Source organism: Oncorhynchus clarkii, unplaced genomic scaffold (genome assembly GCF_045791955.1).
Source record: "Oncorhynchus clarkii lewisi isolate Uvic-CL-2024 unplaced genomic scaffold, UVic_Ocla_1.0 unplaced_contig_9008_pilon_pilon, whole genome shotgun sequence".
Taxonomy (NCBI): domain Eukaryota; kingdom Metazoa; phylum Chordata; class Actinopteri; order Salmoniformes; family Salmonidae; genus Oncorhynchus; species Oncorhynchus clarkii.
In genome coordinates, this window is record NW_027261077.1 from 81,578 (window position 1) to 153,666 (window position 72,089).

The 72,089-nt window shown below is 46.3% G+C and overlaps 4 protein-coding genes across 4 annotated transcripts in view; 2 read left to right on the plus strand and 2 right to left on the minus strand.

Annotated features, from left to right (window-relative positions):
• The window catches only part of LOC139404673 (neuronal cell adhesion molecule-like), a gene marked incomplete at its 3' end in the record, with an annotated part of 84,010 nt that extends 78,859 nt beyond the window's left edge, over window positions 1–5,151 (minus strand). Inside the window, exon 1 of the mRNA XM_071147279.1 lies at window positions 5,064–5,151. The remainder of the gene's footprint in view (window positions 1–5,063) is intronic.
• Window positions 5,152–32,852: 27,701 nt separating this feature from the next.
• On the minus strand, window positions 32,853–53,973 carry LOC139404674 (calcium-independent phospholipase A2-gamma-like). The gene is made up of 8 exons (XM_071147280.1): window positions 52,915–53,973; window positions 51,692–51,841; window positions 51,258–51,504; window positions 50,417–50,588; window positions 48,720–48,777; window positions 47,993–48,187; window positions 35,951–36,146; window positions 32,853–33,658 (listed from the first exon to the last, which is right to left on the minus strand). Exons 1-8 carry the CDS (start codon window positions 53,956–53,958, stop codon window positions 33,384–33,386), a joined length of 2,337 nt encoding a protein of 778 aa, XP_071003381.1. The 5' UTR covers window positions 53,959–53,973; the 3' UTR covers window positions 32,853–33,383.
• An 824-nt stretch (window positions 53,974–54,797) lies between these two features.
• Window positions 54,798–55,561, plus strand: LOC139404670 (A-kinase anchor protein 14-like). The gene has a single exon (XM_071147274.1). It carries the CDS (start codon window positions 54,798–54,800, stop codon window positions 55,314–55,316), a length of 519 nt encoding a protein of 172 aa, XP_071003375.1. The 3' UTR covers window positions 55,317–55,561.
• Window positions 55,562–61,928: 6,367 nt separating this feature from the next.
• Window positions 61,929–63,460, plus strand: LOC139404671 (arg8-vasotocin receptor-like). The gene is made up of 2 exons (XM_071147275.1): window positions 61,929–62,784; window positions 63,381–63,460. The coding sequence occupies exons 1-2, from the start codon at window positions 61,929–61,931 to the stop codon at window positions 63,458–63,460; spliced, it is 936 nt and encodes a 311-aa protein (XP_071003376.1).
• The last annotated feature ends 8,629 nt before the right edge of the window (window positions 63,461–72,089 follow it).

Below are 72,089 nucleotides of genomic sequence, written 5' to 3' on the forward strand. Positions count from 1 at the left end.
AGTGATTCTGAGAGTGACAGAGAGAGCTGTAAATCTAATCTAATCAGGCCGGGCCTTCCAGGGCCAGCCCACTAAAACACACAGCTAGCAGGCAGCATATAGCCAACACAGCACGCACACACACAGCAAACACAGTACATACTGTACACAGCTAAACACAAGTCACAGTGGAGATGACAACAGGCCAGCCTGACAGTAACAACACCTACCAACCTCACAGAGGGGTGTGGCATAACCACTGCAGTGACAAGTAATTGACCTCTACAGTAACACAAACATTGTCTCTACTGTAATAAATAGACCTAAAGATCCTATATGTATTGTAAGGGACCATCACTGCTGTAGAGTAACTGGTCTCATGTCTCATCTACTACAGTTTAGGTGACATAACCTCATTATCTATAGGACACATTACTACAGTTCAGGTGACATAACCTCATTATCTATAGGACACATTACTACAGTTCAGGTGGCATAACCTCATTATCAATAGGACACATTACTACAGTTCAGGTGACATAACCTCATTATCTATAGGACACATTACTACAGTTCAGGTGACATAACCTCATTATCTATAGGACACATCTACTACAGTTCAGGTGGCATAACCTCATTATCTATAGGACACATCTACTACAGTTCAGGTGACATAACCTCATTATCTATAGGACACATTACTACAGGTCAGGTGACATAACCTCATTATCTATAGGACACATTACTACAGGTCAGGTGACATAACCTCATTATCTATAGGACACATCTACTACTGTTCAGGTGACATAACCTCATTATCTATAGGACACATCTACTACAGTTCAGGTGACATAACCTCATTATCTATAGGACACATTACTACAGTTCAGGTGACATAACCTCATTATATAAAGGATACAAATATTGCAATACAAAGGATTTAGGATCTTGTGTTTATCTGTGGCCCACTGGCCGATCTGGTAATTGAAGGACATAAAACATACTGCTACCCTTAGGACCAGAGTCATGGGAGGGAGGGAGGGAGGGAGGGAGGGAGGGAGTTTAATGCTCTATTGGGGATGGTTAGACTTCCATACTTTATGATGCAGTAACATCCATAATAAAAGCAGAAGTTAAATATAATCACCCCAGGACCAAATGGTTCCTTGTGAACAGAGATGAGAGGGGAATGTGAAAGATGGGGAGTGTGTGCCACTAGCAGAGATTACAGCCAGCATCACAGGACCAGCTTCCTCCCACCACCACTTCCTCTTCCTCTCTGAGGAGGAAGGCAGACAAACCATAGACCATAGACATACCATAGACATAGACAAACCATAGACATAAAGACCTCTCTCTCCTCTAATTGGTTTATCAGTGGGCCGCCACATCCTCCATCCACAACCACAAACCCCGTGCGCTCATAAATTACATCCCCAAATTGAGCCTGTACGCTTGTTCAGTGTTCAGCCTCTTCATTTGTGAACAGGCCAGCTGCTGAACAGTTTATCTTCACCACAAAGACATTCTGTATTAGTTTCAGCCCCCGAAAGCCTCCACTGAAGCCACAGAATGGGCTTCTCTGTCGGCCCAGACGGGTAGGAGAGGTTAGTGATAGGATACAGACTCCATTGAACTGGACTTCATTTTCCCACACCACTCAGATAGTGATGCTACTTCTCCAGTCAGTACAAAGCACTGACCACCCTTCTGACAGCTTGGCGATAGGACAGATCTATGGGAGAAACCTTGAGGAGGATGCTGATTAAAAAAACAAACATAAAAGTTGTATTTGTCTATAGATAGATCATATGGGAGAACCTTGTGAAAATCGAGGGAATGTATACGCTGATATAAAAGGATTATGATGTAATGTTCTATAGATTGTTCTAGAAACCGTATACTGTATATATACACACGCCTGAAAGAATACACGCTGACAGAAAGGCTTATGATGTAATGTTCTATAGATTGTTCTAGAAACCGTATCCTGTATATATACACACGCCTGAGAGAATACACGCTGACAGAAAGGCTTATGATGTAATGTTCTATAGATTGTTCTAGAAACCGTATACTGTATATATACACACGCCTGAGAGAATACACGCTGACAGAAAGGCTTATAATGTAGTGTTCTATAGATTATTCTATCAGCCATATACATATACAGTACACGCTCACGAAGGGCCCTAAATTAGATTTCCCTGTCAAATGAATCACTTCATGAAATTAAATATGGGTTGTGAATGTGATTGAAAACAAACAAAGCTGCCAGGCATGGAAGGAATATTTCAGTTTCCCTCCCACATAATGCTGAGTATAGATCTTTGATGCACACACACACACCCCCCCACACACACACACACACACACACACACACGTGGCAGAGGGAAGAATCCGTCACAGACTGACAGAATCTATTATGCTCTCAGAAAACGTGTTTACTAATCATTGTTATGAGCTTACGTCTGGTTGGTTTATTTAAACGACTCTCAACATGTGACCATAGAAGTCTTAAAGCCATTGGTTGTTTGGGTGAGGAGAGAATGTGGCCTAGTTGAATGGTTACTTTGACCTAAATCTCAGAGCTGAGATAAAGATTTCACTGTTTGGGATAATATTTTGAACCTTCTGTAGGCCTCCTGTACAAGGAATTAACATCACCATACTATGTACAAGGCATTAAGAGCACCATACTATGTACAAGGCATTAAACTCACCATACTATGTACAAGGCATTAAGATCACCATACTATGTACAAGGCATTAAACTCACTATACTATGTACAAGGCATTAAGAACACCATACTATGTACAAGGCATTAAACTCACCATACTATGTACAAGGCATTAAACTCACCATACTATGTACAAGGCATTAAACTCACCATACTATGTACAAGGCATTAAACTCACCATACTATGTACAAGGCATTAAACTCACCATACTATGTACAAGGCATTAAACTCACTATACTATGTACAAGGCATTAAACTCACCATACTATGTACAAGGCATTAAACTCACCATACTATGTACAAGGCATTAAGATCACCATACTATGTACAAGGCATTAAACTCACTATACTATGTACAAGGCATTAAGAACACCATACTATGTACAAGGCATTAAACTCACCATACTATGTACAAGGCATTAAACTCACCATACTATGTACAAGGCATTAAACTCACCATACTATGTACAAGGCATTAAACTCACCATACTATGTACAAGGCATTAAACTCACCATACTATGTACAAGGCATTAAACTCACCATACTATGTACAAGGCATTAAGATCACCATACTATGTACAAGGCATTAAACTCACTATACTATGTACAAGGCATTAAGAACACCATACTATGTACAAGGCATTAAACTCACCATACTATGTACAAGGCATTAAACTCACCATACTATGTACAAGGCATTAAACTCACCATACTATGTACAAGGCATTAAACTCACCATACTATGTACAAGGCATTAAACTCACCATACTATGTACAAGGCATTAAACTCACCATACTATGTACAAGGCATTAAACTCACCATACTATGTACAAGGCATTAAACTCACCATACTATGTACAAGGCATTAAACTCACTATACTATGTACAAGGCATTAAACTCACCATACTATGTACAAGGCATTAAACTCACCACACTATGTACAAGGCATTAAGATCACCATACTATGTACAAGGCATTAAACTCACCATACTATGTACAAGGCATTAAGATCACCATACTATGTACAAGGCATTAAACTCACCATACTATGTACAAGGCATTAAGATCGCCATACTATGTACAAGGCATTAAACTCACCATACTATGTACAAGGCATTAAACTCACCATACTATGTACAAGGCATTAAACTCACCATACTATGTACAAGGCATTAAACTCACCATACTATGTACAAGGCATTAAACTCACCATACTATGTACAAGGCATTAAGATCACCATACTATGTACAAGGCATTAAACTCACCATACTATGTACAAGGCATTAAACTCACCATACTATGTACAAGGCATTAAGATCGCCATACTATGTACAAGGCATTAAACTCATCATACTATGTACAAGGTATCAAACTCACCATACTATGTACAAGGCATTAATCTCACTATACTATGTACAAGGCATTAAGATCACCATACTATGTACAAGGCATTAAACTCACCATACTATGTACAAGGCATTAAACTCACCATACTATGTACAAGGCATTAAGATCACCATACTATGTACAAGGCATTAATCTCACTATACTATGTACAAGGAATTAAACTCACTATACTATGTACAAGGCATTAAGATCGCCATACTATGTACAAGGCATTAAGATCGCCATACTATGTACAAGGCATTAAACTCACCATACTATGTACAAGGCATTAAACTCACCATACTATGTACAAGGCATTAAACTCACCATACTATGTACAAGGCATTAAACTCACTATACTATGTACAAGGCATTAAACTCACCATACTATGTACAAGGCATTAAACTCACCATACTATGTACAAGGCATTAAGATCACCATACTATGTACAAGGCATTAAACTCACCATACTATGTACAAGGCATTAAACTCACCATACTATGTACAAGGCATTAAATCAAATCAAATCAAATTTATATAGCCCTTCGTACATCAGCTGATATCTCAAAGTGCTGTACAGAAACCCAGCCTAAAACCCCAAACAGCAAGCAATGCAGGTGTAGAAGCAAGCATTAGCATATTATTTGTTCATAGTGAAAAGAACACCTGCCACAAAGTCAAAAATAACGTTTTTTTCCCACCTAATTAAAGCCAAAGATCAACTTTAAATTAATCAAATCCTCTGATTATTAATTATTATATTTCATAAACCATCTATAAACCATGTCTGCACTTAGCTAATGACAGATGGAAAGAGATTGCAGATTTGCCTCCAAAAACCAACTTTGTCAGTCAATGTCAATTTAAATACTACCAAATATTTTTTAAACAGTAACCTGTAAACCTCTCCCTTTACAAACTCAAATTGGATAAAAAGTTGCAACACCTTACTGTGTGAAGTCCTGATGATCAATTCTTGTCTTCCATAAACCTTCATTGTACTATAAAGGAAAGGGGAAGGGGGAGACCTAGTCAGTTGTACAACTGACTGCCTTCAACTGAAATGTGTCTTCTGCATTTCACCCAACCCCTCTGAATCAGAGAGGTGGGGGGGGCTGCCTTAATCCACATCCACGTCTTAGGTGCCTGGGGCTTGTGGCAGTTGGAGAGAGAGTTTGGAACGATTTTCCTCCTAAAAAAAACTGCCACATTTCACTCAATGAGAAAGATCTCCCCAAATCTTTATTAAACAGCGACCTTTGAACTCTCCAATCACAGACCCCATTGAATGTGGTGATTTCCCAACAAGAGCTTTGGCTTTAATTCGCTCTCTCTGGACATAAGCAGGTCTTACATCTTAAATCAGGAAACAGGCCACCAGTGGCATTTACTGAGCAATTAAAAATGGCACAAACGTCTGAACTGCCAAGACAACAAAGGGTGTGTGTGTGTGTGTGTGTGTGTGTGTGTGTGTGTGTGTGTGTGTGTGTGTGTGTGTGTGTGTGTGTGTGTGTGTGTGTGTGTGTGTGTATTTCTGCTGAAATACAGCTACTGAAAACTACTGTACTACCAGTCCAGTATAACTCTGGGTCCGTTTCCTCCTTGACCTCCCCACTCACCCATCTGTTGCCCATGGCAATGGGGTGGATCTGAGAGGCTGCTCTGGGGGTTTTATCCATCTCTCACTGAGCCACTATTTAAATAACCTGCCCAAGTTGATATTTCAGCACCTCATCTTCAAACACAATCAAAATGGATGAATGATGATGAGAGCAGATATCTATTCAGCATGCATCTACAGAAGCCTCACAGCAGGGGTCTTTATCATTAAGTCATCATAGAGGGCAGAGAGTGGAGGGGGAGGGAGAGTAGGGGAGAGGTGGAGAGACGTAGAAAGGGGAGAGAGGTGGAGAGATGGGAGAGGGGAGAGGAATGAGAGCTGGCGAGGGATAGAGCTGGAGAGGAAGAGAGGGGAGAGAGTAGAAGAGAGATGGAGAGGGGAGAGAGGTGGAGTTAGAGGAAGGAGAGAGGGGGGAAGTGGAGATGGCAGGGAGAGGTGGAGAGAGGGGAGGGAGAGGGGAAAGGTGGAGAGGGGAGAGAGGGGAGGTGAGAGGTAGAGAGAGAGATAGAGAGATGAGAGAGGAGAGGTAGAGAGAGAGATGGAGAGAGGAGAGAGTAGGAGAGAGATGGAGAAGGGGAGAGAGGTGGAGTTAGAGGAAGGAGAGAGGGGGGAAGTGGAGATGGCAGGGAGAGGGGAGAGGTGGAGAGAGGGGAGGGAGAGAGGGGAGAGGTGGAGAGAGGGGAGGGAGAGGGGAGAGGTGGAGAGAGGGGAGGGAGAGGAGGGGGAGGGAGAGGTGGGGAGAGTGGGGAGAGGGGAGAGGTGGGGAGAGGTGGGGAGAGGGGAGAGGTGGGGAGAGGGGGAGAGGTAGGGAGAAGGGAGAGGTGGGGAGAAGGGGGAGAAGGGAGAGGTGGAACATGCCATGTCGTCTTTCATTATCCTCATGGTTCACGGCGTTACGCTTCAGAAGAGCTCTGGCACAGCTGGTGCTGTCAACATGTCTCTCCTCTCCTCTCCTCTCTTCTCTTCTCTTCTCCTCTCCTCCTGCCAGAGGTGTACCAGGCCAACTCTCTTTGTTCTGTATATGGAGTGTGTGGTAGTTAGACTAACCCTCACTGGGTCATCAAAACCATAACTTTCTCCACAAGACCATGGGACCTGGGCAGTGCGTGGGTGACTAGAGATGACCACTGCTGTTAGTCCATCTGGCCTGGCAGTGTCATTGGGCTCTACATGGTTTTAACCATTAATAACTGACTGAATGACTGACTGACTTATTAATGCATTGATGAAAAAGCCAAAAACACAGCAAGCTGGATTTCACCAGCAGGAAAACAACAACAGCTGTTCGAGGTAGTCACTATGGCAACCTCAAGTACTTACCAGAACCATTAGATATCTCCTGTATGAAATTTCCCCCATTTTCCAATCCATCAATCTCTAACCAGTCATGTTAATTTAATGTGGTTCCTGATCTGATAAAACAACAAGCACAACCATTGCAGCTCTATGCTGAGAGCTGAGGGCTGGGTTCCCCCTAGACAGTGGCTGTATACTGAGAGCTGAGGGCTGGGTTCACCCCAGACAGTGGCTGTATTCTGAGAGCTGAGGGCTGGGTGCACCCCAGACAGTGGCTGTATTCTGAGAGCTGAGGGCTGGGTGCCCCCTAGACAGTGGCTGTATTCTGAGAGCTGAGGGCTGGGTGCACCCTAGACAGTGGCTGTATACTGAGAGCTGAGGGCTGGGTGCCCCCTAGACAGTGGCTGTATTCTGAGAGCTGAGGGCTGGGTGCACCCCAGACAGTGGCTGTATACTGAGAGCTGAGGGCTGGGTGCCCCCTAGACAGTGGCTGTATTCTGAGAGCTGAGGGCTGGGTGCACCCCAGACAGTGGCTGTATACTGAGAGCTGAGGGCTGGGTGCACCCTAGACAGTGGCTGTATACTGAGAGCTGAGGGCTGGGTGCACCCCAGACAGTGGCTGTATACTGAGAGCTGAGGGCTGGGTGCCCCCTAGACAGTGGCTGTATACTGAGAGCTGAGGGCTGGGTGCCCCCTAGACAGTGGCTGTATACTGAGAGCTGAGGGCTGGGTGCACCCCAGACAGTGGCTGTATACTGAGAGCTGAGGGCTGGGTGCACCCTAGACAGTGGCTGTATACTGAGAGCTGAGGGCTGGGTGCCCCCCAGACAGTGGCTGTATACTGAGAGCTGAGGGCTGGGTGCACCCCAGACAGTGGCTGTATACTGAGAGCTGAGGGCTGGGTGCACCCTAGACAGTGGCTGTATACTGAGAGCTGAGGGCTGGGTGCCCCCTAGACAGTGGCTGTATACTGAGAGCTGAGGGCTGGGTGCCCCCTAGACAGTGGCTGTATACTGAGAGCTGAGGGCTGGGTGCCCCCTAGACAGTGGCTGTATACTGAGAGCTGAGGGCTGGGTGCCCCCTAGACAGTGGCTGTATACTGAGAGCTGAGGGCTGGGTGCCCCCTAGACAGTGGCTGTATACTGAGAGCTGAGGGCTGGGTGCACCCCAGACAGTGGCTGTATACTGAGAGCTGAGGGCTGGGTGCCCCCTAGACAGTGGCTGTATACTGAGAGCTGAGGGCTGGGTGCCCCCTAGACAGTGGCTGTATACTGAGAGCTGAGGGCTGGGTGCACCCTAGACAGTGGCTGTATACTGAGAGCTGAGGGCTGGGTGCCCCCCAGACAGTGGCTGTATACTGAGAGCTGAGGGCTGGGTGCACCCCAGACAGTGGCTGTATACTGAGAGCTGAGGGCTGGGTGCCCCCTAGACAGTGGCTGTATACTGAGAGCTGAGGGCTGGGTGCCCCCTAGACAGTGGCTGTATACTGAGAGCTGAGGGCTGGGTTCCCCCTAGACAGTGGCTGTATACTGAGAGCTGAGGGCTGGGTGCACCCCAGACAGTGGCTGTATACTGAGAGCTGAGGGCTGGGTGCACCCTAGACAGTGGCTGTATACTGAGAGCTGAGGGCTGGGTGCACCCTAGACAGTGGCTGTATACTGAGAGCTGAGGGCTGGGTGCACCCCAGACAGTGGCTGTATACTGAGAGCTGAGGGCTGGGTGCACCCCAGACAGTGGCTGTATACTGAGAGCTGAGGGCTGGGTGCACCCTAGACAGTGGCTGTATGCTGAGAGCTGAGGGCTGGGTGCACCCTAGACAGTGGCTGTATACTGAGAGCTGAGGGCTGGGTGCACCCTAGACAGTGGCTGTATACTGAGAGCTGAGGGCTGGGGGCTGGGTTCCCCCTAGACAGTGGCTGTATTCTGAGAGCTGAGGGCTGGGTGCACCCCAGACAGTGGCTGTATACTGAGAGCTGAGGGCTGGGTGCACCCTAGACAGTGGCTGTATACTGAGAGCTGAGGGCTGGGTGCACCCCAGACAGTGGCTGTATACTGAGAGCTGAGGGCTGGGTGCACCCCAGACAGTGGCTGTATACTGAGAGCTGAGGGCTGGGTGCACCCTAGACAGTGGCTGTATACTGAGAGCTGAGGGCTGGGTGCACCCTAGACAGTGGCTGTATACTGAGAGCTGAGGGCTGGGTGCACCCCAGACAGTGGCTGTATACTGAGAGCTGAGGGCTGGGTGCACCCTAGACAGTGGCTGTATACTGAGAGCTGAGGGCTGGGTGCACCCTAGACAGTGGCTGTATACTGAGAGCTGAGGGCTGGGTGCACCCCAGACAGTGGCTGTATACTGAGAGCTGAGGGCTGGGTGCACCCCAGACAGTGGCTGTATACTGAGAGCTGAGGGCTGGGTGCACCCTAGACAGTGGCTGTATGCTGAGAGCTGAGGGCTGGGTGCACCCTAGACAGTGGCTGTATACTGAGAGCTGAGGGCTGGGTGCACCCTAGACAGTGGCTGTATACTGAGAGCTGAGGGCTGGGTGCCCCCCAGACAGTGGCTGTATACTGAGAGCTGAGGGCTGGGTGCACCCCAGACAGTGGCTGTATACTGAGAGCTGAGGGCTGGGTGCCCCCTAGACAGTGGCTGTATACTGAGAGCTGAGGGCTGGGTGCCCCCTAGACAGTGGCTGTATACTGAGAGCTGAGGGCTGGGTTCCCCCTAGACAGTGGCTGTATACTGAGAGCTGAGGGCTGGGTGCACCCCAGACAGTGGCTGTATACTGAGAGCTGAGGGCTGGGTGCACCCTAGACAGTGGCTGTATACTGAGAGCTGAGGGCTGGGTGCACCCTAGACAGTGGCTGTATACTGAGAGCTGAGGGCTGGGTGCACCCCAGACAGTGGCTGTATACTGAGAGCTGAGGGCTGGGTGCACCCCAGACAGTGGCTGTATACTGAGAGCTGAGGGCTGGGTGCACCCTAGACAGTGGCTGTATGCTGAGAGCTGAGGGCTGGGTGCACCCTAGACAGTGGCTGTATACTGAGAGCTGAGGGCTGGGTGCACCCTAGACAGTGGCTGTATACTGAGAGCTGAGGGCTGGGGGCTGGGTTCCCCCTAGACAGTGGCTGTATTCTGAGAGCTGAGGGCTGGGTGCACCCCAGACAGTGGCTGTATACTGAGAGCTGAGGGCTGGGTGCACCCTAGACAGTGGCTGTATACTGAGAGCTGAGGGCTGGGTGCACCCCAGACAGTGGCTGTATACTGAGAGCTGAGGGCTGGGTGCACCCCAGACAGTGGCTGTATACTGAGAGCTGAGGGCTGGGTGCACCCTAGACAGTGGCTGTATACTGAGAGCTGAGGGCTGGGTGCACCCTAGACAGTGGCTGTATACTGAGAGCTGAGGGCTGGGTGCACCCCAGACAGTGGCTGTATACTGAGAGCTGAGGGCTGGGTGCACCCTAGACAGTGGCTGTATACTGAGAGCTGAGGGCTGGGTGCACCCTAGACAGTGGCTGTATACTGAGAGCTGAGGGCTGGGTGCACCCCAGACAGTGGCTGTATACTGAGAGCTGAGGGCTGGGTGCACCCCAGACAGTGGCTGTATACTGAGAGCTGAGGGCTGGGTGCACCCTAGACAGTGGCTGTATGCTGAGAGCTGAGGGCTGGGTGCACCCTAGACAGTGGCTGTATACTGAGAGCTGAGGGCTGGGTGCACCCTAGACAGTGGCTGTATACTGAGAGCTGAGGGCTGGGGGCTGGGTTCCCCCTAGACAGTGGCTGTATTCTGAGAGCTGAGGGCTGGGTGCACCCCAGACAGTGGCTGTATACTGAGAGCTGAGGGCTGGGTGCACCCTAGACAGTGGCTGTATACTGAGAGCTGAGGGCTGGGTGCACCCCAGACAGTGGCTGTATACTGAGAGCTGAGGGCTGGGTGCACCCTAGACAGTGGCTGTATACTGAGAGCTGAGGGCTGGGTGCCCCCCAGACAGTGGCTGTATACTGAGAGCTGAGGGCTGGGTGCACCCCAGACAGTGGCTGTATACTGAGAGCTGAGGGCTGGGTGCCCCCTAGACAGTGGCTGTATCTGAGAGCTGAGGGCTGGGTGCACCCCAGACAGTGGCTGTATGCTGAGAGCTGAGGGCTGGGTGCACCCCAGACAGTGGCTGTATACTGAGAGCTGAGGGCTGGGTGCACCCCAGACAGTGGCTGTATACTGAGAGCTGAGGGCTGGGTGCCCCCTAGACAGTGGCTGTATACTGAGAGCTGAGGGCTGGGTGCACCCCAGACAGTGGCTGTATACTGAGAGCTGAGGGCTGGGTGCACCCCAGACAGTGGCTGTATACTGAGAGCTGAGGGCTGGGTGCCCCCTAGACAGTGGCTGTATCTGAGAGCTGAGGGCTGGGTGCACCCCAGACAGTGGCTGTATACTGAGAGCTGAGGGCTGGGTGCACCCCAGACAGTGGCTGTATACTGAGAGCTGAGGGCTGGGTGCACCCTAGACAGTGGCTGTATACTGAGAGCTGAGGGCTGGGTGCACCCCAGACAGTGGCTGTATGCTGAGAGCTGAGGGCTGGGTGCCCCCTAGACAGTGGCTGTATACTGAGAGCTGAGGGCTGGGTGCCCCCTAGACAGTGGCTCTATGCTGAGAGCTGAGGGCTGGGTGCACCCCAGACAGTGGCTGTATACTGAGAGCTGAGGGCTGGGTGCCCCCTAGACAGTGGCTGTATCTGAGAGCTGAGGGCTGGGTGCACCCCAGACAGTGGCTGTATACTGAGAGCTGAGGGCTGGGTGCCCCCTAGACAGTGGCTGTATGCTGAGAGCTGAGGGCTGGGTGCACCCCAGACAGTGGCTGTATACTGAGAGCTGAGGGCTGGGTTCCCCCTAGACAGTGGCTGTATACTGAGAGCTGAGGGCTGGGTGCACCCCAGACAGTGGCTGTATACTGAGAGCTGAGGGCTGGGTGCACCCTAGACAGTGGCTGTATACTGAGAGCTGAGGGCTGGGTGCACCCTAGACAGTGGCTGTATACTGAGAGCTGAGGGCTGGGTGCACCCCAGACAGTGGCTGTATACTGAGAGCTGAGGGCTGGGTGCACCCCAGACAGTGGCTGTATACTGAGAGCTGAGGGCTGGGTGCACCCTAGACAGTGGCTGTATACTGAGAGCTGAGGGCTGGGTGCACCCCAGACAGTGGCTGTATACTGAGAGCTGAGGGCTGGGTGCCCCCTAGACAGTGGCTGTATACTGAGAGCTGAGGGCTGGGTGCCCCCTAGACAGTGGCTGTATACTGAGAGCTGAGGGCTGGGTGCCCCCTAGACAGTGGCTGTATACTGAGAGCTGAGGGCTGGGGGCTGGGTTCCCCCTAGACAGTGGCTGTATTCTGAGAGCTGAGGGCTGGGTGCCCCCTAGACAGTGGCTGTATCTGAGAGCTGAGGACTGGGTGCACCCCAGACAGTGGCTGTATACTGAGAGCTGAGGGCTGGGTGCCCCCTAGACAGTGGCTGTATGCTGAGAGCTGAGGGCTGGGTGCACCCCAGACAGTGGCTGTATACTGAGAGCTGAGGGCTGGGTTCCCCCTAGACAGTGGCTGTATACTGAGAGCTGAGGGCTGGGTGCACCCCAGACAGTGGCTGTATACTGAGAGCTGAGGGCTGGGTGCACCCTAGACAGTGGCTGTATACTGAGAGCTGAGGGCTGGGTGCACCCTAGACAGTGGCTGTATACTGAGAGCTGAGGGCTGGGTGCACCCCAGACAGTGGCTGTATACTGAGAGCTGAGGGCTGGGTGCACCCCAGACAGTGGCTGTATACTGAGAGCTGAGGGCTGGGTGCACCCTAGACAGTGGCTGTATACTGAGAGCTGAGGGCTGGGTGCACCCCAGACAGTGGCTGTATACTGAGAGCTGAGGGCTGGGTGCCCCCTAGACAGTGGCTGTATACTGAGAGCTGAGGGCTGGGTGCCCCCTAGACAGTGGCTGTATACTGAGAGCTGAGGGCTGGGTGCCCCCTAGACAGTGGCTGTATACTGAGAGCTGAGGGCTGGGGGCTGGGTTCCCCCTAGACAGTGGCTGTATTCTGAGAGCTGAGGGCTGGGTGCCCCCTAGACAGTGGCTGTATCTGAGAGCTGAGGGCTGAGTGCCCCCTAGACAGTGGCTGTATACTGAGAACTGAGAACGTCCCTATATAATGCACTACTATTGACAGTTAGACACCAGTGTAGGATGAGGGAGGTAGACACCAGGGTAGGAGGAGGGAGGTAGACACCAGGGTAGGAGGAGGGAGGTAGACACCAGGATAGGAGGAGGGAGGTGGACACCAGGATAGGAGGAGGGAAGTAGACACCAGGGTAGGAGAGAGGTAGACACCAGGGTAGAATGGAGGTAGACACCAGGGTAGGAGGGAGGTAGACACCAGGGTAGGAGAGAAGTAGACACTAGGGTAGAATGGAGGTAGACACCAGGGTAGGAGGAGGGAGGTAGACACCAGGGTAGGAGAGAGGTAGACACCAGGGTAGAATGGAGGTAGACACCAGGGTAGGAGGAAGGGTAGAATGGAGGTAGACACCAGGGTAGGAGGAAGGTAGACACCAGGGTAGGAGGGGTTAGACACCAGGGTAGGAGGAAGGTAGACACCAGGGTAGGAGGGGGGTAGGCACCAGGGTAGAAGGGAGGTAGACACCAGGGTAGAAGGGAGGTAGACACCAGGGTAGGAGGGGGGTAGGCACCAGGGTAGAAGGGAGGTAGACACCAGGGTAGGAAGGAGGTAGACACCAGGGTAGGAGGGAGGTAGACACCAGCGACTACAATAATGTGTTTTTGTCTTCTGTAATGTCCTCAGGGAATATGTTGTTGAATCTTGACTGAGGGGGACGATGGGAACATGTTGTTGAATGTTGACTGAGGGGGGCGATGGGAACATGTTGAATCTTGACTGAGGGGGAAGATAAGAACATGTTGAATCTTGACTGAGGGGGACGATGGGAACATGTTGTTGAATGTTGACTGAGGGGGGCGATGGGAACATGTTGTTGAATCTTGACTGAGGGGGAAGATGGGAACATGTTGAATCTTGACTGAGGGGGACGATGGGAACATGTTGAATCTTGACTGAGGTGGAAGATAAGAACATGTTGTTGAATCTTGACTGAGGGGGAGGATGGGAACATGTTGAATCTTGACTGAGGGGGAAGATGGGAACATGTTGACTCTTGACTGAGGGGGAAGATGGGCACATGTTGAATCTTGACTGAGGGGGACGATGGGAACATGTTGAATCTTGACTGAGGTGGAAGATAAGAACATGTTATTAACTCTTGACTGCGGGGGAAGATGGGAACATGTTGAATCTTGACTGAGGGGGAAGATGGGAACATGTTGAATCTTGACTGAGGGGGACGATGGGAACATGTTGAATCTTGACTGAGGTGGAAGATAAGAACATGTTGTTGAATCTTGACTGAGGGGGAAGATGGGAACATGTTGAATCTTGACTGAGGGGGAAGATGGGAACATGTTGTTGAATCTTGACTGAGGGGGAAGATGGGAACATGTTGAATCTTGACTGAGGTGGGAGATAAGAACATGTTGTTGAATCTTGACTGAGGGGGACGATGGGAACATGTTGAATCTTGACTGAGGGGGAAGATGGGAACATGTTGAATCTTGACTGAGGGGGACGATGGGAACATGTTGAATCTTGACTGAGGTGGAAGATAAGAACATGTTGTTGAATCTTGACTGAGGGGGAAGATGGGAACATGTTGAATCTTGACTGAGGGGGAAGATGGGAACATGTTGAATCTTGACTGAGGGGGAAGATGGGAACATGTTGAATCTTGACTGAGGGGGGCGATGGGAACATGTTGAATCTTGACTGAGGGGGACGATGGGAACATGTTGAATCTTGACTGAGGGGGAAGATGGGAACATGTTGAATCTTGACTGAGGGGGACGATGGGAACATGTTGAATCTTGACTGAGTGGGAAGATGGGAACATGTTGAATCTTGACTGAGGGGGACAATGGGAACATGTTGAATCTTGACTGAGGGGGAAGATGGGAACATGTTGAATCTTGACTGAGGGGGGCGATGGGAACATGCTGAATCTTGACTGAGGGGGAAGATGGGAACATGTTGAATCTTGACTGAGGGGGAAGATGGGAACATGTTGAATCTTGACTGAGGGGGACGATGGGAACATGTTGAATCTTGACTGAGGGGGAAGATGGGAACATGTTGAATCTTGACTGAGGGGGACGATGGGAACATGTTGAATCTTGACTGAGGGGGACGATGGGAACATGTTGAATCTTGACTGAGGGGGAAGATGGGAACATGTTGAATCTTGACTGAGGGGGAAGATGGGAACATGTTGAATCTTGACTGAGGGGGAAGATGGGAACATGTTGAATCTTGACTGAGGGGGAAGATGGGAACAAGATCCCATATAAAGGCTCTGTCTTATGTTAATGTCTTACACAATAACAGTTAGTGTAGCTGACCGTTAGTCCTGGTTGGGGTTCAAAGCTGGGAAGTAGAGTTATGGATAACCAGGATTAACTCTGACCTCTGGTTATATCCTACAGCCCAGGCTCAGAGTTTTTTTCTGGTCATGTCTCAGGGTCACATCTCCCCAAGTATGACCGATGTCGTAACCCACACCACAAAGGACAACATTTGGAAACAGCACCATGAAACAGCTCACATGCTTCAAACCCCTTCATACCCCACACAGACAAACACAGTGACATTCATAAAACCCCTTCAAACCCCACACAGACAAACACAGTGACATTCATAAAATCCCTTCAAACCCCACACAGACAAACACAGTGACATTCATAAAACCCCTTCAAACCCCACACAGACAAACACAGTGACATTCATAAAACCCCTTCAAACCCTACACAGACAAACACAGTGACATTCATAAAACCCCTTCAAACCCCACACAGACAAACACAGTGACATTCATTAAAACCCCTTCAAACCCCACACAGACAAACACAGTGACATTCATAAAACCCCTTCAAACCCCACACAGACAAACACAGTGACATTCATAAAACCCCTTCAAACCCCACACAGACAAACACAGTGACATTCATAATAGCTCTTTTTATTTCCTCCCACTACACCAGTTCTCAGGCTTTTCCCAAAGTAGCATATCACAACAACCATGGAATCATCATCAGCACCATGTGGGGTCTACGAATCAGAGGATCTCATACACACACACACACACACACACACACACACACACACACACACACACACACACACACACACACACACCAGAGAATAATGCCACCAGACATCTGTCAACATGTCACCAATCAAACACACCCTGGTATATACAGAATTCATCCTTGTCCTGGTCACTACAGAAATATCTCAAAACATCTGTTCAATCGCCCTTACCAACGGACTATTGACTCGTGGTTAACTTTTCATTTTTTACCACATTATAATTTGGGAAGGAGGACATATTGTCAACATGTCAAACAAAGATCTATATACAGTATCAGCATGAAATAATATCAGCCTCACAATGGGACCATAATATGGCTCTACATGGGACCATAATATGGCTCTACATGGGACCATAATATGGCTCTACAATGGGACCATAATATGGCTCTACATGGGACCATCTGATAAGGCCTACTGTAGTCAGTAGAAACATAACAGTGGCCTACTGTAGTCAGTAGAAACATAACAGTGGCCTGCTGTAGTCAGTAGAAACATAACAGTGGCCTACTGTAGTCAGTAGAAACATAACAGTGGCCTACTGTAGTCAGTAGAAACATAACAGTGGCTTACTGTAGTCAGTAGAAACATAACAGTGGCCTACTGTAGTCAGTAGAAACATAACAGTGGCCTACTGTAGTCAGTAGAAACAACAGTGGCTTACTGTAGTCAGTAGAAACATAACAGTGGCCTACTGTAGTCAGTAGAAACATAACAGTGGCCTACTGTAGTCAGTAGAAACAACAGTGGCTTACTGTAGTCAGTAGAAACATAACAGTGGCCTACTGTAGTCAGTAGAAACATAACAGTGGCCTACTGTAGTCAGTAGAAACATAACAGTGGCCTACTGTAGTCAGTAGAAACATAACAGTGGCCTACTGTAGTCAGTAGAAACATAATGGTGGCCTCCCAAATGGGACACTATTCCCTACATAGTGCACTACTTTTGGCCAGTGCCATTTGGGACGCGACCATATACTGTGTGTGAAGCATTTGCATTGCTGTTTGGAGTCAATTGAGCTCAGGGGATTCTACCTGTGAGATCCCCCTGACGTTCTGAACCTCACAGATGGTGATGATGTGGAGTTGGGGGAAATCTATAGCCCACGTCAGCTTTACTCTGTATAGCAGGCCTTGACCTATATAAAATGACACCAACCACAGACTAGGCCTACAACGGTATTATTATACTACTGGGAATAAACGTCTCGTTAATCGTTATTGGTGATTACCGCGTGTCACGATGCAAAGGGCAGAGAGCACATTCATAGGTCGCATGCATAAAAGAGGGAGTTAGCCTAGAATAATTGCTGCAGCGTGAAATGTCTGTGTCGGTCTACGTGGTTGCTGCACCCGCTTTCTCCTCTCAAATGTCTCACATCTTTACGACACATAGGCCTATATAGGCCTCATCACTAAACTGTTACCTAATTGATAGGCTTCCAATAGGGAATTCATTCACGATTATATAATTTACAGCTGGCCACGCCATTGATAGACTGTTGACATCAATAGCCTAATCCCTTGAACTATAATGCCGGCCGGCAAAACATATTTTCTCCACACAAAGGATGGAATATAGCATAATAAATGAATTAATATGGTAAATTAAATAATAATTATCATCACACGATAAGCAGCCACCACAAACAAGACAACGACAATAATGTATGTTATCATAGCCTAGAGACGCTCTGAATCACATTGTCGCTTATTGCTGCCTGTGTTGTCCTTTGATCAAATGATGTCCCTTTCGTCTCTAAAAACACCGACATAATGTCGAGCCTCCATATTCACACCTGACGCCAACAACATAAATATCAGCAACATCATCGGTTTCTATGGGAAATCCACAACTGGACCGCCACCCCATCCTCTCTTGGACTTGACACATCCATCCACTGCACCAAATGCGCATTATTCACATAGCAAAGCAGCGAGGATTTCATCATACATACACAGCACAGCCTACACAAGACAACAGCATTAAAAAATCATAACCACCAGCAGAAAAATGTCATTAAAAGAGCCCACAAATCTCACCTGTTAAAGCAAACGTGGACAGGGTTTTCTCTCTTCTCGCAGCTGTAGGAATAGAAGAGGATGAGTTGGTGTTTTTTGTCTCCTGTCTCCGGGCAGTGCTCTGACTCGTTCCCTGCTGCAGCCTCACAGCCTGTGGTCCTCTGCTCCGTTCTCCGGTTCTAGCACCAGCTCCCTTTTCCCGAGCCGCTGTCAAACGAGCAGCGCTCTTGCTGCCGCCGTCTCGCGCACGCGCAACCCACCGCTCCGGTGCAGGAAGAATGCAGGAGCTCAGGAACGAACGGAGCGCGCAGCTGCAGCGACCCCGGCTAATGAGCGGCTGCGACCGGACCTGCAGACAGATGGATGGATGATTGGAAGAAAGAAAAAAATATTGAAAAAAGATGGATGATGATTAAAAAAAAATAGATGACAAATAATAGATGGATGATGGTGTGCTGTGGATAAAACAATAATTGTGCAGCAGTAGACCTTTTATATCTGCCCTATGAATTAGTCATGTTTGGTGATAAAGATTAGCACTCTGGGGAGGAGAATCACTCGTGATTTTGGATTTATCTGTTCCAGAGATCGAATTCTGGAAGAAAAAAAAGTTAGGCCGACAGTAGGACACACGTGCCATCGTCACCAGCCATAGGACATGTGGCTAATGTGAGTCGTTTAAACCAGTGGTTCTAAATTTGCGACCCAATATTCGCATCAGGGAAAAATAATCGCCAAAATACAATCTGGAAAACAAGGTAACAACATTCCTATCTCATTCACTGTCAATAATATACTTTTGCCCATATTCTTGATGAAGAATGTTAATAGACTCACTAGTTTGATACCACAAAATCAACCAAAATGGCGCTGTTAATAGTTCTATATTAAAAGTATTGTGATTGCAGAAAAACATTTCTGAGATTAAATTATTTAAAAGTAGGAATTCATTTGAATTTTTTTACCTGGTTTAAGTGTTAAAGTTCAGACTCTTTTTTTTTTTTTTTTCTTTACTCAGACAAGGAAGACTCCCGTGACCCACAAGGTGAACATCGCTGGTCTAAACACATCTTCATGTAAATAGTAGTGAGTGTCAAACGCTTTAGTGCATCGCCCAATCACATTACCTTGTATTAGATTAGACTGGGTTGAGTGAGGACAAGGATGAACTCACACGCTCCCTTACACTCAGGCACACACAGTAGCCTAAACAGACATCTTTATCATTATGTAAATGGTTCCCTCATCTTAGTCTGGAGCTGTCCAACCATGTCTCAACATTAGTCTACAGTCTCGTTCATAACTGTCCAACCATGTCTCAACATTAGTCTACAGTCTCATTCATAACTGTCCAACCATGTCCCAACATTAGTCTACAGTCTCATTCATAACTGTCTGACCATGTCCCAACATGACCCATAATGTTTGTTCTGCCTTATACAGATCATTATGGTGACACACACACACACACACACACACACACACACACACACACACACGTAAACTCAGCAAAAAAAGAAACGTCCCTTTTTCAGGACCCTTTCAAAAATAATTCATAAAATCCAAATAACTTCACAGATCTTCATTGTAAAGGGTTTAAACACTGTTTCCCAGGCTTGTTCAATGAACCATAAACAGTTAATGAACATGCACCTGTGGAACGGTCGTTAAGACACTAACAGCTTACAGACAGTAGGCAATTAAGGTCACAGTTATGAAAACTTAGGACACTAAAGAGGCCTTTCTACAGACTCTGAAAAACACCTAAAGAAAGATGCCCAGAGTCCCTACTCATCTGCGTGAACGTACCTTAGGCATGCTGCAAGGAGGCATGAAGGCTGCAGATGTGGCCAGGGCAATAAATTGCAATGTCTGTACTGTGAGACGCCTAAGACAGCGCTACAGGGAGACAGGATGGACAGCTGATCGTCCTCGCAGTAGCAGACCACGTGTAACAACACCTGCACAGGATCGGTACATCCGAACATCACACCTGTGGGACAGGTACAGGATGGCAACAACAACTGCCCGAGTTACACCAGGAACGTTGTAAGGCAGGTCCTCACCAGACATCACCGGCAACAACGTCACCTATGGGCACAAACCCATCGTCGCTGGACCAGACAGGACTGGCAAAAAGTGCTCTTCACTGACGAGTCACGGTTTTGTCTCACCAGGGGTGATGGTCGGATTCGCGTTTATCGTCGAAGGAATGAGCGTTACACAGAGGCCTGTATTCTAGAGCGGGATCGATTTGGAGTTGGAGGGTCCGTCATGGTCTGGGGCAGTGTGTCACAGCATCATGAGCTTGTTGTCATTGCAGGCAATCTCAACGCTGTGCGTTACAGGGGAGACATCCTCCTCCCTCATGTGGTACCCTTCCTGCAGGCTCATCCTGACCTGACCCTCCAGCATGACAATGCCACCAGCCATACTGCTCGTTCTGTGCGTGATTTCCTGCAAGACAGGAATGTCAGTGTTCTGCCATGTCCAGCGAAGAGCCCGGATCTCAATCCCATTGAGCACGTCTGGGACCTGTTGGATCGGAGGGTGAGGGCTAGGGTCATTCCCCCCAGAAATGTCCAGGAACTTGCAGGTGCCTTGGTGGAAGAGTGGGGTAACATCTCACAGCAAGAACTGGTAAATCTGGTGCAGTCCATGAGGAGGAGATGCACTGCAGTACTTAATGCAGCTGGTGGCCACACCAGATACTGACTGTTACTTTTCATTTTGACCCCCCCCCCCTTTGTACAGGGACACATTATTATATTTCTGTTAGTCACATGTCTGTGGAACTTGTTCAGTTTATGTCTCAGTTGTTGAATCTTGTTATGTTCATACAAAAATGTACACATGTTAAGTTTGCTGAAAATAAGCACAGTTGACAGTGAGAGGACGTTTCTTTTTTTGCTGAGTTTACATACACACACACATACACACACATATACACACACACACATGTAGATACACACACACACGTATGTGCGTATGCACACACACACACACACACACACACACAAACCACAAACAGACACACACACACACACAAAGTAAAATCATTATGATATGTATAAAAATGTAATTCAGGTGAATTCAAATATTTTTGTGTCAGTCAATTCCCTAAGTGGGTTTATTTCCCAGTTCCTCCCCTGCAGGTGACCATAATGGTAAATGAATGGAGGTAGTTAATATGCTACTGGCTGTCCGTTACATCTGTACCATTGAAGCTGAGATATCCAGGGGGTATTTCCTGTACTAGTAGGTGTATAGTGTCTCTTCCATACAGTGGGGCAAAAAAGTATTTAGTCAGCCACCAATTGTACAAGTTCTCCCACTTAAAAAGATGAGAGAGGCCTGTAATTTTCATCATAGGTACACTTCAACTATGACAGACAAAATGAGAAAAAAAAATCCAGAAAATCACATTGTAGGATTTTTTATGAATTTATTTGCAAATTATGGTGTAAAATAAGTATTTGGTCACCTACAAACAAGCAAGATTTCTGGCTCTCACAGACCTGTAACTTCTTCTTTAAGAGGCTCCTCTGTCCTCCACTCGTTACCTGTATTAATGGCACCTATTTGAACTTGTTATCAATATAAAAGACACCTGTCCTTTTTTTTGTTTTTTGTTTCCCTGAGGGGGAATAGATTTTGTTGTGCCCTCTTCACGACTGTCTTGGTGTGTTTGGACCATTCTAGTTTTTTGGTGATGTGGACACCAAGGAAGTTGAAGCTCTCAACCTGCTCCACTACAGCCCTGTCGATGAGAACGGGGGCGTGCTTAGTCCTCCTTTCCTGGGACTGGGAGTCGAAGCTTAGTGATATAGTGGTCCAGGGATGGGGGTGGGAGGGGGGGGGGGGGGGAGTCAACTGGGAGTCGAAGCTTAGTGATATAGTGGTCCAGGGATGGGGGGGGGAGTCAACTGGGAGTCGAAGCTTAGTGATATAGTGGTCCAGGGATGGGGGGGGGGGGAGTCAACTGGGAGTCGAAGCTTAGTGATATAGTGGTCCAGGGATGGGGGTGGGGGGGGGAGTCAACTGGGAGTCGAAGCTTAGTGATATAGTGGTCCAGGGATGGGGGGAGTCAACTGGGAGTCGAAGCTTAGTGATATAGTGGTCCAGGGATGGGGGGGGGGGGGGGGGGGGGCTCAACTGGGAGTCGAAGCTTAGTGATATAGTGGTCCAGAGATGGGGGGAGTGAACTGGGAGTCGAAGCTTAGTGATATAGTGGTCCAGGGATGGGGGGGGTCAACTGGGAGTCGAAGCTTAGTGATATAGTGGTCCAGGGATGGGGGGGGGGGGGGGGTCAACTGGGAGTCGAAGCTTAGTGATATAGTGGTCCAGGGATGGGGGGGGGGGGGGGGGGGAGTCAACTGGGAGTCGAAGCTTAGTGATATAGTGGTCCAGGGATGGGGGGGGGGGGGAGTCAACTGGGAGTCGAAGCTTAGTGATATAGTGGTCCAGGGATGGGGGTGGGGGGGGGAGTCAACTGGGAGTCAAAGCTTAGTGATATAGTGGTCCAGGGATGGGGGGAGTCAACTGGGAGTCGAAGCTTAGTGATATAGTGGTCCAGGGATGGGGGGGGGGGGGGGGGGGGGGGAGGAGTCAACTGGGAGTCGAAGCTTAGTGATATAGTGGTCCAGGGATGGGGGGGGGGGCTCAACTGGGAGTCGAAGCTTAGTGATATAGTGGTCCAGGGATGGGGGGAGTGAACTGGGAGTCGAAGCTTAGTGATATAGTGGTCCAGGGATGGGGGGGGGGGGGGGGAGTCAACTGGGAGTCGAAGCTTAGTGATATAGTGGTCCAGGGATGGGGGGGGGGGGGTCAACTGGGAGTCGAAGCTTAGTGATATAGTGGTCCAGGGATGGGGGGGGGGGGGGGGGTCAACTGGGAGTCGAAGCTTAGTGATATAGTGGTCCAGGGATGGGGGGGGGGGGGGGGGGAGTCAACTGGGAGTCGAAGCTTAGTGATATAGTGGTCCAGGGATGGGCGGGGGGGGGTCAACTGGGAGTCGAAGCTTAGTGATATAGTGGTCCAGGGATGGGGGGGGGGGGGGGGGTCAACTGGGAGTCGAAGCTTAGTGATATAGTGGTCCAGGGATGGGGGGGGGGGGGAGTCAACTGGGAGTCGAAGCTTAGTGGTATAGTGGTCCAGGGATGGGTGGGGGGGGGGGGGGGTCAACTGGGAGTCGAAGCTTAGTGATATAGTGGTCCAGGGATGGGGGGGGGGGGGGAGTCAACTGGGAGTCGAAGCTTAGTGATATAGTGGTCCAGGGATGGGGGGGGTCAACTGGGAGTCGAAGCTTAGTGATATAGTGGTCCAGGGATGGGGGGGGGGGTCAACTGGGAGTCGAAGCTTAGTGATATAGTGGTCCAGGGATGGGGGGGGGTCAACTGGGAGGCGAAGGCCTTGACCTGGTGCTTTAGTATATTCCAGGAAGTGAACTGTAAATGGTGAACGTGTGTGTGTCACTCAGAGAGCGTGTGTTATGGCCAGGCACTGCTCTGTCGCTGAGGGCAACGGCCATGTGAGAGAACTTCAGTCACTCCTTCACAATGTGGTGGCATGACAACCCTGACAGATGTTGTTTTACAGTGTGGCATTGCAGCCAGAGACACAGCGCGGTGTATTTTTGACTTGTCTATTTTCATACATACTCTCTATGTTTGTGTGTGTGTGTGTGTGTGTGTGTGAGACAGAGAGAACATGACGTAAATCTTCATTCTGCTTCATTTCATTATTATCTATCACATGGGCTCCTCTTCTTGCCTCTTCTGGAGCCCTCCGGCAAATATTATCTCCTGATGCAGGAAACTGTGAGAATCTGTGGGAACATATCGATTCCTCATCCAGTGAGGCGAGTTTCTAAATGGTTTCCTTGCTCATCCCTTATGGGACATATTTGCTGATTGAATTGCATCCATTGAAGCAACATCTGATGATGCATTTGATAATCACATGGTTAGTCACCACAGACGTGATGCACTGCGTTCTGTTCCTGGATCATTTACTTTGCCTGATGTTTCTTGTAACGTTAGTAAGTGGTCGTTTCTGTTATGCAACGTTGTTTACATTGGCAGCAGTAACATTGGTTGGGCACGGTCACAGCATGGACAATATGACACTGGTGGGTGACTGATACAGCTTTGACACTGGTACTGCTCTGATACTGAAACTGCTCTGAGATTGATACTGCTCTGATACTGAAACTGCTCTGATATTGATACTGCTCTGATATTGATACTACTCTGATACTGATAATGCTCTGATACTCATCTGATATTGATACTGCTCTGATATTGATACTGCTCTAATACTGATACTGCTCTAATACTGATACTGCTCTGCTACTGATACTGCTCTGATATTGATACTGCTCTGATATTGATACTGCTCTAATACTGATACTGCTCTGATATTGATACTGCTCTAATACTGATACTGCTCTAATACTGATACTGCTCTGCTACTGATACTGCTCTGCTACTGATACTGCTCTAATACTGCTCTGATATTTATCTGATACTGATACTGCTCTGATATTGATACTGCTCTGATATTGATATTGATACTGCTCTAATACTGATACTGCTCTGCTACTGATACTGCTCTAATACTGATACTGCTCTGATATTTATCTGATACTGATACTGCTCTGATATTGATACTGCTCTGATATTGATATTGATACTGCTCTAATACTGATACTGCTCTGCTACTGATACTGCTCTAATACTGATACTGCTCTGATATTTATCTGATACTGATACTGCTCTGATATTGATACTGCTCTGATACTGATACTGCTCTAATACTGCTCTGATATTTATCTGATACTGATACTGCTCTGATATTGATACTGCTCTGATACTGATATTGATACTGCTCTGATATTGATACTGCTCTAATACTGATACTGATCTGATACTGATACTGCTCTGCTCCGGTCTTATCTCACAACCCAAAATATAAAGAAAACCCAAAACAAGGAGAGACCACGAGAGTGAAATCCCAGAAATGTTTCAGTGAGCTGAGGGTATCCTGTGGCCTAATAGCCCCAGTCTTAAAAGACTGGAAGGAAGTGTGGCATTCTCTCTGTCCTGCTCTCTACAGAGGAATATCATTGATTTCAACGAGAGAACCAATTAGACTGATATTGATGACTAAACCAAAAAGGTCATGAATACCAGTTGGAATCCAATTTTAGCCTCCCTCCATTCAATTTAAGCTGTATAATTTGCCCAATTCAGATGCATTGGTAAGAATAGAAGGCTATGCCTGTGTGGTGTCTCCCCCACCGACCATCTTAAAATGAATGCATTAACTTGACTAACTGTAAGTGACCTGGAGCGTCGGCTAAATGACTACAACGTCCATGTAGAACAAAAGGCACACAATAAACTGCACAACACTGAACAGATTGCATAACACATTTAGTTCTGATCAGGAGAATGTGGAGAACATGAGGATGCACACCAGCAGTACATTGTGGAGGAGAGATGGTTGCTAGGGAACACCATTAGGAGACAACACACACAGTATCCCTCACAGTTGATGAGTCCGTTAATTAGGATCCTGGCGGTGTAGCGGCACCGTCTGGACCAGAATCATTAGCTACATCTCCGACTTGAAAACAACGTGAGAGAGACATCAGTTAGCCTTCACACTTTGACCTTTGCACTGGCCCCCAATTACAGGAAACAACTGTCAGAATGTGGCTAAGGCAGAAACATTCATCTGTATTACCTCATTAGGTCTAGTTCTTATGTGTAACCCTTGACAACACAGTTCATTCATAAGACGTAGGGCATAGTCCTGTCACTAAGTGAGGTGTCGGTCAGACTCAGAGAAGAATATTAGACTCAGACAAGACAGACTCAGACTCAGGGAAGAACATTAGATATGTACATCATGAACTTGAGAATATTGCTGCTGGGCCCTTTATCAGACTCAGAGCTGTTGTTGACATCTGTGTTAAGTGTGTGTACTGACGGTATCTGTCTGGTGTGTTGTAGTAGTTTGCTCTCTTCCAGAATTAGACAGACAAGTCTCCCTTCAAAAATACATTTCTACTGGGATCACCCAGTGCAATTACAGAATCGACATTTGTGCAACCCCTACTAAGCCTCTACCCACATCCTAACCCTCCCCCCTCAAACCTCTATCCACACCCTAATCCTCCCCCTCAAACCTCTATCCTCACCCTAACTCCCCCTCATTGCTTGATCCACACCCTGACCCCCCCCGCCAAACCTCTATCCACACCCTAACACCCCCACCAAACCTCTATCCACACCCCTACCAAACCTCTATCCACACCCCAACACCCCCACCAAACCTCTATCCACACCCCACCAAACCTCTATCCACACCCCCACCAAACCTCTATCCACACCCCCACCAAACCTCTATCCACACCCTAACACCCCCACCAAACCTCTATCCACACCCCACCAAACCTCTATCCACACCCCCACCAAACCTCTATCCACACTCCCACCAAACCTCTATCCACACCCTAACACCCCCACCAAACCTCTATCCACACCCTAACACCCCCACCAAACCTCTATCCACACCCTAACACCCCCACCAAACCTCTATCCACACCCTAACACTCCTACCAAACCTCTATCCACACCCTAACACCCCCACCAAACCTCTATCCACACCCTAACACCCCCACCAAACCTCTATCCACACCCTAACACCCCTACCAAACCTCTATCCACACCCTAACACCCCCACCAAACCTCTATCCACACCCCAACACCCCCACCAAACCTCTATCCACACCCCAACACCCCCACCAAACCTCTATCCACACCCCAACACCCCCACCAAACCTATATCCACACCCCCACCAAACCTCTATCCACACCCTAACACCCCCACCAAACCTCTATCCACACCCCCACCAAACCTCTATCCACACCCTAACACCCCCACCAAACCTCTATCCACACCCTAACACTCCTACCAAACCTCTATCCACACCCTAACACCCCCACCAAACCCCTATCCACACCCTAACACCCCCACCAAACCTCTATCCACACCCCAACCCCCCCACCAAACCTCTATCCAAACCCCAACACCCCCACCAAACCTCTATCCACACCCCAACACCCCCACCAAACCTCTATCCACACCCCCACCAAACCTCTATCCACACCCTAACACTCCTACCAAACCTCTATCCACACCCCCACCAAACCTCTATCCACACCCTAACACCCCTACCAAACCTCTATCCACAACCTAACACCCCAACCAAACCTCTATCCAAAACCTAACACCCCCACCAAACCTCTATCCACCTTAACACCCCCACCAAACCTCTATCCACACCCTAACACCCCTACCAAACCTCTATCCACACCCTAACACCCCCACCAAACCTCTATCCACACCCTAACACCCCCACCAAACCTCTATCCACACCCTAACACCCCTACCAAACCTCTATCCACACCCTAACACTCCTACCAAACCTCTATCCACAACCTAACACCCCCACCAAACCTCTATCCACACCCTAACACTCCTACCAAACCTCTATCCACACCCTAACACCCCCACCAAACCTCTATCCACACCCTAACACCCCCACCAAACCTCTATCCACACCCTAACACTCCTACCAAACCTCTATCCACACCCTAACACCCCTACCAAACCTCTATCCACAACCTAACACCCCAACCAAACCTCTATCCACACCCTAACACCCCCACCAAACCTCTATCCACCTTAACACCCCCACCAAACCTCTATCCACACCCTAACACCCCTACCAAACCTCTATCCACACCCTAACACCCCTACCAAACCTCTATCCACACCCTAACACTCCTACCAAACCTCTATCCACAACCTAACACCCCCACCAAACCTCTATCCACACCCTAACACTCCTACCAAACCTCTATCCACACCCTAACACCCCCACCAAACCTCTATCCACACCCTAACACCCCCACCAAACCTCTATCCACACCCTAACACTCCTACCAAACCTCTATCCACACCCTAACACCCCCACCAAACCTCTATCCACACCCTAACACCCCCACCAAACCTCTATCCACACCCCAACACCCCCACCAAACCTCTATCCACACCCTAACACCCCCACCAAACCTCTATCCACACCCTAACACCCCCACCAAACCTCTATCCACACCCCAACACCCCCACCAAACCTCTATCCACACCCTAACACCCCCACCAAACCTCTATCCACACCCTAACACCCCCACCAAACCTCTATCCACACCCCAACACCCCCACCAAACCTCTATCCACACCCCAACACCCCCACCAAACCTCTATCCACACCCTAACACCCCCACCAAACCTCTATCCACACCCTAACACCCCCACCAAACCTCTATCCACACCCCAACACCCCCACCAAACCTCTATCCACACCCTAACACCCCCACCAAACCTCTATCCACACCCCAACACCCCCACCAAACCTCTATCCACACCCTAACACCCCCACCAAACCTCTATCCACACCCTAACACCCCTACCAAACCTCTATCCACACCCTAACACCCCCACCAAACCTCTATCCACACCCTAACACCCCACCAAACCTCTATCCACACCCTAACACCCCTACCAAACCTCTATCCACACCCTAACACCCCCACCAAACCTCTATCCACACCCTAACACCCCCACCAAACCTCTATCCACACCCTAACACCCCCACCAAACCTCTATCCACACCCTAACACCCCCACCAAACCTCTATCCACACCCTAACACCCCCACCAAACCTCTATCCACACCCTAACACCCCCACCAAACCTCTATCCACACCCCAACACCCCCACCAAACCTCTATCCACACCCTAACACCCCCACCAAACCTCTATCCACACCCCAACACCCCCACCAAACCTCTATCCACACCCCAACACCCCCACCAAACCTCTATCCACACCCTAACACCCCCACCAAACCTCTATCCACACCCTAACACCCCTACCAAACCTCTATCCACACCCTAACACCCCCACCAAACCTCTATCCACACCCTAACACCCCCACCAAACCTCTATCCACACCCTAACACCCCCACCAAACCTCTATCCACACCCCCACCAAACCTCTATCCACACCCCCACCAAACCTCTATCCACACCCTAACACCCCCACCAAACCTCTATCCACACCCTAACAGCCCCACCAAACCTCTATCCACACCCCAACACTGCTGCTTTCAGGTTCCCTTCACACACTCCTGTAGGATTTGTCATGCCATCACACAGACAGACACATATCACTTCACACCAGGGGAGGCTGCTGAGGGGAGGACGGCTCATAATAATGGCCAGAATGGTGTGAAGGGAGTTGATACCATTCAGTTCACTCCATTATGAGCCGTCCTCCCCTCAGCAGCCTCCACTGCTTCACGCGCTCCTGTAGGATGTGTAATGCCATCCAATCGCAGTTCTCCAGAGAGAGAAATAGGGAACATTCCAGAGTGAGACCAGGCCAGGTTAAAACTCAGCCCGACAGGATGAATGATCACTGCTCACGCAATCACACACCTAACAACAGTGGTATGGTTAGGGTCCACAGTTAGTGTGATATCACACACCTAACAACAGTGGTATGGTTAGGGTCCACAGTTAGTGTGATACCACACAATCACACACCTAACAACAGTGGTATGGTTAGGGTCCACAGTTAGTGTGATACCACACAATCACACACCTAACAGTGGTATGGCTAGGGTGATACCACACAATCACACACCTAACAGTGGTATGGCTAGGGTGATACCACACAATCACACACCTAACAACAGTGGTATGGTTAGGGTCCACAGTTAGTGTGATACCACACAATCACACACCTAACAGTGGTATGGCTAGGGTGATACCACACAATCACACACCTAACAGTGGTATGGTTAGGGTGATACCACACAATCACACACCTAACAACAGTGGTATGGTTAGGGTGATACCACGCAATCACACACCTAACAGTGGTATGGTTAGGGTCCACAGTTAGTGTGATACCACACAATCCACTCACACAGGGTAATGATCTAAATAGGGAACACATGCGATCTCAGTCACTTCCCCTCAACCCAACAAGGGTTTTATAGAAAGTCTAAATCTATCATATGATAGAGGATGAATGAGTCACTGCACATGCAAATCAGACCACAATCCAAGAATTGAGGGTTGAAATCCGTGCGTTCAATTAGGACCTCCAACCACAGTGTCATGTTTGGGTTCAAACGTCACACCAAGCTGGGATCACAACAATCTAAAATAATCTTATTCCATCAATGATGCCTGATTCCTCATGTGTTTGGTTCTGGTGACCATTTCAATGGTTCCTCTATGAGGCGATAATGTGTCCTCCGACGTACTGCTATGCAAATGGAACCCTATTCCCTATATAGTGCACTACTTTTGACCAGAGCCTTATGGAACCAGGTCAAAAGTAGTGCACTAAATAGGGTATAGGGTGCCATTTGAGAGACAACCATATAGCGCTGTGTTACGTGGGTAGGGTTGATTGGGGTGATTCTCATTTGACTGGGAGGAGTGAGTGTCGTCATGGAAGGTCAGTTCTCTGAACGAAACAACGTAACAAATCAATTCTGCAATTGGAAAAAACAATGAATCACAGAGGACACTCCACATTCTTCCATGACACCTCTATTATAGACCTCTGTGTGTGTGTGTGTGTGCGTGTGCGTGTGGTTTAAGGTCGTAGACTATCACTTCAGCTTTAATAGACATCAGTACAGATCAGATGATCATGTATAATAGTGTAGTTATGAGACACAGCTTCAACAGACAACACAACAACAGAAAGCGGTTTCAACAACACATTTTCATTCTACACCCTCCACCTACAGGGCCGCTGCAGGAGAAAGGAATTAGGTGGTTCAACTTCATTATAAAGCTAATACCATGAACTCTTCAATATTATTCAAAACCACCCATCCAACCATTTACATTTGATCCCTTACAGAGCTCTTTAGATCAGAACAATGTGACAATTTACAAAGTGAATGATTTCATTAGTCTGTGAAAAAAGGCATAATTACATGTTTGATACCATTCTACTTTACATGCCTAATTCAAGTTTGAAGCATTTAAATGAGGTGACACCAATGTCAGTTACAACATTCATATTTACAGTAATTACATTAGAATGAGTTGCTAATAACAGACCCTGAATCTCTGACATACCAGTACATGTTAAGTAGGTAGTTGTCAAAAACACCTTCCCTGCAAAACCTGCACTCTTAAATCAAAACAGTAAATGGCTACGCCTGCCTACCATTCACACCATTATGGCTACGCCTGCCTACCATTCACACCATTATGGCTACGCCTGCCTACCATTCACACCATTATGGCTACGCCTGTCTACCATTCACACCATTATGGCTACGCCGGTCTACCATTCACACCATTATGGCTACACCTGTCTACCATTCACACCATTATGGCTATGCCTGTCTACCATTCACACCATTATGGCTACACCTGCCTACCATTCACACCATTATGGCTACGCCTGTCTACCATTCACACCATTATGGCTACGCCGGTCTACCATTCACACCATTATGGCTACACCTGCCTACCATTCACACCATTATGGCTACACCTGTCTACCATTCACACCATTATGGCTACGCCTGTCTACCATTCACACCATTATGGCTACGCCTGCCTACCATTCACACCATTATGGCTACGCCTGTCTACCATTCACACCATTATGGCTACGCCTGTCTACCATTCACACCATTATGGCTACGCTGGTCTACCATTCACACCATTATGGCTACGCCTGTCTACCATTCACACCATTGTGGCTATGCCCGTCTACCATTCACACCATTATGGCTACGCCTGTCTACCATTCACACCATTATGGCTACGCCTGTCTACCATTCACACCATTATGGCTATGCCTGTCTACCATTCACACCATTATTGCTACGCCTGTCTACCATTCACACCATTGTGGTTACGCCTGTCTACCATTCACACCATTATGGCTACGCCTGTCTACCATTCACACCATTATGGCTACGCCTGTCTACCATTCACACCATTATGGCTATGCCTGTCTACCATTCACACCATTATGGCTGTTTACACAGGCAGCCCAATTCAGGTATTTAGCCCAATTATTGGCAAAATATCTGATTTTTAGGGGGGCAAAATATTAGAATTGGGCTGCCTGTGTAAACACGGCCTGTCTGTGTAAACACGGCCTGTCTGTGTAAACACTGCCTATGTGCTCTCATCACAGTGGCACTTTATTTAGGACTAGTCAAAAGGTTGATTCCTTCAGCCCAACCAGCCAAACCCCTTTCAGAAACACTACAACAGATCATTCTGTACCACCTCTCACAGGTCAAAGGTAACAACATCCTGCCTGAGCAGCAGAAATTCAAATGGACCGCAGTCATATCACATGATCTGCAGTCATATCACATGATCTGCAGTCATATCACATGATCTGCAGTCATATCACATGATCTGCAGTCATATCACATGATCTGCAGTCATATCACATGATCTGCAGTCATATCACATGATCTGCAGTCATATCACATGATCTGCAGTCATATCACATGATCTGCATCAAGAAGATATGGAGTCCAGAGGAGGCTGGTTGGAGGAGCTGTAGGAGGATGGGCTCATTGTAATGGCTGGAATGGAATCAATGGAACGGTACCAAACACATCAAACACATGGAAACCACGTTTGACTCAGTTCCATTTATTCCATTCCGACCATTACAATGAGCCTTTCCTCCTATAGATTCTTCCACCAGCCTCCACTGATGGAGTTATATCAAAGCACATGATGTTTATTTTCAAGTCTAAATGAGTTTCTCAGCAGCTACCGCCTGCAGTGCCTTTTGAACTTTAACCTCTGCAGGTCTCTTCCTACAGTTTGGAGATGAAGGGCCCTCGTACATGTCAGACCTTTACGGCTCCTATATTATCTTCATAATCAGTCTAAATGAGTGTCTCTCAGCCTGTCTGATCTTTCACCTCTAGACGTCCCCTACAGTTTGGATATGAAGGGCAAGCCCTCGTACATGTCGGCCTTCAGTTTGCACCATTCAGCCAGCCTCTGGATGGCGCTCTTCTCCAGAGCCAGCACCGACGCTGCCTTGTTCAGCTTGGCTTCGTTCCTCTCCAGGTAGCGAGTTCCTTCCTCCTGCAGGAAGGTCAGCCTCTCCGGGCGGCTCTCGTCCAATGGGATGTCCTCGCTCATGTAGGGGTTGAAACGAAAGTAAGTGTTGGGTGGAAGGAGGGCGTCCAGCATGATGTGGACCTCTGACGGAGAGAGAAGAGGTGAGAGAGGTTAGGTCATGTTGCTGGAGTACAGTTAAATCATTGTATATCTTGATAGCTATCATGTTGTTAGTGTAGCTAGTTGAGAGGAAGCAGCTGTCTGGGAGAAGGAGAGAACAAGACGTGGACTTCTGATGAAGGACACAAAGTTAGTCCATATGTGACTGGTTTATTATGACTTTCTACTTTATAGAGATCCATCAAGTTGTTCATAGTGCCATCACCCGCACACACTGACTAAACATCACTCAGACTGACCATCTACACAGGTAGGAATCAAGTTGTTCATAGTGCCATCACCCGCACACACTGACTAAACATCACTCAGACTGACCATCTACACAGGTAGGAATCAAGTTGTTCATAGTGCCATCACCCACACACACTGACTAAACATCACTCAGACCATCTACACAGGTAGGAATCAAGTTGTTCATAGTGCCATCACCCACACACACTGACTAAACATCACTCAGACCATCTACACAGGTAGGAATCAAGTTGTTCATAGTGCCATCACCCACACACACTGACTAAACATCACTCAGACCATCTACACAGGTAGGAATCAAGTTGTTCATAGTGCCATCACCCACACACACTGACTAAACATCACTCAGACTGACCATCTACACAGGTAGGAATCAAGTTGTTCATAGTGCCATCACCCGCACACACTGACTAAACATCACTCAGACTGACCATCTACACAGGTAGGAATCAAGTTGTTCATAGTGCCATCACCCACACACACTGACTAAACATCACTCAGACCATCTACACAGGTAGGAATCAAGTTGTTCATAGTGCCATCACCCACACACACACTGACTAAACAGCACTCAGACCATCTACACAGGTAGGAATCAAGTTGTTCATAGTGCCATCACCCACACACACTGACTAAACATCACTCAGACCATCTACACAGGTAGGAATCAAGTTGTTCATAGTGCCATCACCCACACACACTGACTAAACATCACTCAGACTGACCATCTACACAGGTAGGAATCAGAGAGAGGTCAAGTACTGGGGAGCTGATGAATGAGAGGAATCAGAGAGAGGTCAAGCACTGGGGAGCTGATGAATGAGAGGAATCAGAGAGAGTTCAAGCACTGGGGAGCTGATGAATGAGAGGAATCAGAGAGAGTTCAAGTACTGGGGAGCTGATTAATGAGAGGAATCAGAGAGAGGTCAAGCACTGGGGAGCTGATGAACTTGATGTTCTGAGCTGTGTTGGTCAAAAGGAAATCATTGAAGGAGTGACTGAAATACAGCACGAGACAAAACAATGGTCCTCCAACTACCTACAGGGACTACATGCAGCGAATGAGTCTCTTAATGAGATGGACAGAAAACAATGGTCCTCCAACTACCTACAGGGACTACATGCAGCGAATGAGTCTCTTAATGAGATGCACAGAAAACAATGGTCCTCCAACTACCTACAGGGACTACATGCAGCGAATGAGTCTCTTAATGAGATGCACAGAAAACAATGGTCCTCCAACTACCTACAGGGACTACATGCAGCGAATGAGATGAGATTCACAGAAAACAATGGTCCTCCAACTACCTACAGGACTACATGCAGCGAATGAGTCTCTTAATGAGATGCACAGAAAACAATGGTCCTCCAACTACCTACTGGGCCTACATGCAACGAATGAGTCTCTTAATGAGATTCACAGAAAACAATGGTCTTCCAACTACCTACTGGGAATACATGCAGCGAATGAGTCTCTTAATGAGATTCACAGAAAACAATGGTCTTCCAACTACCTACTGGGAATACATGCAGCGAATGAGTCTCTTAATGAGATTCACAGAAAACAATGGTCTTCCAACTACCTACTGGGAATACATGCAGCGAATGAGTCTCTTAATGAGATTCACAGAAAACAATGGTCCTCCAACTACCTACTGGGAATACATGCAGCGAATGAGTCTCTTAATGAGATTCACAGAAAACAATGGTCCTCCAACTACCTACAGGACTACATGCAGCGAATGAGTCTCTTAATGAGATGCACAGAAAACAATGGTCCTCCAACTACCTACTGGGACTACATGCAGCGTCTGTTTTAGTGAAGCACATGTCTCTGACTGACTGGCTGACTGACTGACTGGCTGGCTGACAGCCTTTAATCTGATGTTAGAAATAACCTAATGTGGTTTCATCCCTGTCAAAGGACAGATGTGGCACACAAACTACACACACCAACTACACACAGTACACCACACACACTCCATGGTCCCTTGGTGACCCACCCTCTGTGTCGGTGGCACTGCTGATGACGTTGGTGATCTTGGCTTTGAGACTGGTGGAGGTGGTGTTGTTCTTGTTGACGGTCTCATAGCGACCCGTACCCAGGGAGACAACACACTGCACTGGGGTGTTGGGCCACAGCAGCTTACACTCATGGATGGCCAACGCTGTGGGGTTGTTGATGAGGAGACCACCATCCTGGAAACACACAGAGACAATCTGACTTCAGAAAAATACCACAAGGATTTTAGACGGACCGGTATGTTGTTAAAATGTTTACATATTTGTGCTTTACTCATCTCATATGTATATACTGTATTTTAGTCTACACCACTCCGACATGGCTCGTCCTAATATTTATATATTCCTTAATTCCATTATTTTACTTTTAGGTTTGTGTTTATTGTTAGATATTACTGCACTATTGGTGCTAGAAACACACGCATTTTGCTACACCTGCAATAACATTGCTAATGGGACCAATACAATTTGATTTGATTTAATGTCTGCTTTCTTATCTTGTATGTATAAGGTACATGACATTAAGCTTGGTAAATGTCTAATAATATTGAGGTAGAACACAGTAAATCACCACCATGTCCTAGTACATAATGCCTGAGGTAGAACACTGTAAACCACCATGTCCTAGTACATAATGTCTGAGGTAGAACACAGTAAATCACCACCATGTCCTAGTACATAATGTCTGAGGTAGAACACAGTAAATCACCACCATGTCCTAGTACATAATGTCTGAGGTAGAACACAGTAAATCATCACCATGTCCTAGTACATAATGTCTGAGGTAGAACACAGTAAATCACCATGTTCTAGTACATAATGTCTGAGGTAGAACACAGTAAATCACCACCATGTCCTAGTACATAATGTCTGAGGTAGAACACAGTAAATCACCATGTCCTAGTACATAATGCCTGAGGTAGAACACATTAAATCACCATGTCCTAGTACATAATGCCTGAGGTAGAACACAGTAAATCACCATGTCCTAGTACATAATGTCTGAGGTAGAACACAGTAAATCACCACCATGTCCTAGTACATAATGTCTGAGGTAGAACACAGTAAATCACCATGTCCTAGTATATAATGTCTGAGGTAGAACACAGTAAATCACCATGTCCTAGTACATAATGCCTGAGGTAGAACACAGTAAATCACCATGTCCTAGTACATAATGTCTGAGGTAGAACACAGTAAATCACCATGTCCTATAGTACATAATGTCTGAGGTAGAACACTGTAAATCACCATGTCCTATAGTACATAATGTCTGAGGTAGAACACAGTAAATCACCACCATGTCCTAGTACATAATGTCTGAGGTAGAACACAGTAAATCACCATGTCCTATAGTACATAATGTCTGAGGTAGAACACAGTAAATCACCACCATGTCCTAGTACATAATGTCTGAGGTAGAACACAGTAAATCACCACCATGTCCTAGTGCATAATGTCTGAGGTAGAACACAGTAAATCACCATGTCCTAGTACATAATGTCTGAGGTAGAACACAGTAAATCACCATGTCCTAGTACATAATGTCTGAGGTAGAACACAGTAAATCACCATGTCCTAGTGCATAATGTCTGAGGTAGAACACAGTAAATCACCATGTCCTAGTACATAATGTCTGAGGTAGAACACAGTAAATCACCATGTCCTAGTACATAATGTCTGAGGTAGAACACAGTAAATCACCACCATGTCCTAGTACATAATGTCTGAGGTAGAACACAGTAAATCACCATGTCCTATAGTACATCATGTCTGAGGTAGAACACAGTAAATCACCATGTCCTAGTACATAATGTCTGAGGTAGAACACAGTAAATCACCATGTCCTATAGTACATAATGTCTGAGGTAGAACACAGTAAATCACCATGTCCTAGTACATAATGTCTGAGGTAGAACACAGTAAATCACCACCATGTCCTAGTACATAATGTCTGAGGTAGAACACTGTAAATCACCATGTCCTATAGTACATAATGTCTGAGGTAGAACACAGTAAATCACCATGTCCTATAGTACATAATGTCTGTCCCTGATCAATACTGCTCTGTATCTAAACACCAGGCCCTGATCAATACTGCTCTGTATCTAAACACCAGGCCCTGATCAATACTGCTCTGTATCTAAACACCAGGCCCTGATCAATACTGCTCTGCATATAAACACCAGGCCCTGATCAATGCTGCTCTGCATCTAAACACCAGGCCCTGATCAATGCTGCTCTGTATCTAAACACCAGGCCCTGATCAATACTGCTCTGTATCTAAACACCAGGCCCTGATCAATGCTGCTCTGTATCTAAACACCAGGCCCTGATCAATTCTGCTCTGTATCCAAACACCAGGCCCTGATCAATACTTCTCTGTATCTAAACACCAGGCCCTGATCAATACTGCTCTGTATCTAAACACCAGGCCCTGATCAATACTGCTCTGTATCTAAACACCAGGCCCTGATCAATACTGCTCTGTATCTAAACACCAGGCCCTGATCAATACTGCTCTGTATCTAAACACCAGGCCCTGATCAATACTGCTCTGTATCTAAACACCAGGCCCTGATCAATACTGCTCTGTATCTAAACACCAGGCCCTGATCAATACTGCTCTGTATCTAAACACCAGGCCTCTGATCAATACTGCTCTGTATCTAAACACCAGGCCCTGATCAATGCTGCTCTGTATCTAAACACCAGGCCCTGATCAATGCTGCTCTGCATCTAAACACCAGTCCTGTTTAAGCTTCCTGACCTGGGACTACGAGGCTGTTCTACTGGCCCACCAAGCTTGTGGAAACACGTCCCTATCAACCCCTCCAGGGCTGGTGAGGAGTGGTACACAGTCTAATACATCCCAGAGATGAATAGACCAGACCAGAGTCTGCTTGCCTGTAGTGTGATAGTGGTCTGAATAACAAGGAGTTAAACGTATGGTAGAAATGTCTTTCTGACCAGCCCAACAAAAGGGAAACAGTGTATTACCCGTACAGGGTAGGATAGCTCAATTACCTCAATGTTGTACAATCACCTCAACAGAGTCGGTGCTCCACAGTAGAAAGAGGCTTTGATACGGTGCAATTAATTATTCAAGTCTCATTTCCAGAAGCAGTTGTGAATGTCAGCGGCTGCAGACAGACAAGATTGGCCAGACACAGAGGGTAAGTAAGGGCTCTCTCTCTCTCTCTCACACACACACACACACTTACTTGAGAGTGTGTGTGTCAGGCTACTCTATGTGCTCCAGACACTAGCTGAGCAGTGACCTCGTCTTGGCAAAGCCAGGTTTAGTCTTTTTAAGTTATGTCTTCCCTCTCTCCCTCTTAGCTACCCTCTCCAAGTCCACTTATTCTTGGACTTCATCCACTAAGTCTGCATCCAAAATGGCACCCTATTTCCTATATAGTGCACTACTTCTGAGAGCCCTATGGGCCCTGGTAATAAGTAATGCACTACGTAGGGAATAGGGTGTAGTTTGGAACGCACACTGGGTGAAGGGTTTTCTAACTGGGCTGTTTGGATAGGATTAAACTGCTAAAACAATGATCTACTCATGGTGAACTGTGGGAGAGAGTGTGGCTCACAATAAGGCCTTGACCCTTGCTGACTGCAGGTCAAAGGTCGTTTCCACTCTGTGGGGGTCAGAGCTACAACAGCTCTCTGGGCTAAGCCTCTCTCTCAACAACCTCACTGGCTTCTCACTACAGAAACACTGAAGAGAAACAAGACAATGAGTCTCCAGTGTTGCCATGGCGTTATGTTCAGCACTGCCTCTTCTAAAAACACTGAAGGAATTGGAATAAGGAAGTGGGCCCTGACTTACATGAAAGTCTCACTATTTGGGCTTTCAAACTAGAGGAAATGTCACAGTCAACAGTGATAGTGAACATATTACAAGACAATTCTCAGTGCTAACTTGTTTTTTTTTAATCAGGTGATTATTTTTTGTTCCTCAGGCTCTTGAGACCTGTTAACCAACAAGCCAATGTGATTCTCCTGTTGTGCATCATCGTGACTAAGCAGAGATTTCATGGCACCTTAATGCATCTGGACACTTCGCTGCAGGCCTCATGATTAAACACTGAACTAGCCAAATAAAACCTTGCCTGGCTGCAATTAAACTGTGACCAGATCACTGGTCTTTATGTTATCATGATGCAGTATGTCCCTGGTACAGTGTGACCAGATCACTGGTCTTTATGTTATCATGATGCAGTATGTCCCTGGTACAGTGTGACCAGATCACTGGTCTTTATGTTATCATGATGCAGTATGTCCCTGGCAAACTAACATGCTGAAGGTAACAAGTTGTGAAGGAAGTTCTGTGGAACCACAGTTCAGTGCCTCTGTCAAAATAACAACCAAGCTTTGTTCTGGTACCTTCTTAGAGTTAGAGGACTCTAGATGGATAAAACCTGTGTTGGCATGGCCATTGCGGGCTTCCACAATTTTAAAGAAGTCTGGGTGGGACTTCCTATGGGTTAAGGAAGGATCACATTATTCCATCCGGGTCATCAGGAGGGACCAGCGAATGAATTATACCGATGAGCAAACACTAGGTGGGCACATTTTCAGTTTGTTTGCTAAATCATAGATGTAGTAGAAGAAGAAAATGGACTGCTTCAAAATGGAGATGGCCTCGATGGCGCTGCCTGTGCACTCACTGACACCACAATAACACATATATAAAGATCTCTCTATCCATGTGGGAGACAGAGAGAGAGAGAGAGACAGACACAGACAGAGACTTAGAGAGAGAGAGAGAGACAGAGACAGAGAGAGAGACAGACAGAGAGAGAAAATATGTTGACAAGGGAGAGCAAACACAGGATGTCTGAATGTCTAGGAAGTTTGAGAGAATGTTGATATTGACTGACTATAGTTCCAGCCACACACTTACAGAGAGAGAACACTATTGGCCCTCCCTGTTTATTTATTTCTTTGTTAGTTATACCTGTTAGTAGAGGTCGACCGATTAATCGGAATGGCCGATTTCAAGTTTTCATAACAATCGGAAATCGGTATTTTTGGGCGCCGATTTGCCGAATTTTTAAAATATATTTTTTTACACCTTTATTTAACTAGACAAGTCAGTTAAGAACACATTCTTATTTTCAATGACGGCCTAGGAATGGTGGGTTAACTGCCTCGTTCAGGGGCAGAAAGACAGATTTTCACCTTGTCAGCTCGGGGAATCCAATCTTGCAACCTTACAGTTAACTAGTCCAACGCAATAACGACCTGCCTCTCTCTCGTTGCACTCCACAAGGAGACTGTTACGCAAATGCAGTAAGCCAAGGTAAGTTGCTAGCTAGCATTAAACTTATCTTATAAAAAACAATCAATCATAATCACTAGTTAACTACACATGGTTGATGATATTACTAGATATTATTTAGCTTGTCCTGTGTTGCATATAATCTGACTGAGCATACAAGCATACAAGTATCTGACTGAGCGGTGGTAGGCAGAAGCAGGCACGTAAACATTCATTCAAACAGCACTTTCGTGCGTTTTGCCAGCAGCTCTTCGTTGTGCGTCAAGCATTGCACTCTTTATGACTTCAAGCATATCAACTAAACTAAACTAAACTAAAAAAACGATTAAATTCTCATGTTTTCAACAAGGAAATTGGAATTGGAATTTCAGTTTACTTATACAAAGAAAAAGGCAATGTCATAATTTCACAAGTAAGATAATTTGGCCATGAGCTTGGAATGAAATCCCCATTACAACAGCAGGTCATTTATCTAGCTATAACAAACAAACCTGCTCATTTAAATCCCCATAACAGCAGGTAATATATCTAGCTATAACAAACAAACCTGCTCATTTAAATCCCCATAACAGCAGGTAATTTATCTAGCTATAACAAACAAACCTGCTCATTTAAATCCCCATAACAGCAGCTCATTTAGCTAGCTATAACAAACAAACCTGCTCATTTAAATCCCCATAACAGCAGGTAATATATCTAGCTATAACAAACAAACCTGCTCATTTAAATCCCCATAACAGCAGGTAATATATCTAGCTATAACAAACAAACCTGCTCATTTAAATCCCCATAACAGCAGGTAATTTATCTAGCTATAACAAACAAACCTGCTCATTTAAATCCCCATAACAGCAGGTCATTTAGCTAGCTATAACAAACAAACCTGCTCATTTAAATCCCCATAACAGCAGCTCATTTAGCTAGCTATAACAAACAAACCTGCTCATTTAAATCCCCATAACAGCAGCTCATTTAGCTAGCTATAACAAACAAACCTGCTCATTTAAATCCCCATAACAGCAGGTCATTTAGCTATAACAAACAAACCTGCTCATTTAAATCCCCATAACAGCAGGTAATTTAGCTAGCTATAACAAACAAACCTGCTCATTTAAATCCCCATAACAGCAGGTCATTTAGCTAACTATAACAAACAAACCTGCTCATTTAAATCCCCATAACAGCAGGTAATTTATCTAGCTATAACAAACAAACCTGCTCATTTAAATCCCCATAACAGCAGCTCATTTAGCTAGCTATAACAAACAAACCTGCTCATTTAAATCCCCATAACAGCAGGTCATTTAGCTAGCTATAACAAACAAACCTGCTCATTTAAATCCCCATAACAGCAGGTCATTTAGCTAGCTATAACAAACAAACCTGCTCATTTAAATCCCCATAACAGCAGGTCATTTAGCTATAACAAACAAACCTGCTCATTTAAATCCAGCCTGAGAGTCCCTGACTGAGGCTTCTCAGCTTCTCTTCATGCATGATATCCTAACACAACACTAGCACAAAATGGATGTACTGGCTCTAGTCTCATTGTTTAGCTGTGTCCAGATGGGCAGATGATCGGGACTGGGAGGGAGGACATGTTGCATTCAGCTGAGGCAGAAGAGATCACATTTTCTGTCCCATTTCCTCTTGAACACTGGGGAGGTCGAACTGGGAGCCACGCTCTGCTCATCTCCCCTCTAGACTCTGGGTGTCCCACAAATAGCACCCTATTCCCTATGTAGTGCACTACTATAGGGTTATGGTCAAAAGTACTGCACTATATAGAGAAAGGGGTGGCATTTGGGACGTATCCTCTCTGTCAGTGTATTTATGATGGAACAACATTCATGCCAGTAAAACAAACACCAATGAACTAAACTGCAGCACATAGCCGAGCCAGACTAGCTACATGTTTAAATATACCAGATCACTGTGTATTAGTTCACCATGACTCTACTATAGAACCAGTACTATACAACCCAGCCAGACTAGCTACATGTTTAAATATACCAGATCACTGTGTATTAGTTCACCATGACTCTACTATAGAACCAGTACTATACAACCCAGCCAGACTAGCTACATGTTTAAATATACCAGATCACTGTGTATTAGTTCACCATGACTCTACTATAGAACCAGTACTATACAACCATAGCAGGTGGTGTTGTCAGCCCAACACATCACCGGGGGCTCACTGCCTGCCCCCCAGGACATCTACAGCACCGGTGTCACATGAAGGACAAGAAGATCCTCAAGGACCTCAGCCACCCGAGCCACGGCCTGTTCACCCCGCTAACACCTAGAAGATCCTCAAGGACCTCAGCCACCCGAGCCACGGCCTGTTCACCCTGCTAACACCTAGAAGATCATCAAGGACCTCAGCCACCCGAGCCACAACCTGTTCACCCCGCTAACACCTAGAAGATCATCAAGGACCTCAGACACCCGAGCCACGGCCTGTTCACCCCGCTAACATCTAGAAGATCATCAGGGACCTCAGCCACCAGAGCCACGGCCTGTTCACCCCGCTAACATCTAGAAGATCATCAAGGACCTCAGCCACCGGAGCCACGGCCTGTTCACCCCGCTAACATCTAGAAGATCATCAAGGACCTCAGCCACCGGAGCCACGGCCTGTTCACCCCGCTAACATCTAGAAGATCATCAAGGACCTCAGCCACCAGAGCCACGGCCTGTTCACCCCGCTAACATCTAGAAGATCATCAAGGACCTCAGCCACCCGAGCCACGGCCTGTTCACCCCGCTAACACCTAGAAGATGATCCATCTTTACAGAACACGGAACACTATTCTGATTCCAGATGATCCATCCTTACAGAACACGGAACACTATTCTGATTCCAGATGATCCATCCTTACAGAACACGGAACACTATTCTGATTCCAGATGATCAATCCTTACAGAACACGGAACACTATTCTGATTCCAGATGATCCATCCTTACAGAACACGGAACACTATTCTGATTCCAGATGATCCATCCTTACAGAACACGGAGCACTATTCTGATTCCAGATGATCAACCCTTACAGAACACGGAACACTATTCTGATTCCAGATGATCAACCCTTACAGAACACGGAACACTCAACATGCTCTAACTTTTTCTCCATCTTCATTAGGAAGTTGTTTTCTTTACCATTTGATGGCTGTGGTGCCAATTTGTCATGTCATTTGAAAGGGCTGTTTCTCAGCTTTCAAAATATGTACCATGTTTTCATATACGGTTTGACACCAGCAAATGTAGCTGGTTAATGCATGCAGAGGTCCTGGTCTGAGTACATCTCAGAGCAGTTAGCTGGTTAATGCATGCAGAGGTCCTGGTCTGAGTACATCTCAGAGCAGTTAGCTGGTTAATGCATGCAGAGGTCCTGGTCTGAGTACATCTCAGAGCAGTTAGCTGGTGTTCTAAAGCCTAGTGTTTCCATTCCCCTTTAAAACACAGATTTTTTATGGACGGGCTGGTGGGCGTCTCCATCCGGACTGACTGAGAGCAGAGGGAGTTCAGCTGTCAACTGGTTTCTCAGCCAAGAGCTAAAGCTGCTACTTGCATGTTAATACACACACACACACACACACACACACACACACACACAATACATGAAACAGAACATAAAGGGATTAGTGATAAGAGTCTATTGACTATGTAATAGCATATTAGTTAGGCCAGTCCACTGGGTATGTAGCATTGTCAGAGAAGGGACAGGGAGCTAAAGGGACATTATGGATAATGAAAGCACTGTGTCATGAAATGGACTTCCCCTTATCAAAATGTTGAAGCAGGAAGTTCAATGATTAAAAGGAGGTTCATCCAAGATAACAGCCAAGTCTCGTGACGAGCTAAGGATTCAAATGATTCCTGGCACATTAAAATGACCAAATATGTCCATTGATCAGTAGAGAAAACTCCAAAAACAACCCAGCTCTCTGAAGAGGCGAGTCAAGAGCTGTGGACTTTGAATACATCTCTAGTCTACACTCTCCTCTTTGGTCTGTTGTGAAGCTTTTGAGACAAGGGAAACAGGGCCAAAAACACAGTGGCACACAGTAAATAAAGCACGTCACCAAATCATCCATCTCTCTCCACACACACAGATCTCACACCGACTAATCCTGTGGCGTGTGCGTGCGGTGCGTGTTTAAATATCAATAAATGATTGGAGTGTGTGTGGCAGGGCACTGTGCTCCTTTGTGAATGCCTGATCAAAGGGACTGTGGGGCAGGCAGGCAGCTACCTCTCCTTTCAGACTCTGGGTAAAGGTTAAAGAGCGGCTGTCTAAGGGCTCTGCCCAGATGGAGGGAGGCCCAAACCCACTTGGTCGGGTAGATAGAATATTCACTGGTTGCCATGGAGATTTCTAAGGCTCTGAGAAGAGAGCTTGCTTTGCACTTAGCTCTGACTTCCTACTTCCTGAAACAAACTAACATCCAGGAAATAGCTTTTGATCTCTGACGTAGGTGTACAGTCTACAACCAAACAAAACTAAAGCAGGTCAACGAAGTGGCATCCAAATTACACAGGTCAAATACCATTTTGTTTACCTAGAAAATAGACAAACAAACAGGCTGTTGAGGTACAACCTGACAGAGGGTTGGCTAGACATCAGATATTCTCTTTCATCAAGAGTCACTGTCCTGCCATTCCCCTACAGACAGCAGCCCCTACAGGAACCCTTCTCCATCACAGGGGGGCTCAGTCTTTGATATGCGTGTTTGAAGTGAGAGTGAGTGAGAGTTCTGTTCATAAACACAAACAGACCCCACAGAGCCCCAGGACAGCAACACAAACAGACCCCACAGAGCCCCAGGACAGCAACACAAACAGACCCCACAGAGCCCCAGGACAGCAACACAATTAGACCCCACAGAGCCCCAGGACAGCAACACAATTAGACCCCACAGAGCCCCAGGACAGCAACACAATTAGACCCCACAGAGCCCCAGGACAGCAACACAATTAGACCCCACAGAGCCCCAGGACAGCAACACAATTAGACCCCACAGAGCCCCAGGACAGCAACACAATTAGACCCCACAGAGCCCCAGGACAGCAACACAATTAGACCCCACAGAGCCCCAGGACAGCAACACAATTAGACCCCACAGAGCCCCAGGACAGCAACACAATTAGACCCCACAGAGCCCCAGGACAGCAACACAATTAGACCCCACAGAGCCCCAGGACAGCAACACAATTAGACCCCACAGAGCCCCAGGACAGCAACACAATTAGACCCCACAGAGCCCCAGGACAGCAACACAATTAGACCCCACAGAGCCCCAGGACAGCAACACAATTAGACCCCACAGAGCCCCAGGACAGCAACACAATTAGACCCCACAGAGCCCCAGGACAGCAACACAATTAGACCCAACCACATCATGAGAAAACAAAAATATCATTTTTTCCAATGTGTCAAGTTACAACAAAAAAAACAGTGAGCATAGCCTTGCTATTGAGAAAGGCCGCCGTAGGCAGACATGGCTCTCAAGAGAAGACAGGCTATGTGCCCACTGCCCACAAAATGAGGTGGTACCATTGTAAATATAACCCATATTTATTTATTTTCCATTTTGTACTTTAACTATTTTCACATCGTTACAACACTGTATATAGACAAATGTCTTTATTATTTGGAACTTGAGTGTAATTTTAACTGTTCATTTTTTATTGTTTATTTCACTTTGGTTTATTATCTACTTCACTTGCTTTGACGATGTTAACATATGTTTCCCATGACAATGAGGCCCCTCAAATTTGAATTGAATTGAAATGGAACAGAGAGAGAGAGGCTCTACATTTACTCTCTGGATCTCCAGCTGAGAGAACGGGCTAATTTAACACACAGAAACACACACTACGGCCCTACAGTTAATGGCCTCAGGCCTCGGAGAGGACTATCAGGAAGTGTACTGAAAGTGTATTGATTTGCGAGAAGTGTTGGGTAAATGAGTGACAGTCAGAGAGAGATCATAGAGACAGAGAGACAAAGAAAGAGGGGTAATAGAGAAAGAGATAGGCTGAGGTAGATAAACAGAGAGAGAGAGAGGTTGAGGTAGATAAACAGAGAGAGAGAGAGAGAGGTTGAGGTAGATAAACAGAGAGAGGGGTAGATACAGAGAGAGAGAGGTAGATAAACAGAGAAAGAGAGAGAGATTGAGGTAGATAAACAGAGAGAGGTTGAGGTAGATAAACAGAGAGAGGTTGAGGTAGATAAACAGAGAGAGAGAGAGGTAGATAAACAGAGAGAGGTTGAGGTAGATAAACAGAGAGAGAAAGAGGTTGAGGTAGATAAACAGAGAGAGGCTGAGGTAGAAACAGAGAGAGGCTGAGGTAGAAACAGAGAGAGGCTGAGGTAGATAAACAGAGAGAGGCTGAGGTAGATAAACAGAGAGAGGCTGAGGTAGATAAACAGAGAGAGGTTGATGTAGATAAACAGAGAGAAAGAGAGAGAGGTTGAGGTAGATAAACAGAGAAAGAGAGAGAGGTTGAGGTAGATAAACAGAGAGAGGCTGAGGTAGATAAACAGAGAGAGGCTGAGGTAGATAAACAGAGAGAGGCTGAGGTAGAAACAGAGAGAAAGAGAGAGGTTGAGGTAGATAAACAGAGAGAGGTTGAGGTAGATAAACAGAGAGAGGCTGAGGTAGATAAACAGAGAGAGAGTACTAAAGCTACACATACAGAGATAGATGAATTGGTTACCTGGTGCAGGTCTTTTCCCAGTGTATACTCCTGGAAGTACCCTGGGGCGGCGGAGGAGGCTCTGATGGCCTGCCACATCTTGTGTTTACAGTCTCCTATGTAGTGGGACCTGACCCCTGGTAGCATGCTGTAGTTCCTGAACACATAGGCCTTCAGAGGCAGACCCCTGTTCACTATGGTGCTCACTGCTGACACCTAGAGGAGGAACAGAGGCATGAACTAAATGAAGACGTGTTCATGAGAGAAGAGATGGGTTGGTTGTTTAGCAACAAAACCAACGTGCACAACAGACGGGTTGGCTTAGATTGTTAACAACATGTAAAGTATATTTAGTCTCCAATGTTTATTGTGCAAATGTATTTATGTTTTCAATGAGCACTTGTTGTCTCTTAAATGCACCGTTACAGTTGTTGATTAGCTAGCTAGCGGATTTTAGCCCCATTAGCATTGACATGACATGAGTCAAAACCCCTCAAAACAAGACATGGTGTCAAGAACAAGACACAATGAGACTAAACGAGCAACCTAGGACTCCCTACATGGCAGCTTCTTGTCGTTGTTGCTATGTGACCGTCCAGGCTCATAACAACGCAGGCCATCCAGCCGTACCGATGCGTACGTATCATTTTGGTGACTCGTCCGCCTACCCGTCGATATGGACTTGATTAAGTCTTTGTTCCCTGTGTAAGTGTATGGTTGTTCAAGGGATGTATAAATCAAACCTAACCTTTGGGCATTTTGGATCCCGGGCTGTCTCCACCATGAGGCCTTCTCCCATTCTCTCCCTGTTACACACAAAACATTCACCACTTCATTATCAAATCAGACAAAATTATACTGTAAATTTACATGCTCCAAAATAAGAACATGATTTTCATAGGTCAGACTACACTGTCAACATATTTTACCACTGACATGACAGTAAACTAGACGGAGCAGCAGGGTACTGACATGACAGTATACTAGACGGAGCAGCAGGGAACTGACATGACAGTATCCTAGACGGAGCAGCAGGGTACTGACATGACAGTATACTAGACGGAGCAGCAGGGTACTGACATGACAGTATACTAGACGGAGCAGCAGGGAACTGACATGACAGTATCCTAGACGGAGCAGCAGGGTACTGACATGACAGTATCCTAGACGGAGCAGCAGGGTACTGACATGACAGTATACTAGACGGAGCAGCAGGGTACTGACATGACAGTATACTAGACGGAGCAGCAGGGTACTGACATGACAGTATCCTAGACGGAGCAGCAGGGTACTGACATGACAGTATACTAGACGGAGCAGCAGGGTACTGACATGACAGTATACTAGACGGAGCAGCAGGGTACTGACATGACAGTATACTAGACGGAGCAGCAGGGTACTGACATGACAGTATCCTAGATGGAGCAGCAGGGTACTGACATGACAGTATACTAGATGGAGCAGCAGGGTACTGACATGACAGTATCCTAGACGGAGCAGCAGGGTACTGACATGACAGTATACTAGACGGAGCAGCAGGGTACTGACATGACAGTATACTAGACGGAGCAGCAGGGTACTGACATGACAGTATCCTAGACGGAGCAGCAGGGTACTGACATGACAGTATACTAGACGGAGCAGCAGGGTACTGACATGACAGTATACTAGACGGAGCAGCAGGGAACTGACATGACAGTATCCTAGACGGAGCAGCAGGGAACTGACATGACAGTATACTAGACGGAGAAGCAGGGTACTGACATGACAGTATACTAGACGGAGCAGCAGGGTACTGACATGACAGTATACTAGACGGAGCAGCAGGGTACTGACATGACAGTATACTAGACGGAGCAGCAGGGTACTGACATGACAGTATCCTAGATGGAGCAGCAGGGTACTGACATGACAGTATCCTAGACGGAGCAGCAAGGTACTGACATGACAGTATACTAGACGGAGAAGCAGGGTACTGACATGACAGTATCCTAGACGGAGCAGCAGGGTACTGACATGACAGTATCCTAGATGGAGCAGCAGGGTACTGACATGACAGTATACTAGACGGAGCAGCAGGGTACTGACATGACAGTATCCTAGATGGAGCAGCAGGGTACTGACATGACAGGGTACTGACATGACAGTATCCTAGACGGAGCAGCAGGGTACTGACATGACAGGGTACTGACATGACAGTATACTAGACGGAGCAGCAAGGTACTGACATGACAGTATCCTAGTCGGAGCAGCAGGGTACTGACATCACAGTATACTAGACGGAGCAGCAGGGTACTGACATGACAGTATCCTAGACGGAGCAGCAGGGTACTGACATGACAGGGTACTGACATGACAGGGTACTGACATGACAGTATACTAGACGGAGCAGCAGGGTACTGACATGACAGTATACTAGGCGGAGCAGCAGGGTACTGTACTCACTTGAGGATGTTCTCCCAGATCTGGCTGTCGTAGAAGGCGTGGCTCCAGCCCATCTTGACGGTTCCCACGATGACGTTCTGTTTGAACACATCAGAACCCAGCTTCCTGTAGAGTTCCTCACAATCATCCAGAGGAATCTGGAACACCCCCAACATGAAGGCCAGGATGGCACCTGCGGGATAGGGGTTCATCGTGTTAAGATGCCACGTGCCAAACAGGACTTTCAGATTTATAAAAAAGTATTATCCTCCACAATGTTGTGATATCCAATTGGTAGTTACAGTCTTGTCCCATCGCTGCAACTCCCGTACAGAGGGAGAGGCGAAGGTTGAGAGCCATGCATCCTCCAAAACACAACCTCGCCAAGCCATACTGCCTCTTGACACACAGCTCGCTTAACCCGGAAGCCAGCCGAACCAACGTGTCAGAGGAAACACCATACAGCTGGCGACCGTGTCAGAGTACATGCGCCAGGCCCACCACAGGAGTCGCTAGGGTTTGCGCCAGGCCCAAACCCTCCCCTAACCCGGACGATGCTGGGACAATTGTGCGTCGCCTCATGGGTCTCCCGGTCGCAGCCGGTCTGTGATGACGCCTCAAGCGCTGCGCCACTCGGGAGGCCCTGACTTTTTGATTTTAAGACTGGACTGAAAAGTGCCTTTCATTAAACACAAGTGACTGGGTTCTCAGACATAAATGAAACCTAGTCTTGGCCTAAAAAGAATGCTCAATGGATTATGTTCTCAGGACTAGGCCTGATCTGTGTCTGGGAAACCAGCCCTAGTAGTGTGGACCGATATCATGTTGTAGAAAATACAGGGAGCTTGGTGAAACAGCCTACCTGTGCTGACCCCACAGATGTAGTCAAACAGCTGGTAGATGGGTTTGCCTGTCAGTGTCTGCAGTTTGTGTAGGGTCTGCAGGGCTACCAGTCCCCTGGTCCCCCCTCCATCGATGGCCAGGATCCGTATACCCTGGCCCTTCACAGGGTCTGTGTATCCCACCAGGGCCAGGGCCTCTCTCACTGCAGCCTGGAGCCGGGGGTCTCTGGTCTGCCTCAGACGCAACAGGCACGGGATCACCCTCTCCTGAGGGGGGGGGGGGTTCACTTCAGCAAATTCACACACTTCTACATGTACCCATCTTAGTTGAATGCACTGATTAGAAGTTGGTCTATCAGAGCTTCTGCTACATGACTAAAATATGAATGTAAATACACCCACAGTATATCTACAAGGACTGAAGTTTACATTGTCTACAAAAACAGCCCCACACCTTGACGGCCACGCCGCGTGTCTCAGGGTACTCCAGAAGATGCAGGCTAAGCTCCTCCACACGGCTGGTGTGGACATTCATGTCTGTGGCTTTCTGGATGCCCTGCACCAAGGCTCTGGTCCTGTTGTCCATACTCACCCGGGCTATGATCTGGGATGGGAGGGCACAGAACATACCCAGGATCCTTTTTAAAAATGTAGATCAAAATGAGATATAAGGTAATCATTGTGTGTAATGTTTTCCCTCTGTCCTAGATCATTGAACATGAACTTCAAACCGACAGGGGGTAAGACACTTCAAACCGACAGGGGGTAAGACGCTTCAAACCGACAGGGGGTAAGACGCTTCAAACCGACAGGGGGTAAGACGCTTCAAACCGACAGGGGGTAAGACGCTTCAAACCGACAGGGGGTAAGACGCTTCAAACCGACAGGGGGTAAGACGCTTCAAACCGACAGGGGGTAAGACGCTTCAAACCGACAGGGGGTAAGACGCTTCAAACCGACAGGGGGTAAGACGCTTCAAACCGACAGGGGGTAAGACGCTTCAAACCGACAGGGGGTAAGACGCTTCAAACCGACAGGGGGTAAGACGCTTCAAACCGACAGGGGGTAAGACGCTTCAAACCGACAGGGGGTAAGACGCTTCAAACCGACAGGGGGTAAGACGCTTCAAACCGACAGGGGGTAAGACGCTTCAAACCGACAGGGGGTAAGACGCTTCAAACCGACAGGGGGTAAGACACTTCAAACCGACAGGGGGTAAGACACTTCAAACCGACAGGGGGTAAGACACTTCAAACCGACAGGGGGTAAGACACTTCAAACCGACAGGGGGTAAGACACTTCAAACCGACAGGGGGTAAGACACTTCAAACCGACAGGGGGTAAGACACTTCAAACCGACAGGGGGTAAGACACTTCAAACCGACAGGGGGTAAGACACTTCAAACCGACAGGGGGTAAGACACTTCAAACCGACAGGGGGTAAGACACTTCAAACCGACAGGGGGTAAGACACTTCAAACCGACAGGGGGTAAGACACTTCAAACCGACAGGGGGTAAGACACTTCAAACCGACAGGGTAAGACACTTCAAACCGACAGGGTAAGACACTTCAAACCGACAGGGTAAGACACTTCAAACCGACAGGGTATTAAAAGTTCATTTTAATTAATTCACATGGCAGAGAATCATTAATTTATATGAATCAGTTTCAGTACCTTCTCTCTCTGGCTCAGCAGTAGTTTCTTGGCCCCCTCTTTAGCATTCTTCTTCTGCTCCTCAGTCTCCATCTTCTCTCCAGGCTTCCTCACAGCCTCCTCCGTGGTCTTCTCTTCAACTGCTGCTGTGACACTCTTGGGGTCAGCTCTGAACTTACTAGGTACCAAGGGTGCTATATAGCTGCCAAAGAATGCCTGAACATTGGGACGAGGGTCAGACAGATACTGCCCAAACCCACCTTTTTTAGAGGGTGTTAGGGTGGGGGTAGGGGTGTAGGTGACTGGGTCAGAGGAAGTACTATCTGTGGCAGGGCTCTCTCGGGTGGGAACACCCGAGGTTGGGCTAACCTCCTCCAGGGGAGGAGTCGGTTGTGGGGTAGCTGCCTTGCCCTGGATAGCCTTGGTCTCAGCTGCCACAGGTACTGAAACGGGGATGTGGTCCCCGCTCTTAGTACTCTGATAGCGTAGACTGAGAGCAGGCTTGGAGGACGTGGATGCTTGAGCATTGTCATTTAGATGGTGAGGCTTCTTGTCATCTCCTGTTGATAGACTACTACAACTCCCAAAGTAGTCGTTGACGTGTTGAGACAGGGTGCTGTATGTCTCGTCCATATTGGTGGACAGGGCCTCTGGTTGGAACAGCTGTAACGTCTGCTTGGCAATGGCTGACGAGGAGCTAGCGGTGGATATAGCCACTGATGCGGCGGAGTTAGCCACTGACGCAGCGAGGCTCTGTTTGGGCTTGACGTTGGCCATGAATGGTTTCTCTAAAGGCTGAAGTGGCTGATTCTCCTTCCCCTCCTCTCCATTGTTCTGGTCCTGTCCTACTGTCTGATCCTGTTCTGGTGGCTTCATGTCTATTGCAGCAGCTGAAGGGTCACTAGCTGCCGGGGTTGGAGATGGAGTCAGAGGCTCCGCTTCGGACAGTACCTTCTCTGCATGGGCGGCTGTGGCACTGGGCTTAAGGCGGGAGATCTTGGAGAGGAGGTCGCTGCCACTTACTGCTTTAGTAACAGTGTTGAGCGTGCTCCTGATCCGCGACATGCGTCAGCTCACACCAGAGACAGGAGAGAGTTAAAATGATTTGACTGGACTACAGCCTTGCTTGTGCCAGTGCTGATATGGGAATAGGCCTTGATGGGTCATCTCCTTCGCTTGTGTGGTCTGTGTTCAGTTAGGACAACCTCTGGAGACTGGGTCAGTCAGGACAACCTCTGGAGACTGGGTCAGTCAGGACAACCTCTGGAGACTGGGTCAGTCAGGACAACCTCTGGAGACTGGGTCAGTCAGGACAACCTCTGGAGACTGGGTCAGTCAGGAAAACCTCTGGAGACTGGGTCAGTCAGGAAAACCTCTGGAGACTGGGTCAGTCAGGACAACCTCTGGAGACTGGGTCAGTCAGGACAACCTCTGGAGACTGGGTCAGTCAGGACCATCTCTGGAGACTGGGTCAGTCAGGACAACCTCTGGAGACTGGGTCAGTCAGGACAACCTCTGGAGACTGGGTCAGTCCTCTTGGCTCTGGTCCAGCATAGGTCATCTAGGAATGAAGCTGCCTCCTAGAATATAAGAGAAAGAAAGCTAATGGATGTCAGAGGACTTTGTGCAAAGTCTAGTTAAATAAACATACCATTTAGCCTAAAGTAAAACCACAATGGAGCCCCTCATTAGAATGAACAAAGGTATTTGTCTCACACAAAAAATAGATAGGGTTTGAATGGCCAACCAGTGCTATCAAATCCCCGGATGTTCCTTCTGTTCCATGGTAGCCATGGAAACCCTTCAAAACAACAACATTCGTTTTCCAGTGTAGAAAACGAATGATATCTACGGGTTTCCAAATACTTTATCAAAGTAAGTTTTGATATACGAAGAGAAACACGATGGACGAGAGGCCTTCATCAAACCTAAGCTTGAGAGCATCTGAAATCGTGAAAAATGTACTGGAGAACGCACGCGGTGCCCTCGGCCACCAGCAAGAGGTGGAAGACTCCACCGAATACGAGTTTAGAAACATCGAATGGATCACTTGCAAGGACTTTACAATTGAACTGGGGAAAGTGCGAATCGAGGAGTACATCCACACATGGGAGGTGCACACCAGCTGGCTTTTTAGCCTAGTATTCCTCGAGGAGACGGATCATGAGTTTCACAAACAGTACCACTACCGGGCACAATGGAGCATCCCCACCCGACGCACCCCGATCCCCAAGGCGACTGCCAGTGTCTACTTTGTCATTGTGATTTCCAAGATCAAACCTCAGACTTTGCCCGTGGAGGTGTACTTTCTAGTGGAGTCGAACAGGCTGACACACAGGCCAGGGAAAACGAGGTTCAGGGAGAAGTGGTTGAAAGACGTCATCGAGAGCAAAACGTTGCTCCAGAATACTGTCGACTTTTAGCAATGTAAACATTGGAATGGACAGCTAACGTTTCTGTGGCGAATATTCATCTCTTATGAGACACCTAACGTTACCTAGCGAGTACATTTCCAGGCCAACGGGGAACACACGAGTCATTACATGGGCTTGTATCAATAAAGGGACCACTGCCTTCACTGTGAAGAGTTGGAAAAAAACATAGCTGCATATCAGCGAAGCTATGTGCTATCAACAACTCGGTCGTTTTTTTGCTAACTAGCGATACAACACAGCAGCCAGTACCTAACGTTAATTTATTTTACGCTGGGTTAGCTAACTGGCAAAGCAGCATCAGCTCGCTAATCATCATTGAGTTTACGACAGCCCATTTCAAAAGGTGTTTTGTAGATTATGATAAAAACCTAGACAAATGTAACATTTCATCCAAGGAAATTACCTGAATAGTCAGCGTTTTATTGACAGATCTGCTCGCTAAGGAAAACAGGAAATGTGTAAATATACAATAGATCACGTTACGGTGCTCTGCTTCTCGATTGGCTGTTTCATAGTCACGTCAACCGATAACCACCAACCACGAGAGGGCATGCATTGACTGCTCTGTAACACTAGAGGGCAGCATTTTATGTGAGATAATCCTCCCTGTGTGAATCATTACGTTTCATTGTGGAACAGCTACAGTATTTAATTGAATTTAAATAGGAGAAAAATCATTCCGCATGACTCATTTGTATTACTTATGTTTGGCACAAATGTTTATTTCACCAATTAGAGTGTGAACTAATGATTTGATCAAATCTAGATGGAGTGTGCATCCGATTGTAATCTCCAACAGTCCAGCATCATGGAGAGCGACATAACCACATACAGCCCACTACCGAAAGTAGCTAATGGTTTATCTATAACATTATTATTTATGTTGTTAACCCAATCACAAGAGGAGGATTGTTCAATTGATAAAATACAATATCAACATGTGATGCAAATTAAATATGGGTGATTTAGAGATTATTCACTGATCTTCCCATTGAGGATGTATCTATCTCTACTATGGATTGTTCCATGCAGAGTCTCGTTCAACAACATGCAGTGTGAAATGTCAGCAAGGTGTGCAAATGTCAAATGAGCTCAGTGGTTTTTGCCTGTCTCTTATCTTGATACAACATGGTTGGGAGGAACATTGACTTCAACAAAGGTAATTGGACAAGGTCCATTCAGGTCTCATAATGGGGTGCCCACGAATTCTCACAAACCTCAATGTAAAACCACTGTCTGGATGGGTCCCAAATGGAACCTGTTCCTGTGCATGTTCCTGTGTCTGTGCATGTGCCTGTTCCTGTGTCTGTTCCCGTGTCTGCGTCTGTTCCTGTGCCTGTGTCTGTTACTTTGCCTGTTACTGTGCCTGTTCCTGTGCCTGTTCCTGTTCATGTGTCTGTTCCTGTGTCTGTGTCTGTTCCTGTGTCTGTGCCTGTTCCTGTGTCTGTGCATGTTCCTGTGTCTGTTCCCATGTCTGTGTCTGTTACTTTGCCTGTTCCTGTGTCTGTTACTGTGCCTGTTACTGTGCCTGTTCCTGTGCCTGTGTCTGTTACTGTGCCTGTTCCGGTGTCTGTGCCTGTGTCTGTTCCTGTGCCTGTTCCTGTGTCTGTTCCTGTTCCTGTGCCTTTTCCTGTGCCTGTTTCTGTGCCTGTTTCTGTGCCTGTTCCTGTTCCTGTGCCTTTTCCTGTGCCTGTTTCTGTGCCTGTTCCTGTGCCTGTTCCTGTGTCTGTTTCTGTGCCTGTTCCTGTGTCTGTTCCTGTGAATGTTCCTGTTCCTGTGCCTGTGCCTGTTCCTGTGCCTGTTCCTGTGCCTGTGTCTGTTCCTGTGCCTGTTCCTGTTCCTGTGCCTGTTCCTGTTCCTGTTCCTGTGCCTGCTCTAAAGGTCCATAGAGTTCTCAATGTGTTTATTGGATTTCCACCCTTATTACATGACACAAACAGTAGCTACATCACCAGTAGTGGGCATAGACCAGTTGAATAAATGACTCTCTGGTACAGAGTGTAATAACATGGAGGAACACAGAAACAGCCCACAGAGGCACAGTGCTGCTGGAGGAGCACAGAAACAACCCACAGAGGCACAGTGCTGCTGGAGGAGCACAGAAACAACCCACAGAGGCACAGTGCTGCTGGAGGAACACAGAAACAGCCCACAGAGGCACAGTGCTGCTGGAGGAACACAGAAACAGCCCACAGAGGAACAGTGCTGCTGGAGGAACACAGAAACAACCCACAGAGGCACAGTGCTGCTGGAGGAGCACAGAAACAACCCACAGAGGCACAGTGCTGCTGGAGGAACACAAAAACAGCCCACAGAGGCACAGTGCTGCTGGAGGAATACAGAAACAGCCCACAGAGGAACAGTGCTGCTGGAGGAGCACAGAAACAACCCACAGAGGCACAGTGCTGCTGGAGGAACACAGAAACAACCCACAAAGGCACAGTGCTGCTGGAGGAACACAGAAACAACCCACAGAGGCACAGTGCTGCTGGAGGAACACAGAAACAGCCCACAGAGGCACAGTGCTGCTGGAGGAACACAAAAACAGCCCACAGATGCACAGTGCTGCTGGAGGAACACAGAAACAACCCACAGAGGCACAGTGCTGCTGGAGGAACACAGAAACAACCCACAGAGGCACAGTGCTGCTGGATATTCCTGTTGATCCTAGCTGCCAAAATTAAACACAATTAAATGTTTGTGTTTGTGTATATATGGATGCATGGATGTTTTATAGCAAAACCCCTCCCACTTTGTTCCATTCAAACAGTAATAACAGTTTCAATAGAGGTAATCAAAAACATACAGCAGAAGCAAACCCATTATTATGTCATATGTCATTATTATGTCATATGTCATCATTGTTCTGTCATCTATAGAAGAAAAGTATTCTCTGATTATACACTGTATCCAGATTCCTGTCACAGTGCTCTGAAGTGACTCAACAGTAAATGTTGAAATTTTGTTCCTTTCTATGAAGGGCAGCAGATAATTCCATATATTAGTGGCGCAATCCAATTCAAGTTCCCCTTCCCTCTTAACCACGACAAGTCCCCATAGCAACCAGGTCTTGCACCGTGCTCCCGGGATCCGTATAGGTAAGGTTGATGATAGGGGTAAACAAGACACAGAGAGATGGTGAGATGTTTGGAACCGATAGATGATTCACACAGAGGCTGAGGATATAGAGAATCCCATGAGGTCATATAGAAGTCAATTACACTCATATGGCTTTATTGCATGTCTCCAGATTCATTCTAAAGTCTATTGTACACAGTGAGCGATGCTCCGCCACCTAAAGATGAATCACACTGAGTGGGGATATTGGGAATCCCAGGGGATCATAGAAGACAGAATTGCAGTTATTGCTATGTGGTGTTACAGCGCCACTTCAGAATCATTTCAAAGTGGCCAGTGTAGCTCAGATCTACTGTATACTGTAGCTAGATACAGCTTTACTGCCCCACTCCAGAATCATTTCAGTGTAGCTCAGATCTACTGTATACTGTAGCTAGATACAGCTTTACAGCACCACTCCAGATTCATTTCAGAGTGTATTTCAGTGTAGCTCAGATCTACTGTATACTGTAGCTAGATACAGCTTTACTGTACCACTCCAGATTCATTTCAGAGTGTATTTCAGTGTAGCTAAGAGCCATTGGGGACCAACAACGATATATATATATATATATATATATATATATATATATATATATATATATATATATATATATATATATATATTAGGCACAGAGGACATGCTGTGTAAAAGTTGATGTGTGAAGACAGAAGATGCAGCAGTGGAAACGTGATAAACACTGGATGAATCATCTAAAAGGGTCTATTTCTGACTTGCTTTACGACAGCGAGCTTTAGAGCATCACTAATATATGCACATTACGTCTGTGTGTATGTTGCCCTGATCATACTGCTCCCTGTCACTGAGCATGACGGGTGGCATGATGGGTGGCATGACGGGTGGCATGATGGGTGGCATGACAGGTGGCATAAATGATTGGCTATGAAAAGCCAACTGACATTTACTCCTGAGGTGCTGACCTGTTGCACCCTCTCACAACCATTGTCAAATAAAATAAAATAACATGTATTTGTCACATACACATGGTAAGCAGATGTTAATGCGAGTGTAGAGAAATGCTTGTGCCTCTAGTTCCGACAATGCAGTAATAACCAATGAGTAATCTAACCTAACAATTCCAAATCTACTACCTTATACACACAAGTGTAAAGGGATAAAGAATATGTACATAAAGATATATGAATGAGTGATGGTACAGAACGGCATAGACAAGATGCAGTAGATGGTATCGAGTACAGTATATACATATGAGATGAGTAATGTAGGGTATGTAAACAAAGTGGCAGAGTTTAAAGTGGCTAGTGATACATGTATTACATAAAGATGCAGTAGATGATATAGAGTACAGTATATACATATACATATGAGATGAATAATGTAGGGTATGTAAACATTATATTAAGTAGCATTGTGACTATTATTATTTGACCCTGCTGGTCATCTGAACTTTTGAACATCTTGGCCATGTACTGTTATAATCTCCACCCGGCACAGCCAGAAGAGGACTGGCCACCCCTCAGAGCCTGTTTTTCCTCTAGGTTTCTTCCTGGGTTTTGGCCTTTCTAGGGAGTTTTTCCCAGACACTGTGCTTCTACACCTGCATTGCTTGCTGTTTGGGGTTTTAGGCTGGGTTTCTGTACAGCACTTTGAGATATCAGCTGATGTAAAAATGGCTTTATAAGTAAATACATTTGATTGACTGATGGACGGGTGGCATAGATGGGTGGCATATACAGGTGGCATGGACGGGTGGCATGACGGGTGGCATAGATGGGTGGCATGAAAGGAGGCATTACTGGTGGCATGACGGGTGGCATGACGGGTGGCATGGATGGGTGGCATGGACGGGTGGCATGACAGGAGGCATTACTGGTGGCATGATGGGTGGCATGGATGGGTGGCATGACGGGTGGCATGGACGGGTGGCATGACAGGTGGCATGGATGGGTGGCATGACGGGTGGCATGGATGGGTGGCATGGCAGGTGGCATGGGTGGGTGGCATGGATGGGAGGCATGACGGGTGGCATGGCAGGTGGCATGGCAGGTGGCATGGGTGGGTGGCATGGATGGGAGGCATGACGGGTGGCATGGCAGGTGGCATGGATGGGTGGCATGGATGGGTGGCATGACGGGTGGCATGGATGGGTGGCATGGACTGCATAATAGATGTATAGTAGGAAAATACTATTATGTGGTACTTAACAGAACCATAAACAGTGTTGGGGTGTCCTCACACTGAAGGAGAACAGCCTTTTATTCTAGCATGATGTGGCCTGCGTTCCAAATGGCACCCTATTCCCTATATAGTTCACTACGTTTGACCAGGGCCCATAGGGTCTAAAGTAGTGCACTATGTAGGGAATGGGGTGCCATTTGCGACACAGTCATGGTGTGGAGAGGTTGTGGATAATGAATAACATCACTCAGCACACTGTAACACTCAGAAGCGAAGGATCTGCAAGCTGCTAGACACAGATCTCAGCTTCAATACATCCTGTCAGATATGTGCCTTCCTGCTGATCACCTTTTCTTCACGACTGTCACAAAGGACCTGGGTGAAACAGGACTGAGAGAAGTGCTCTCACAGAGCCCAGAGTAACGGTAGAAACACATCATGTCACAATATGACATTTACCACAGTCTGCATCTCTATGAATTCATTTCCTCCAGGAATATGAAGTGACCAGTCAATACAGATGTTGACTTGATGCTTCTAAATCCACATGGGTCATGTTGATACATGGATGCTGAGGGGGAAACACCAATGTTCTTTTACATTACATTGTAAAGGATACAAGTCCTTATACCTGACTTTTATCAATCATATTCAACATGGATTCAATTGGAAAGAGTCTAGTTTAGGGGTGGATGTAATCTGTTCCTTTTGTATTCTGTGGAAGAAAGGCTTTTCATTAGGCCCATGTGGCTGATGGTCACAAAGTACTGGTCTATGTCTACAATTAATATTGACAGAAAATGGAAATGAGGGACATTGAAGGAAATGAATGTGCACTCACGTGTGAAGCCAGGGGAGGTGTTCATATTGAAGCCTAGATGTTCATTACACTCTGGGAATGCGCACTGCGCACCTACCTATACAGCACATTCTGATTTCATCCGTGCATCCAGAGCCATATTTAAACAGGCCTCCAGCTCTGGTGCACCTGTCGTTGCTGCCCATCTTTTCTCGGCCGCCCGTACAACATGTCATAGACAGACGATGCTTGCAGGGTTACCCAACCACATAGCGCCGGGCGGCCAAACTGATGTTTCTTGAAGGTATGTAGCTATCAATGGAGCAGCAAATTCAGGGTGAGTCGTCAGGCAAATACGACGCTACTACCAGCTACCAGCACTTGTTGCTGCTGCGCAGAACTACTGCGCATCATCGGGCGAGAGATAGTGGCCGAATTGCCAATAGGAAAGTATTGGACCTAATTTTCTGAACATAATTAACAATGGAAAAAAAATGGTAACCAAAAAATATTGTAAGGGACAATGAGTTTACAACTCAATTATAGTGGCAATGGCAGTTCGGAGCGGGAGGACGCGGGAGGAACTGATGAGACAGGTGAACACGACTTTGCGCTTATAAAAGCTGGGGTTTTGGGATTGATTTTTGTCTTAGCCACATGTGGGAATTTGTGCCTTCTGCATGCACTTTGGAGGAAGCGCAAGATGAATACAAGGACCCAACTGTTCCTTCTGCACCTGTGTTTTGCGGACCTAGTGGTCGCTTTCTTCCAAGTCCTACCGCAGCTCTGTATGGAGATTACGCACCGGTTCCGGGGCTCAGATTTCGTCTGTAGGTCGGTGAAATATCTTCAGGTGGTTGGGATGTTCGCCTCCACATACATGATAGTGGCCATGACCATAGATCGGTACCATGCGGTCTGCAAACCCATGGTGTCGTTCTTGAAGGGTTCTTTTAAGAGGTACGTCGCCATAGGCGCAGCGTGGCTGGTCTCTCTGGCTTTCAGCACTCCGCAACTCTTCATCTTCTCTCTCCAAGAACTAGAGGACAACCTGTATGATTGTTGGGCGACATTTATCGAACCTTGGGGTTCTAAAATATACATCAGCTGGATTACTTTATCAGTGTTTGTTCTCCCGGTTATCATCTTGCTGTACTGCCAGATTAAAATATGCACGGGGATATACTTTAACATGAAGAGAAAGGCGCTCCAGGCTTCCACGAGCGACAGGCGCACGGGCACCAAAGGGGTCTCGAGCGCGATGTTGAAGACGGTCAAAATGACATTCGTCATCATTATGGTCTACTCGATATGCTGGAGCCCCTTCTTTGTGGTCCAGTTGTGGTCTGCATGGAGTCCCAGTACAGCGCCCACAAATGGTAAATTCGATTGTATTTGTGTACCTGCTTGTCATTTTACTACATTGTTAGGAGCACAGGTATCTAGAAGCCACGGGTATCTAGAAGCCACGGGTATCTAGAAGCCACGGGTATCTAGAAGCCACGGGTATCTAGAAGCCACGGGTATCTAGAAGCCACGGGTATCTAGAAGCCACGGGTATCTAGAAGCCACAGGTATCTAGAAGCCACAGGTATCTAGAAGCCACGGGTATCTAGAAGCCACGGGTATCTAGAAGCCACGGGTATCTAGAAGCCACGGGTATCTAGAAGCCACGGGTATCTAGAAGCCACAGGTATCTAGAAGCCACAGGTATCTAGAAGCCACATGTATCCAGAAGCCACAGGTATCCAGAAGCCACAGGTATCCAGAAGCCACAGGTATCTAGAAGCCACATGTATCCAGAAGCCACAAGTATCTAGTTTAATCACACTGATTGGCCTCCAGTTCCATTGATTTGCATGACCTTTCCCATTCTTTCTGTGGATTCCTGTAGTGCTATTTTTATCATGCCATATCTCCCCCCCCCCCTCTCTCTCTCTCTCTCTCTCTCTCTCTCTCTCTCTCTCTCTCTCAGGTCCACTGTTTGTCATCATCATGCTGCTTGCCAGTCTAAACAGCTGTACCAACCCCTGGATCTATCTTTACTACAGCTAGGAGACACTATGTTGGACTAGCTCTGGCCCAGGGCGCTACTTTCAGCTTCACAGAAGGCTCAGCATCAGCAAGCCACACATAACACCATGGACCAGAGCTATTGATGGACCATGTGGGCAATATGCTCCACTGCTTCACCTTGTACTGTATGTAGCATTTCTTTGATGTCATTGAAGACCCATGGTTTAGACACATGGAAATATTTTTAAATATCCTCGTTGATTCAACATCAATATTGGAATGTCAAGCAGACCATTTTAGCTATCTGCAGTAAGCAAATGTAATGTATATTCTTTCAAGCTAATATTCTATCAGAGGTGCAGGAACTGGAGCAGTAGAACATTTGAGGTGGCGGGACTCAGTTCCGGTGAGCTCCTGTCCTAATCAATCACTGATTATCTGGGATGACTGGCCACCAGAAAAACTATTGTGAGGAAGGATATGGGCATCGGTGAACAACGAATGGTTGCTTTGTGAGTATAATGTATATTCTTATCACGATCTGGTCCATATATTTATTGATGTGTTTGAGCTCTGACATGTCTTTACATAGATATCTGTATGTTCTCTGTTTTGTGTAATGCAACAATAAAACACGTCTGTACATGATTTGAATAATTCACTGAACACGTCTAAATGTATCTATCTACTAATACGAACATTATTTTAAAATTCTGGTGCAAAACTCTGTTCAGGACGAGTGTAAATGTTTCCTGTAGGTGGGGTCATGTGGTTGTGCTGACTGTGTTTCCTGTAGGTGGGGTCATGTGGTTGTGCTGACTGTGTTTCCTGTAGGTGGGGTCATGTGGTTGTGCTGACTGTGTTTCCTGTAGGTGGGGTCATGTGGTTGTGCTGACTGTGTTTCATGTTGAACACTACTCTGCTCAGGAGGAGTGTAAATGTTTCCTGTTGAACACTACTCTACTGTTGTGTTGATTGCTGCTGCCTTCTCGACCAGGCCTCCCGTGAGACTCTGTGTCTCAAATGGCTTTTCCTGGTTAAATAAAGGTGAAATAAAAAGTTCCACAGGGAAGTGAAATAATTCAGGGGTTTCTGGGAAAGCACACTGTCAAAAGAATAACTCCAATGACTGACATGTGCTTGTGCTCTCTCCCTTCTAGCTTCAAACAAAATGGTATGACACATGCAGGCAGGGTTGGGGAGTATCTGATTACATGTAATCTGATAACCATCAGTTACGTTACCGGCAATAATATTGTAATCAGATTACAGATGCTGTTGAAATACTAGATGAATATTGTAATCAGATTACAGATGCTGTTGAAATACTAGATGAATATTGTAATCAGATTACAGATGCTGTTGAAATACTAGATGAATATTGTAATCAGATTACAGATGCTGTTGAAATACCAGATGAATATTGTAATCAGATTACAGATGCTGTTGAAATACTAGATGAATATTGTAATCAGATTACAGATGCTGTTGAAATACTAGATGAATATTGTAATCAGATTACAGATGCTGTTGAAATACTAGATGGTTACGTCTTCCATTACTTTTAAATTCAAAAAGGATGTTTGCAGGAAAAAATACATTATGACACCTCAATGACACCTCATTCCTCAATGACATTCAATTGTAAAAATACGCAAGTTAAAGTTTGTTCCACCTGTGCAAGTCTGACCACCAATCAGAGAGCACTATGATGACACACCAAATGATGACCACCAATCAGAGAGCACTATGACACACCAAATGATGACCGCCAATCAGAGAGCACTATGATGACACACCAAATGATGACCACCAATCAGAGAGCACTATGATGACACACCAAATGATGACCACCAATCAGAGAGCACTATGATGACACACCAAATGATGACCACCAATCAGAGAGCACTATGATGACACACCAAATTATGACCACCAATCAGAGACTACTATGATGACACACATTTGATGGATCCATTTTGTCTTCTTCTAATGCCTCTTGAAGGGAAAATAATCCGATTACATTACTGAGTTTGGGCAATCCAAAGTTACATTACTGATTACAATGTTGGACAGACAACTAATAACTGTAACAGATACATTTAGAATGTAACCCACCCAACCCTGCATGCATGCTATTGACAGTTTGGTAACACTTTATGTTAAGGTCCCTTAATAAACAATATATAAACAGTTTGTAAAGAGATTACTTACCACTTATTCATCATTATTCCTACATTTGTAAATGTCATTAAGAAATCTCTAAATAGTCATTTACGCATTTATAAACGTTATTTTAAATAATTTATTAACGATTTATGAGATCATTCATAAATTGTTTCATCATAGTATGTTAACTAGTAAATGATTAATCATCTACAATTAATGTACTTATTTGTCAACCTAAGTTATTGTCAACATAAGATTATTGATCATGTATTTGTTAATTGGTTGATTAATGGTTTGACTCAGCATATATTTACATATTTATAAATGTATTTATATACAGTATGTCATCAATGGTATATTTATTCATTGTTAATGAGTACATTTATAAATGTGAGAACATTTACTTACTAATACCTCAGTTGATGATTCATTTAAATCCTTATAAACCATTTACTAATTATTAATAAGCTATTTTGCAGCCCCTAATCTAACGTTGTGAATCCAATGAGTTGCTTTAGCATTACCTAGCCTAGCATGCTGACGAAAAATGCAGTTTAATGAAAAACAAGCATTGAAATCTTCTCAGTTTTGTGGCTTGGATAATGGGATAATTAGGAGTACAAGCAACACCTTCTATTCACGGATTGACGTACGTTTTTCAAGCCAAATCCCTCCTCCGTCACTGCGGTGAAAACATATTGGAAAAGGACAGTTTTGACTTGAAGGCAGACTGAACTTCAAGTTGAGTCTTGGCTAACTAAACACAGTAACATAGAGGACCAGTCTAAAGTTTGGACACACCTACTCATTCCAGGGTTTTTTCTTTATTTTTACTATTTTCTACATTGGAGAATAATAGTGAAGACATCAGAACTATAAAATAACACATATGTAGTAACCAAAAAAGTGTTAAATTATATTTTGATTTGTTTATACTTGAGATTCTTTAAAGTAGCCTCCCTTTGCCTTGATGACAGCTCTGCACACTCTTGGCATTCTCTCAACCAGCTTCATGAGGTAGTATTTTGACTGCTACTGTATATAAACTACTACTGTATATAAATACATTGATAAAAATGTATATAAATGGTGAGTCAAACCATTAATCAACCATTACCAAATGCCTTACAACTAATCTTATGAGTTGACAATAACTCCTTTATAACAATGTTGTTATGATTGCTCCTGGCTGTGGTTTTCTTCATGGTCACTTACTGTGAATTTCAGACTGCCTGAATAACAGACCATGAAATGACATAAACACAAGACGATCTATTCTCTTCCCAAACGTTTATCCATCTTGTAAACATTCAGACAATAGAACAAAGGACTTGATTGCAAATTGCCTGTGAGGAAGAGAAATGCCTTTCATGTTCACTTTGAAAGCCATCATCATACTTCAGCAAGTGTGTGGTACATGGCCAATATACCACGGCTAAGGGCTGTGTCCAGGCACTCTGTGTTGCGTTGCGCTTCAGAACAGCCCTTAGCCGTGGTATATTGGTCATATACCACACCCCCCCATGCCAATATACCACGGCTAAGGGCTGTGTCCAGGCACTCTGTGTTGCGTTGCGCTTCAGAACAGCCCTTAGCCGTGGTATATTGGTCATATACCACACCCCCCCATGCCAATATACCACGGCTAAGGGCTGTGTCCAGGCACTCTGTGTTGCGTTGCGCTTCAGAACAGCCCTTAGCCGTGGTATATTGGTCATATACCACACCCCACCATGCCAATATACCACGGCTAAGGGCTGTATCCAGGCACTCTGTGTTGCGTTGCGCTTCAGAACAGCCCTTAGCCGTGGTATATTGGTCATATACCACACCCCCCCATGCCAATATACCACGGCTAAGGGCTGTGTCCAGGCACTCTGTGTTGCGTTGCGCTTCAGAACAGCCCTTAGCCGTGGTATATTGGTCATATACCACACCCCCCCATGCCAATATACCACGGCTAAGGGCTGTGTCCAGGCATTCTGTGTTGCGTTGCGCTTCAGAACAGCCCTTAGCCGTGGTATATTGGTCATATACCACACCCCCCCATGCCAATATACCACGGCTAAGGGCTGTGTCCAGGCACTCTGTGTTGCGTTGCGCTTCAGAACAGCCCTTAGCCGTGGTATATTGGTCATATACCACACCCCCCCATGCCAATATACCACGGCTAAGGGCTGTGTCCAGGCACTCTGTGTTGCGTTGCGCTTCAGAACAGCCCTTAGCCGTGGAATATTGGCCATATACCACACCCCCTCATGCCAATATAGGATATGTAGTATGGCTTGTCCAATGGGTTTCATAACCACTACCTGCATTCACATAATGACTGTACTTTGTCTTTAAGGGGGCAGGCTGCGTTTCCTACATCCATCTTTGGGCTTTGAAATGAATTCTATCTACCCATTGATTCTTGAAGAATATTACTTAGAAATGACCTATGAGTTTAGTTTAACTGTCATACTCTATCAGAACCCAATCAAAAAACTTGTTTTACTCCAGTATTTGTAAACAATGCAATTGTAAACAGTGTATAGCCTCAAAACATGGTTAAACATGTAGTTCTCCCTCAGCTTTTTACCAAAACAGTGGTGGGGTGCTGCTTTAATATAGTTTACAAAGACCCACTGTTCCTAAGACATGGCTCCTACATGTTACTGTATGTGCTGTACTGTAGGGTTTATTCTACAGGTTACAGTTAGATTACCACGCCTGTCACTCACCTGACTTTATAGAATTAACTGAAGTTATATTACCTCACCTGCCTTTATAGAATTAACTGAAGTTAGATTACCTCACCTGTCACTCACCTGCCTTTATAGAATTAACTGAAGTTAGATTACCTCACCTGCCTTTATAGAATTAACTGAAGTTAGATTACCTCACCTGTCACTCACCTGCCTTTATAGAATTAACTGAAGTTATATTACCTCACCTGCCTTTATAGAATTAACTGAAGTTAGATTACCTCACCTGTCACTCACCTGCCTTTATAGAATTAACTGAAGTTAGATTACCTCACCTGCCTTTATAGAATTAACTGAAGTTATATTACCTCACCTGCCTTTATAGAATTAACTGAAGTTAGATTACCGTGCCTGTCACTCACCTGCCTTTATAGAATTAACTGAAGTTAGATTACCTCACCTGCCTTTATAGAATTAACTGAAGTTAGATTACCTCATCTGCCTTTATAGAATTAACTGAAGGTATATTACCTCACCTGCCTTTATAGAATTAACTGAAGTTATATTACCTCACCTGTCACTCACCTGCCTTTATAGAATTAACTGAAGTTAGATTACCACGCCTGTCACTCACCTGCCTTTATAGAATTAACTGAAGTTATATTACCTCACCTGTCACTCACCTGCCTTTATAGAATTAACTGAAGTTAGATTACCTCACCTGCCTTTATAGAATTAACTGAAGTTAGATTACCTCACCTGTCACTCACCTGCCTTTATAGAATTAACTGAAGTTATATTACCTCACCTGTCACTCACCTGCCTTTATAGAATTAACTGAAGTTAGATTACCTCACCTGCCTTTATAGAATTAACTGAAGTTATATTACCTCACCTGCCTTTATAGAATTAACTGAAGTTATATTACCTCACCTGCCTTTATAGAATTAACTGAAGTTATATTACCTCACCTGCCTTTATAGAATTAACTGAAGTTAGATTACCTCACCTGTCACTCACCTGCCTTTATAGAATTAACTGAAGTTATATTACCTCACCTGCCTTTATAGAATTAACTGAAGTTATATTACCTCACCTGTCACTCACCTGCCTTTATAGAATTAACTGAAGTTAGATTACCTCACCTGCCTTTATAGAATTAACTGAAGTTATATTACCTCACCTGTCACTCACCTGCCTTTATAGAATTAACTGAAGTTAGATTACCTCACCTGTCACTCACCTGCCTTTATAGAATTAACTGAAGTTAGATTACCACGCCTGTCACTCACCTGCCTTTATAGAATTAACTGAAGTTAGATTACCTCACCTGTCACTCACCTGCCTTTATAGAATTAACTGAAGTTAGATTACCACGCCTGTCACTCACCTGCCTTTATAGAATTAACTGAAGTTATATTACCTCACCTGTCACTCACCTGCCTTTATAGAATTAACTGAAGTTAGATTACCTCACCTGCCTTTATAGAATTAACTGAAGTTAGATTACCTCACCTGCCTTTATAGAATTAACTGAAGTTAGATTACCTCACCTGCCTTTATAGAATTAACTGAAGTTAGATTACCGTGCCTGTCACTCACCTGCCTTTATAGAATTAACTGAAGTTATATTACCTCACCTGCCTTTATAGAATTAACTGAAGTTATATTACCTCACCTGTCACTCACCTGCCTTTATAGAATTAACTGAAGTTAGATTACCTCACCTGCCTTTATAGAATTAACTGAAGTTAGATTACCGTGCCTGTCACTCACCTGCCTTTATAGAATTAACTGAAGTTAGATTACCTCACCTGCCTTTATAGAATTAACTGAAGTTAGATTACCGTGCCTGTCACTCACCTGCCTTTATAGAATTAACTGAAGTTATATTACCTCACCTGTCACTCACCTGCCTTTATAGAATTAACTGAAGTTATATTACCTCATCTGCCTTTATAGAATTAACTGAAGTTAGATTACCTCACCTGCCTTTATAGAATTAACTGAAGTTAGATTACCTCACCTGTCACTCACCTGCCTTTATAGAATTAACTGAAGTTAGATTACCTCACCTGCCTTTATAGAATTAACTGAAGTTAGATTACCTCGCCTGTCACTCACCTGCCTTTATAGAATTAACTGAAGTTAGATTACCTCACCTGTCACTCACCTGCCTTTATAGAATTAACTGAAGTTAGATTACCTCACCTGCCTTTATAGAATTAACTGAAGTTAGATTACCTCACCTGCCTTTATAGAATTAACTGAAGTTATATTACCTCACCTGTCACTCACCTGCCTTTATAGAATTAACTGAAGTTAGATTACCTCACCTGTCACTCACCTGCCTTTATAGAATTAACTGAAGTTAGATTACCTCACCTGTCACTCACCTGCCTTTATAGAATTAACTGAAGTTAGATTACCTCACCTGCCTTTATAGAATTAACTGAAGTTATATTACCTCACCTGTCACTCACCTGCCTTTATAGAATTAACTGAAGTTCTTCTCAGACCCTTCTTTAGTCCCTCTGTGATCAGACATGTCATCCTCTATCTCCAGGAGAGACCAACAGCTGTGATCAGACATGTCATCCTCCATCTCCAGGAGAGATCAACAGCTCTGTGATCAGACATGTCATCCTCTATCTCCAGGAGAGACCAACAGCTGTGATCAGACATGTCCTCCTCCATCTCCAAGAGAGATCAACAGCTCTGTGATCAGACATGTCATCCTTCATCTCCAGGAGAGACCAACAGCTCTGTGATCAGACATGTCATCTTCCATCTCCAGGAGAGACCAACAGCTGTGATCAAACATGTCCTCCTCCATCTCCAGGAGAGACCAACAGCTCTGTGATCAGACATGTCATCTTCCATCTCCAAGAGAGATCAACAGCTGTGATCAGACATGTCATCCTCCATCTCCAGGAGAGATCAACAGCTCTGTGATCAAACATGTCATCCTCTATCTCCAGGAGAGACCAACAGCTGTGATCAGACATGTCATCTTCCATCTCCAGGAGAGACCAACAGCTGTGATCAGACATGTCATCTTCCATCTCCAGGAGAGACCAACAGCTGTGATCAAACATGTCATCCTCCATCTCCAGGAGAGACCAACAGCTGTGATCAGACATGTCATCTTCCATCTCCAGGAGAGACCAACAGCTGTGATCAGACATGTCAACCTCCATCTCCAGGAGAGACCAACAGCTGTGATCAGACATGTCATCTTCCATCTCCAGGAGAGTTCAACAGCTGTGATCAGACATGTCATCCTCCATCTCCAGGAGAGACCAACAGTCAGGCTTAACATGAAGCTTGAGTGATCGTTAAAGAATGCCCTGGTATGTCCATCTAATCCCTTCACATACATTAAAAGCACAGTCTCAGAGATAGATTGGATGTCTTCATGTGGGCATCCCAAATGGCTCCCTATTCCCCACATAGGGTTATGGTCATAAGTAGTGCACTATAAAGGGAATAGGGTGCCATTTGGGACATAACCATGGTGAATGAATTGGATGTCTTCGTGTCTCATCTCCTCCACCCTCAGCGGGTTGGTAACAACCGGATGCATCTGGTTTTCAGGGGAAATAGGAAGAGTCTGTGACGGTACTTCCGCTTTAGGACGTCAACAAGGCAACACTCCCTCTTAACTCCTCCTCCATATTTATTGGATTGGTTCAACAGTGCAGAAGAGAACCTCCCCCGACAGTACATTCTTCTCATCAGGACCAGAGAGAAACGCCCGCTGCGGCAGGTTACTGATGTGCATGAAACACGTGGAACAGCGCCATGACTCA

Coding starts and splice junctions, on each gene's coding strand:
- LOC139404671 (XM_071147275.1), top strand. CDS start 61,929: ATGAGTTTACAACTCAATTATAGTGGCAATGGCAGTTCGGAGCGGGAG. Junction 62,785..63,380: donor CAGTACAGCGCCCACAAATG/GTAAATTCGATT, acceptor TCTCTCTCTCAG/GTCCACTGTTTGTCATCATC.
- LOC139404670 (XM_071147274.1), top strand. CDS start 54,798: ATGGACGAGAGGCCTTCATCAAACCTAAGCTTGAGAGCATCTGAAATC.
- LOC139404674 (XM_071147280.1), bottom strand. CDS start 53,958: ATGTCGCGGATCAGGAGCACGCTCAACACTGTTACTAAAGCAGTAAGT. Junction 51,505..51,691: donor CACGCGGCGTGGCCGTCAAG/GTGTGGGGCTGT, acceptor CCCCCCCCTCAG/GAGAGGGTGATCCCGTGCCT. Junction 48,188..48,719: donor GGGATCCAAAATGCCCAAAG/GTTAGGTTTGAT, acceptor TTCCTCCTCTAG/GTGTCAGCAGTGAGCACCAT.